Source organism: Triticum aestivum, chromosome 7A, assembly GCF_018294505.1.
Source record: "Triticum aestivum cultivar Chinese Spring chromosome 7A, IWGSC CS RefSeq v2.1, whole genome shotgun sequence".
NCBI lineage: Eukaryota > Viridiplantae > Streptophyta > Magnoliopsida > Poales > Poaceae > Triticum > Triticum aestivum.
Window position 1 is genome coordinate 457,931,068 of NC_057812.1, and position 72,089 is coordinate 458,003,156.

The following is a 72,089-nucleotide window of genomic DNA, read 5'->3' on the forward strand; positions in this document are numbered from 1 at the left end:
CACCCTAGCCACCGCCGTCCTCCTCCACCATGCTGGAGCTGATACCCCGATGCCGCCGTCCATTGCAAGAGATCGACCTCTCTCATCCACGGCTTCGGACCAGGATCCTTGCATCCCGTCCTCTCGCTTCATCCCCGTCGTCGTCCACCTTGCCGGCGTCGCTCCTACAACCGTCTCGTGCACCGCGCCACGCCACCACCATCTACCCTCCTAGATCTGCTTCCACGCCGCCGACAGCCATCGCTACCGCAGCATCGTCAAATTCTCAGCAAATGCATACACGGCACCGCACCAGAGGCGGCACTCTTTCGCATTTGCTCAACTTATTTATCGCAGCAAGAAAATAGATCTCCACTGCTTTACTCTGATTTCTTGTCCATCACTTACTTGCTAGTTGAGAGCAAACATTGGTTGCGGAGTTGCCTTTGTCCGGTTTGCACCTTCAGATCCGCCATGGCACGCTCAACACTATACTCCCAATGCTTATGGTTTTCGCCTTTTATATTCCCACTAGTTAAATCACAGTAGACTAAATTTCAAAATTGGGTCAGTCGATTTTTCAGAGCTCGCCGGAGTTCGCCGGTGCGAACGAAGGGACTCGAGTGGGGACTTTGGTTGTTGGGGGAGGTTGTGGGGCCTCGCGAACGAAGAAAACTCGACGCGGGTGGGGGTGGGGTGGCGGAGGAACACAGGCGGTGGGGGCCGATGGTCCGACCAGCGGCCCATGCGACATTCTGTATGGGAAGAATCAGAAACGAGGAAGAAGAAGGGTTAGGAGACGTAGGATCTTCATCCAACCGCCTGAAATCGTCGACTGACCCAAATGCAAACATGCCTTTATATTTTGTACCATCATCGTACCTGCTTAGCACTGCTCCTAAATCCATCAAGCTAAACAACGTGCCACTCATAATTCCAAACTTGTTGCTCATGTACGAATCTGATATGATGCTGATATTACTAAAATAGATAACATTTAACTGGTCAGCTAATGTTCCTACTTTACTTTTGAAAAAGCACGTGCACCACATATAGAGAGACATCAGGGAGTTGCTTTCTTAATGCCCTCGGGTTCATCATGTGTGGGCACTGCGGAACAAACATTTTATTATCCAAAATATGCTTGCTCTTCTTTAGCATGTTCCTCTTCCGTTCTTCTTTAATAAGTACTCTCTCCATTCCTAAATACAACTCTTATTATAGATTCCACCATGGACTACATATGGAGCAAAATGAGTGAATCTACACTCTAAAATGTATCTGGATACATCTGTATGTGATCCATAGTGGAAATCTCTACCAAGACTTATATTTTGGAACAAAGGGAGTATGATAGTATTATAGTATGTTCCTTGTAGTGAATATGAGCAGTGACATTTCCAGTGTCGAGGTCTATACGGTCGGTTGGTACGGACACTTTGAACTAGTCGGGCCTCTTTGATTCGTAGGATTTTGTAAACATGGGAATAGGATTTGTAGTGGCCTGCCCACTTGAATCTTATAAGAATAGCAAGGAAATGCGGGGAGTTGTGTTTCCTTTGAGAGTTACACTGATATTAACAGTACCGCACCTTCAGTTGAAGAGAGCTGGTATCCAAAGGCTTTCTAGCCGTACCGGCAATACTAGCACATATATTCCAGCAAGTTCCACTTTGCTGATTTTACTCTAATGCTTATGGTTTTCTCGTTATATCTACACTATGATCCGTGTAGCTGCTTTGTGTCGCACTAGAAGCACTCCACTCTTGAAGCTAAACACCGCAATGACTTACAAAATTGGCACCAATGCATTGAGTGCCATTCTGGATGCAATGAAACTCATACGCTCACCACCTGTTGATTCTTGTTCAGAATATGATCCTAATGACTATTCTAACCTTGAGGAGTCAAAGGCAGATGGCCTGTCCTGTTCACCCATCAAGCTGCATGTTCTAATTTGGCAAGGTTTTATTGATTGCGCGTATCTTGCATATGTTGTCTTGCATTTCTTCTACTTTGCTGCACCGCCATCTGCTTAGTTTATTCATCATATATGTCGAGATGCCATGCCCATCCATTATCAATACATATTCCATATGTCATCATACCATGTTTTTCCACTCAAATGTTGTTCTTGTGCATCAGACATCAAAAAGGAAGAGGGTGATTGTCGAACCTGAAGGAGCACCAGCAAAGTCCTTGAAAAACGTGTTTGTGCCGGAGAACTCAGACAGCACCCCACTTATATTAGTTGTACAACCAGTGACACAAAACGTAGGACCCACTCCAGCAGACTGTACCCATACTTCACTGGCCACACCACTAGCCGCACCACACAGGACCTGGACTCCATCAAAAGGTATGCCGATTTTAGTTGCCATAGCACTAGATGTACCACAGAAAAATCCCACTCCAGCAAAAAGTACAGCAAGTCCACCGGCCAAAAACCTATTCCAACTTCAAAGACGGCCAATTCCTGCAGATTGGAACCCCATTCCAGTTATTCCCAGTTTAAAAGACAATGCTTTCAATGTTGTTAGGGACTACGTGCATATATTCCCATCATGGGAAGATTATAGTGAAACAAACACCATTTTCAAATCTTCATGTCCCACTTACGTGTAAGTGCTATTATTCATGGTGATTATTTTCCTATTTTCTACTGATTGAACACATTAATGATTTACATTACATTGTTGTAAGTAGGCGAGGGTCAATCTGGATAGTCGTGACGAGCAAAGCTTGCTTGCGCTTTTCAAGGAAGCATTGCAGCATATCGGTGTTACTTGAGGAAATCACACTTTGATGGCAAGTCTATAAATGAATTTCTGGTGAAGTCTCTTGTGCTAAATTTAGAAGACATTGAATGAAAAAACCTTGTTATGCACTGGTCTCGTTCCGAGGATGAGGTACTGTCTATGATATCGCATGACAATTTGAACTTCTACTTTTCCGCATGTGCCTTACGGATCTTTTTTGCAGGAAATCTACTCGAAAAAGAATTCCGGTTTGAAAAGAACGACAGGATATCGCAAATATGCTGCCCGCTGCTTTGCTCTTGTTAGTACCCGTTGTCCTGTATCACTGTACTTGCATACATACCTGGTTCCTTATGTGACAGCAGTATGCATGATAGCTTGCTTATCAATTGTTCGCTCCAAATTATCTGATCTATATGAGTGGTTACATTAGTGTAGAATATATCCAATGCCAATGAAATTTTTTAGCTCTGCATTGTTCTTGTAAGTACCTGTTGTCCTTTATCAGTGTACTTATATTGTGTAATGCCCCGAGACCGTTGTGCCAGGTGTCCTCTAGTTTTCGATGTCGTTGCCATGTCATTTGCTTGCGTGTTGCATCTTGTCATGTCATCATGTGCATTGCATCATCATTTTTTCGAAACTTCCATCCGTCCCGGTCTCCTCGTTCTCTCCGTTGTCCGTTCTGAGCCCAACCACACTTGCACGCGCCCGCGGCATGTCCGAAATAGTATTTTATAATTGGCCGGAAGATGTTCTCGGAATGGGGTGAGAGTTGACGTGTGGTCTTATTATAGTGTAGATAGACCGCCTGTCAAGTTTCATCGCATTCGGAGATTGTTTGATGCCCCAACGAATAACTATAGCGGCAGTATAGCCGGTCTAACGTCGGACGTTTTCGGTCTCCGGAAACAGTCGCCGGGCCTCCCTCTCTTCTCTTCTCTCAGTTCGAGACCGTCTACACAGTCCACTACCTACCGCTAGGTCCAACCGAACCTCTCTCGTCAGCCCGCGGCCCTCCTCGCGCGCGCGTCCGAAAATTGTCCCGGACCCGACCCGAGCAGTCGTCAACGTCATGTCCAGATCATCCTCAAACATCTATAAAACATCTCCATTTTCGTAATTGGACTCCCTAACCTATTTATTCTCGACCGTTCGATTTTGATCGGAGGATCCGTTTTTCCCTAAGCTATCCAACCTACCTATATAACCAACCTAACCCTAGACCTAGGCTGTCCCATCCATCCATTACATCCCGCAGCCGCCGCCACCCACATTCCCTTATTCCTCGGGAGCTTGTCACATCGCTGCTAGTCCCCTTCTTCGTTGGGATTCTCCCAGATCCCCTCCTCACCAACAGCCATGCTCTTCTCCTTCCCTCGTTTTCAGCATCGGACCAACCCGAGCCCGCACCCGATCCAAATCCTCTCCCGCCTCCGACCTGGTTTTGCGCCACCGACCAACCACAGCCTCCACCTTCCCCTTGTTTTTCCTTCCTGTCCAACCACCAATCCTGTAGGAGCCCGAGCTCCTCTACCCGTCGCCCCTCTCCTGGAGCCGCGAGCGCCCAAGGCTCCAGCCGCCCGAGCACCGGCCAGCTCGCTGGAGCAGACCACCGGCTACCAGGACCGACCTCCCCTGCTCCTTTCTTCTTCCCTTCCTTCTCTCTGCCTGCTTTCCCTTCCCCGTTCTCAACTCTCTCTTTCTCTGTCTCATTTTGGACAGGGAACCGAAGGAGGCCGCCATGGCCTTGGAGTTTCACCACCGCCTCGTCGCCTGGATCCATTACTCCGCGCCCGTCCAAGGCCTTCCTCACCCGGATCCGCCCAACTCTGGCCTCCCTTGCCTTTCCCGCATCACCGGAGCCCGGACGACCCCTCCTGGACCTGCTGCTGCCACCTGCGTCCTCCTCTGCTTCGAGCCGCATCCTGCATCGAGCGAACGCTCGTCCTCGAGCGTTGACCGCGCCCCCCTCCACCTCCTCGTTCGGTCCAGCCAAGGCCCAAGCCGCCCACTTTGTAAGCCCGAGCCGCCAAGCCTGCAGCTAGCTCCACCGATCGGGCCATGGCCCGTGGGTGAGCAGCCCCAACAGCTCCTCTCCTGTGCACTATTGGCCCTGCCAGATTCGGCCCGTGTTGTTTTTTTTCCCGCCAGGATGAATTTTCCTATTATCTAGAGAACTGCATATTTACAGATTACCCCTCCATGTTCATGCATTAATAACTCTTGAACCGTGCTTCGGATTAAAATGGTTTAAATATGTAAAATGCTTAGAATTTCATATAGTTTCATAATATGTCATTTTCATCCATGTTTAAAATGTTTTAAAATGATGTTTGTGTAATTTTTGCTTAATGCCATGCTAAAATGCTTTAATTCATAACAATTTAACCATAGCTCCAAACTTAATAAACTTTATATGTAATGGGGTAGAAAAATGCCTAGTTTAACATGGTGTACTTACTTTGCTTGTTAAACAACTCTAAAATTGTGTTTAGGGCATAACAGTACCAAATCTATAATATGCTCATGAGGAGTTTCCGGAATTGTTGTTCGTTGCTTCCGGCCTCATTTAAACTTGCCTAGATTAGATAGTTTCATCATGCTTCACCTCTTGCCATGCTAACAACATTTAATATTGTTGGGTACATAAACGAGATCGAACTAAATAACTTGAATGTGGTGTTTCGTCAATATGCAACTTGTTGCATATTGGGCTCCTTTTAATTTGTAGGATTGATTGTGCACTTTGCCATGCCATGCCTCATTAAACTGGACAGGCATCATACTTGTTGTGCATCATGCCATGATTTTGTGGTGGTTGTTTACTATGTTGTTTGCTTTCTTTCCGGTGTTGCTTCTTCGGGTTAGTTCCGATAACGTCGTGTTTGTGAGGATCCGTTCGACTACGCCCGTTTGTCTTCTTCATGGACTCGTTCCTCTTCCTTGTGGGATCTCAGGCAAGATGACCATACCCTCGAAATCACTTCTATCTTTGCTTGCTAGTTGCTCGCTCTTTTGCTATTCATATGCTGTGATACCTACCACTTGCTTATCATGCCTCCCATATTGTTAAACCAAGCCTCTAACCCACCTTGTCCTAGCAAACCGTTGGCTGGCTATGTTACCGCTTTGCTCAGCCCCTCTTATAGTGTTGTTAGTTGCAGGTGAAGATTGGAGTTTGTTCCTTGTTGAAACATGGATATTTTGTTGGGATATCACAATATCTCTTATTTAATTAATGCATCTATATACTTGGTAAAGGGTGGAAGGCTCGGCCTTATGCTTGGTGTTTTGTTCCACTCTTACCGCCCTAGTTTCCATCATATCGGTGTTATGTTCCCGGGTTTTGCGTTCCTTACGCGGTTGGGTTATAATGGGAACCCCTTGACAGTTCGCCTTGAATAAAACCCCTCCAGCAATGCCCAACATTGGTTTCACCATTCGCCACCTAGCCTCTCTTTCCCTTGGGTTTCACGGACTCAAGGGTCATCTTTATTTTAACCACCCCGAGTCTGTGCTCCTCTGAGCGTTGGTCCGAACTGAGCTACCTGCGGGGCCACCTCGGGGAAACTTGAGGGTTGGTTTTACTCGTAGCTAGTCTCATCTGAGTGTGCCCTGAGAACGAGATATGTGCAGCTCCTATCGGGATTTGTCGGCACATTCGGGCGGTGTTGCTGGACTTGTTTTACCATTGTCGAGATGTCTTGCAACCGGGATTCCGAGTCTGATCGGTCCTTCCCACTAGAAGGAATATCCTTCGTTGACCGTGAGAGCTTGTGATGGGCTAAGTTGGGACACCCCTGCAGGGATTTGAACTTTCGAAAGCCGTGCCCGCGGTTATGGGAAGATGGGAATTTGTTAACGTCCGGTTGTAAAAAACCTGAAGTTGACCTTAATTAAAATGCATCAACCGCGTGTGTAACCGTGATGGTCTCTTCTCGACGGAGTCCGGGAAGTGAACACGGTGTTGGAGTTATGTTTGACGTAGGTTGTTCTAGGATCACTTCTTGATCATAGTTGTTCGACCGTGCTTTTGCCTTCTCTTCTCGCTCTCATTTGCGTTGTTAGCCACCATATATGCTAGCCGCTTGCTGCAGCTCCACCTCATGCCTTTTACCCTTCCTATAAGCTTAAATAGTCTTGATCGCGAGGGTGTGAGATTGCTGAGTCCCCGTGGCTCACAGATACTTCCAAAACCAGCTTGCAGGTGCCGATGAGACCGTGCAGATGACGCAACCAAGCTCTGGAGGAGCTCGATGGAGATCTTGTCCTTTGTGTTGTTTCATTCTAGTTGATCAGTAGTGGAGCCCAGTTGGGGTCGATCGGGGATCTGTGTAGCATGTGGGGTAGCCTTCTTTTATTTTGTTTCTCTAGTCAGACCTTGTTTGTATCTGGATGATGTAATGCTTTATTCATGTAATTGTGTGAAGTGGCGATCATAAGCCAACTATGTATCTCTTTCCCTTATGTATTACATGGGTTGTCTGCGAAGATTACCTCACTTGCGACATTGCTTTCAATGCGGTTATGCCTCTAAGTCGTGCTTCGACGCGTGGGAGATATAGCCGCATCGAGGGCATTACAAGTTGGTAATCAGAACCTTCCCCGACCTTAGGAGCCCCCTGCTTGATCGAATCGCTGGCGTTATTGAGTCTAGAAATGCTTTGAGTCATTTAGGAATTATATATATCGAAGAGTTAGGACTTCTTTTTACTCCTCAATCCCTTCGTCGCTCTGGTGAGGCTTCCTGACGTAGAGTTTTGACTCTTCTATTCTCAAATTTCACTAATTTTTTTAGGATCACGCGGGTATCTTGGAATCGTTCCGATGGTTTTGTGACGAGAACATTGTTCTTGGTGCCTCCTGTCATTTAGGGGTTGTGGCAGTGTCCCGGGGAGTTGAGCTCCGAGGTGTTGTCATCACAATTTTATCGTTGCAGTTCTGGAATACCTGAGTTTAGTTTCGCCGACATCAAAAATCTCTTTTATGCAGTTGTTGGTGAGATAACCTCGACGCCACCCAGTACTGGGGCGGGAGTTCGGGAGTATTGCCATAACTCGTATAACGGATGCTTTTCGAAGGTTGAGGTAAATGATTTCCGAAGGTTTCTTGGTTATGTGTTGAAGGATGGATACAGCTGGATGTAGGATTTGCTAGTTTTGGGTGAGATATTATGCTTCCCCTGTATCCCCAACACCTGATTGCATAACCGGAAAGTTTCGGGAGTTTATAAGTGGGAATTCAAGTAGCTCCTAGGATATCTTTCCGTCAGATGTATGATATGAAATTGCGGTTCGACGTCTAGTGGTCCGCCTATTCACGGTTGGTTTTACAATGGTCTCGTTGTGTCTTAAAGAGTCCTTGGCTATGCCGACTCGGGGACGCTTCGTATGTCATGTGCACTGCCTTGTACATGATGGTGCTGTACGATCGAGCCCGTGTAGGCCCCACCACCGAAAACTTCGAACGAAATCTCTATCATATGTTTGTTCCGGCTTATTCCGCAAGCCAATCCTTTGTTTTGTTTTGGATTGTGGTATTCGAGTTGCTTCGAAGTCAAATGTTGATTCCATACCTTTCCTAAGTGGTGTTCTCATATTCCTATGTGAATACTAATCCTTCTTGATAATCGAGATTGTCATGTAAATCCTTTTCAACCGGTGTGTTTTCTCTTCAAGAGGATCCGTTCATTTTCAACATCCGCAAGATTCAATCTCAGCTTTCTCAACGTTGTTCGTTTCATCCATCCCAAGTTGTCTTTGTTTTTCCCACCCTCCCACCCTCTTTCTTCGAGGACTCGGATGTCTTAATCAAGTATCATTTTATTTATGTGAAGTCTCTTCTTTCTTTCCTTTCAATGTTCTTACCCTGTGTTTCTCATGAATATTCTAATGGAGCTTCTAGTTCATCATTATTCGTTCTTTTTCTTCTCCGGTGGGTCGAATTCAAGTTTTGGTGTTGACCATATCCTTTCCTCGTTTCAAACGTTTTTCCATGCCGGTGCACCGCTTCATTTGTTCGGGTGTGCTGAAGATATCTCGAAGGTTCATGTTTCCACTCCGCATTCATTCAAGCTCTTTCTAGATTGTTATCTCATTCAAGCCATTTAATTCAACCGATGCAACCTGTCTTTTAAATCATTTCAACGGTGCTTCTTTTCAGTGGGCCCTAACCCACAGGTCTTTTCCCAGGATCTTACCTGACTCTTCCTATTTCTCCCGGAGCTTTTCAAATTCATCTCAAAGTTTGACATAAGAATGATTTATCATCAGTCAGATGTGTTTCTCCAAGATCTGTCAAATTCTTTTCATCGTTGGCTCAACCTTTCCATTCTTCATTCCGGAGTGCTTCAACAATTCATGGTGGTGCTTCTCGTTGTCATTCTCGGATTTTGAAGACTAAAGAAGATTTTTTCTCTCAATCTTGTTCCATTCTCTTCAAGATTCATGGCTCTAGCTTCGTGCTATCCTCTCATAATTGTTTCGTTGTGAGAATTTCTTTTCACCTATCTGGAGCATTTCAAGAGTTTTTCAGTTTGTTTATCTGAATGCCATCATTTCGGGATTATCCATTTCAGCTTCAGCTCTCGTTCTTCAAAAAATTTACCAGTGCTTCGTTCAAGTTTTCTCTAATCAATTCACGATCTCTTTGTTCTCATGTATCTAGATTGTCTCAAGTATCTTCGTTCATTTCATAATTCTTCCCGGTGATTCTTTATCTTTTCTTCGTCCATTTTCAATTCTTACGGTGGTTCGTTCAAGAGTTCCTCTTCCTTCGTTTATCATATCAATTCATTCGTTCTTTCCAATCCTACCGGTGGTTCGTGGAAGACCTTTCTCAAGTTTATGCTATATCTCTCTTCAATCCTTTGCAACGGGAATAAGTAGTGTGCCAAATCCATTGTTTATCATCAATTTAATTGATGAAGGACAAGCATAACATAACTCTTATTCTTGTTCATCCAAGTGATTAATTCCTTATTCCGGAGCCTCGTCAAAATTCTCGGTTTCAATTGTTTCATCTTTCTTTTCCCGGAGTTCCAAGTTTTTTCTCAATTATTTCATCGCGAAGATCCATCTAATCATTACAAGGATTCACCTTGTGTTTTCAATGTCTTTTTCCTTTCGTTTGATCATTCTTTTGTTACCGGAGTTCTTCATGGAGGTTCTACATGATGGTTCATCAAGGATTTAATTCCTTCTCCAAGTTTTCATCGAGATTCATTTTAAGGAGTTCAAGTATTCTTCATCTCGCATTCCGAAGTGCATTTCTTTCGTCCATATCATTGGAGGTGGTATTATGTCATTCTTGATAATTTGAGTTCATGCTTCATGATTCACATGTTGTTAAGAATGAGATATATTAAATCCATCAACCTCTTCGTTGGAGTTATCTTGGGTTATATTCCACCTAAAGCCTTCCCTAAGGATTGTTGCTAATTATGGTGCTTATAAGTGACCCAAGTTCTTCATCTATCCTACCGGTGAAATATAGTCTCGTCTCTTTGTTTATATCAATCCAATCTATTGTTTCCGTTGGTGGCAGAATTTCAGCTCTTAGTTTTGAGATGTTCTCCATAAGTCCACTACAACCTTCTTCTTTTCGTTGTTGGTTTTTCCAACAACTCCGTTCGAACCTTCTTCTAAGGATGCCTTTTCAAGCTCTTTTGTGGCAGAAGTTGTCATTTTCTTCTACATTCTTTTATCTCAATGATCTATCTTCTATTTCTCTCTTCTGGAGGCATTGCGATGTTGCTCTTTTCAACCCATCATTTTGTTTTGTCAAGATCATGCTTCTTTATTTTGCTTATCCATTTAACCAGAGTGTCGTGTCCTTTGCTCAAGTTCTTTTCATCTTATCAAGTCTTGTATCACTTTTCAACCGGAGTGCTGACTGAAGTTGTTCTTCCTTGTTCCTCTTTGCTAACGGAGTGTTTTCAACTTCGTCGTCTCCATTGTATTCTTTTCTCGAAATGGCTTAACATTTTCAAGGTTCTTTGGTTTCACTCATTGGTCAAAGAAGCAACTTAGTTTTACCTCTTCTCTTTCTCTTCCGTTTTTCCCTCCGGTGCCATTCTAGATCTCGGGACGAGATCCTCTCGTAGTGGTGGAGTGTTGTAACGCCCCGAGACCGTTGTGCCAGGTGTCCTCCAGTTCTCGCTGTCGTTGCCATGTCATTTGCTTGCGTGTTTCATCTTGTCATGTCATCATGTGCATTGCATCATCATTTTTTCGAAACTTGCATCCGTCCCGGTCTCCTCGTTCTCTCCATTGTCCGTTCAGAGCCCAACCACACTTGCACGTGCCCGCGGCATGTCCGAAATAGTATTTTATAAGTGGCCGGAAGATATTCTCGGAATGGGATGAGAGTTGACGTGTGGTCTTATTATAGTGTAGATAGACCACCTGTCAAGTTTCATCGCATTCGGAGATCGTTTGATGCCCCAACGGATAACTATAGCGGCAGTATAGCCGGTCTAACGTCGGACGTTTTCGGTCTCCGGAAACAGTCGCCGGGCCTCCCTCTCTTCTCTTCTCTCAGTTCGAGACCATCTACACAGCCCACTACCTACCGCTAGGTCCAACCTAACCTCTCTCATCAGCCCGCGTCCCTCCTCGCGCGCGCGTCCAAAAATTGTCCCGGACCCGACCCGAGCAGTCGTCACCGTCGTGTCCGGATCATCCTCAAACATCTATAAAACATCTCCGTTTTCGTAATTGGATTCCCTAACCTATTTATTCTCGACCGTTCGATTTTGATCGGAGGATCCGTTTTGCCCTAAGCTATCCAACCTACCTATATAACCATCCTAAACCTAGACCTAGGCCGTCCCATCCATCCATTACATCCCACAGCCACCGCCACCCACATTCCCTTATTCCTCGGGAGCTTGTCCCATCGCCGCTAGTCCCCTTCTTCCTTGGGATTCTCCCAGATCCCCTCCTCACCAACAGCCACGCTCTTCTCCTTCCCTCGTTTTCAGCATTGGACCAACCCGAGCCCGCACCCGATCCAGATCCTCTCCCGCCTTCGACCTGGTTCTGCGCCGCCGACCAACCACAGCCTCCACCTTCTCCTTGTTTTTCCTTCCTATCCAACCACCAATCCTGTAGGAGCCCGAGCTCCTCTGCTCGTCGCCCCTCTCTTGGAGCCGCGAGCGCCCAAGGCTCCAGCCGCCCGAGCACCGGCCAGCTCGCTGGAGCAGACCACCGGCTACCAGGATCGACCTCCCCTGCTCCTTTCTTCTTCCCTTCCTTCTCTCTGCCTACTTTCCCTTCACCGTTCTCAACTCTCTCTTTCTCTGTCTCGTTTTGGACAGGGAACCGACGGAGGCCGCCATGGCCTTGGAGTTTCACAACCGCCTCGTCGCTTGGATCCATTGCTCCGCGCCTGTCCAAGGCCTTCCTCGCCCGGATCCGCCCAACTCTGGCCTTCCTCGCCTCTCCCGCGTCACCGGAGCCCCGGCGACCCCTCCTGGACCTGCTGTTGCCGCCTGCGTCCTTCTCTGCTTCGAGCCACATCCTGCATCGAGCAAACACTCGTCCTCGAGCGTTAACCGCACCCCCCTCCACCTCCTCGTTCGGTCCAGCCAAGGCCCAAGCCGCCCACTTTGTCAGCCCGAGCCGCCAAGCCTGCAGCCAGCTCCACCGACCGGGCCATGGCCCATGGGTGAGCAGCCCCAACAGCTCCTCTCCTGTGCACTATTGGCCCTGCCAGATTCGGCCCGTGTTGTTTTTTTTCCTGCCAGGATGAATTTTCCTATTATCTAGAGAACTGCATATTTATAGATTACCCCTCCATGTTCATGCATTAATAACTCTTGAACCCTGCTTCGGATTAAAATGGTTTAAATATGTAAAATGCTTAGAATTTCATATAGTTTCATAATATGTCATTTTCATCCATGTTTAAAATGTTTTAAAATGTTGTTTGTGTAATTTTTGCTTAATGCCATGCTAAAATGCTTTAATTCATAACAATTTAACCGTAGCTCCAAACTTAATAAACTTTATATGTAAATGGGGTAGAAAAATGCCTAGTTTAACATGGTGTACTTTGCATGTTCAACAACTCTAAAATTGTGTTTAGGGCAGAACAGTACCAAATCTATAATATGCTAATGAGGAGTTTTCGGAATTGTTGTTCGTTGCTTCCAGCCTCATTTAAACTTGCCTATATTAGATAGTTTCATCATGCTTCACCTCTTGCCATGCTAACAACATTTAATATTGTTGGGTACATAAACGAGATCGAACTAAATAACTTGAATGTGGTGTTTCGTCAATATGCAACTCGTTGCATATTGGGCTCCTTTTAATTTGTAGGATTGATTGTGCACTTTGCCATGCCATGCCTCATTAAACCAGACAGGCATCATACTTGTTGTGCATCATGCCATGATTTTGTGGTGGTTGTTTACTATGTTGTTTGCTTTCTGTCCGGTGTTGCTTCTTCGGGTTAGTTCTGATAACGTCGTGTTTGTGAGGATCCGTTCGACTACGCCCGTTTGTCTTCTTCATGGACTCGTTCCTCTTCCTTGCGGGATCTCAGGCAAGATGACCATACCCTCAAAATCATTCTATATTTGCTTGCTAGTTGCTCGCTCTTTTGCTATTCCTATGCTGTGATACCTACCACTAGCTTATCATGCCTCCCATATTGTTAAACCAAGCCTCTAACCCACCTTGTCCTAGCAAACCGTTGTCTGGCTATGTTACCGCTTTGCTCAGCCCCTCTTATAGCATTGTTAGTTGCAGGTGAAGATTGGAGTTTGTTCCTTGTTGGAACATGGATATTTTGTTGGGATATCACAATATCTCTTATTTAATTAATGCATCTATATACTTGGTAAAGGGTGGAAGGCTCGGCCTTATGCCTGGTGTTTTGTTCCACTCTTGCCGCCCTAGTTTCCATCATATCGGTGTTATGTTCCCGGATTTTGCGTTCCTTACGCGGTTGGGTTATAATGGGAACCCCTTGACAGTTCGCCTTGAATAAAACTCCTCCAGCAATGCCCAACATTGGTTTTACCATTCGCCACCTAGCCTCTTTTTCCCTTGGGTTTCGCGGACTCAAGGGTCATCTTTATTTTAACCCCCCCCCCCCGGGCCAGTGCTCCTCTGAGCGTTGGTCCGAACTGAGCTTCCTGCGGGGCCACCTCGGGGAAACTTGAGGGTTGGTTTTACTCGTAGCTAGTCTCATCTGAGTGTGCCCTGAGAATGAGATATGTGCAGCTCCTACCGGGATTTGTCGGCACATTCGGGCGGTGTTGCTGGACTTGTTTTACCATTGTCGAGATGTCTTGTAACCGGTATTCCAAGTCTGATCGGGCCTTCCCGCTAGAAGGAATATCCTTCGTTGACCGTGAGAGCTTGTGATGGGCTAAGTTGGGACACCCCTGCAGGGATTTGAACTTTCGAAAGCCGTGCCTGCGATTATGTGCAGATGGGAATTTGATAACGTCCGGTTGTAGAAAACCTGAAGTTGACCTTAATTAAAATGCATCAACCGCATGTGTAACCGTGATGGTCTCTTCTCGGCGGAGTCCGGGAAGTGAAGACGGTGTTGGAGTTATGTTTGACGTAGGTTGTTCTAGGATCACTTCTTGATCATAGTTGTTCGACCATGCTTTTGCCTTCTCTTCTCGCTCTCATTTGCATTGTTAGCCACCATATATGCTAGTCTCTTGCTGCAGCTCCACCTCATGCCTTTTACCCTTCCTATAAGCTTAAATAGTCTTGATCGTGAGGGTGTGAGATTGTTGTGTCCCCGTGGCCCACAGATACTTCCAAAACTAGCTTGCAGGTGCCGATGAGACCGTGCAGATGACGCAACCAAGCTCTGGAGGAGCTCGATGGAGATCTTGTCCTTTGTGTTGTTTCGTTCTAGTTGATCAGTAGTGGAGCCCAGTTGGGGTCGATCGGGGATCTGTGTAGCATTTGGGGTAGTCTTCTTTTATTTTGGTTCCGTAGTCGGACCTTGTTTGTATCTGGATGATGTAATGCTTTATTCATGTAATTGTGTGAAGTGGCAATTGTAAGCCAACTATGTATCTCTTTCCCTTATGTATTACATGGGTTGTCTGCGAAGATTACCTCACTTGCGACATTGCTTTCAATGCGGTTATGCCTCTAAGTCGTGCTTCGACACGTGGGAGATATAGCCGCATCGAGGGTGTTACATATTGACAGGTAGTTGTTCATGTACCATCACCCTGCAGCTTATTTTCCTTTGCCCTCCATTTTCTACACATAAGATCTATATTTACTCTTACCATAAGGTTGGATAACACCGATGGTACTGAAGAAGTTTAGCTCTGCATTGCTCTTTGCTATACCTTTTGCTTGTATCGATGTACTTACATTTATAGCTACTTGGTTATGTAGCATCACTCTTCATCTTATCTTAAATATTCTCCATTTTTTCTTATATTGTCACATCTATATTTACTCTTAACAAAATGTAGAATAAAGGCAATGCTTATGAAGAAGATTGTGTGGTAAACTTCTTGAATTGCCCCCCCCCCCACATCAGCATGGACAAGGGCTTTATAGAGCGTGCCTTCACCAATAATTTAAGTTTGTCCTTCTCAAGGCTTCAAACTTTGTTGTGTATATTTGGTTAGGCATGACTGCAACAGCTGTTTATTTTTGGCGTTTCCATCAAATTGCATGTTTAAATTTATTATGTACTCCAGTTCATAAACAAAAGTTTGTCCTTCTCAATTTAAGTTTTCAGTTGTACAACCAAGTTCCTTCTTCATACCATGTAAATTAAACTATATAGAGCAAGGGATAAATTGACAGCACACTAACCATTGATACTTATGAGTTCTTCATCTGTAATCCAGTGGTGTAGTGAAGCTGCCAACTCCTTCACAATGTCATTTCCTACCATGTCTTGCCTGAACAATACCATATTGTGTTAATGCTATTTTAAACTGTGTCACTTTATTCGTTAGTAAGAAATGTGATGAATTGTCAGCACTGATACTTATATGTGCAAAACCTGTCATCTATCTGGTTGTTTATCTTTCAGAGTGAGGAGGATATAAGTGTCAAACAAGTGCAGTCTCACCAGCTTGCTCAGCTGCTTGCGCTGTAGCTCCCGAGCAAGGCTAACCTTCCTTGAACTCTATTGAAGTGATGTCGGTTTTGTATACTATTTTGTCGGCATGTTTAGTTGCACTGATGGGGATCTTTGATGCCCAGTGTATGTAATCTGCTGTCTGCTTGTGCTTTATTATCATAGTGGCGAACTTTGATGCCTAGTGGATGTAATATGCCATAATTTCTTAATTGTATAGTCTAGGTTTTTTTCTTATTCACGATGCTGCAGTTATTTTACTGTATATATATCATGTCTTCGCAGTAAACCGGCCAAACCGTAAAATTACGGTACATAATCGGGTCGTCATGCAAATCACCATGTATGATCCGCATCATGGGCCCCGTCATCTTGGTCCGTTAACATGCCTAAATGTAAACTAGCCCACTAGTAGATTCAGGTCTTTAATAGGCCGAGTAAACCGCCGGCCCTATTTTCCTAAGAAAACTCAATGGGCCTTTAGGAGGCTGAAAATTAGGTTGGGCCTGAAGCGTGCCGAACAGCTCACGGGCTGGCAGCAGGCCGAAATAGACCCCGGACCATGAATGTGCCAATCAAATCATGGGCTTGTAACAGGCCAAAATTGTCTCGGTCCTTGTTTGGCCCAATCAGATTATCGACTGCGAGCAGGCCGGATGCAAACCGGGCCGTAGTTAGGCCCAACTATATGACGGGCTTTTAATAGGCCGAAATTAATATAGGGCCAAAATGTTAAACAGGCCCTTAACAGGACAAAACTAATATCAGGCTGAATTACTAAATGGGTCTTTAGCAAATGGGCCCAAAAGCATAGCGTCTAATTGACGGGCCGAATCTGATACGGGCCATAATTTTGCCCAAAGCCTCTTAAAGGGTTGGACCTGATCTGGGCCGTAATGTGGCCCAAAACGTGGTAGGCTTTTAACGGGCCGGATCTCATACGGGCCATTATTAGGCCTGGAACGTGGCAGGCCATTAATGGACCGGATCAAATATGGGCCGACATTTGGCCCAAAACATGGCGGCCAGTTAATGGGCCGGCCTACTAGGGTCCTCAAAATCTTGTGGGCCTACAGCTGGGCTGGCCCATTAATGTCGGCAAAATGTCATGGGCCTTTCGCTGGTCCGGCCCATTATGGTCCACAAAAATCTTGCGGGCCTTCACCTGGGCCGGCCCATTATGGCCCGCAAAAATCTTGGGGCCTTTACCTGGGCCAGCCCATTATGGCCTGAAAAATCTTGTGGGCCTTTAGCTGGGCCATCCCATTATGGTCCGCAAAATCTTGTGGGCCTTTAGTTGGGCCGGCCCATTTAAACTTTATGGGATGGTCCACGTGTTAACATATCATAGGCGCATCTCGCCCATTGGATGAGTGACACCTGTGCCAACACGGAGCTGACATGTGTTTCCTCCAACCAAAATTGGGCCCGATAGCTTAACGGTGTTCCGTTACGGTGGATGCCACGTGTCAGTCACCCTTCACGAAAGCACTTCTATGGCGCGCGATTTATCGTCATGGAAGTGGACACTTCCGTGATGATAATTTTGGTAATGTCATGGAACACTTCTACGACAGCGCAGGTATGACTATCTTGATTCTGTCATAAATTTGTCATGGATGTACATGCATGACTGAAAACATGACCTACTGTGACAAACACGTATCATCACGGAAGTGTATTGTTTTTGTAGTGCGTGAGGCCTGTTCCCGAGCTCTGGAAGAGGCTCGGGAAGCTGATCGCCGTCGTGAGGCCATGGAGAAGTGCGCGTGGGAGCTCCAAGCCTGGAGCACCGTCTTGGATCAGCAAGTGGAGGCGCGCAGGGCTGCCCTTGCGTCGTTGAGGGGGATGCCCGCCGAGGAGGAAGAGATCCGAAAGCGCGAGGAGGTGCTGGCACTGTAAGCCGTGGAGCGTAGCCTTGAGCTTGAATGGCTGGAGATGAGGGATCGCCAGGTTTCTCAGGTGGAGGATGACGTCGGCGTGCGAGGCCAGGGCCCTGGAGGAGGTTGATCGTCGGGTGACCGAGGCTCACGCGCATCTCGAGAGCAGGTACGACCTAAAGCTGAAGCTCGTGGAAGCTGGGGCCACCAGTAGGACTGCTGCCCTCAAGTCGAGGTTGGTCGAGGTGGAGCGGCGCAAGGAGGCCTCCGCAACAGCCCTAGCATCGACGCATGCTGTGCTGGCTTCCGCCCGTGCCGAGCTGCTCCCTCTTCGGAAGCGGGTCGCCGACGCCGAGTCCGTCGCGCGGCAGAACAAGGAAGAAGTGCTTCAGCGGCGGACGTTGGAGCGTGTGCACGCCCCCATGCTCCAGGACCTCAGGAACAGGGCCAACACCGCCCTGGGCCATATCTGCGATGAGAATGCTCCTCATCCCCATGTGAATGACTACGCTAGCCACCTCCGCTTCTTCACCGACATGGTGACGCGCCTGGAGAGTCGTTCTCCCGAGTCTTCAGCCATCTCCAGAACGCCGACCCCAACTTCGTTTTTGATGCCGCCATCACTCCCGTACCCGAGGCCATTTGGGGCGACCCGTCGTGATGGGTGGAAGACAATGTGGACGCGCTGGTCAAGGCCTTCACTTCCGACGATGATGGGGTGGTGGTCACGGCAGACGCGGGCAATGTGGTCGACGACGGGGATGGCGACGCTGTTGGACGTGATGGTGATGCCATCGATGGTGGCGGCGATGCCAGCGACGCATCTGAGGGCGATCCGGGGGATGCGGTGAGTGACATGTCCGACTGATCCCATGCTTCCCAGCTATTGGTCCTGCACACAGAAGCTCAGGTGTAGCCCTTGAAGTTGTAAGAGCATTTTTTGGAGGGGAAGCCCCTCTTGTAAATGTGCTACTGCCTTTATTTTGTTAGGTTGAGTTGAATATGTATCTTTGTGGACCCACGTGCCCTGGGGCGAAGTTGTTGTTGCGTTTTACCTTATCCTGGGCGAGCCTAAACCTGCTCACGAGGTTGGAAGCTCCGGAGGAACTCGCCGAGACAAGGCACTCGCCGAGACATTTGCTTTGAGGGGGGCGCTTGATAAACGAGCGCTAGCCGGGGCAAGGCACGCGCGTGGCGTGTGTACGTCTTGCTCAGCCCCGCTCGCGAGGGGCGCGCGAGGGGGAAGCAGCAGACGCGAGCTCTAAAATAAGGCAAGAACCAAACATCAAGAAAGTGCTCGAACGAGAAAAGGCACCCCCGTGCGCATCAATGAAAATTCAACTTCAACTCAAATCCAAACCCAGAAGGCAAGACTACAAAAAAAGGACCCAAAGCAAATGGCCGCGTCTGGCACCTAGTCTAGTATTCTTGTCTTCAAGTCTTCTCACCAGCGCGGAGCCAAGTGCTGCCACTAGGACGTGGGAGGGAGCCCCCCAGGTCCGAGGGCGGCACTCCTGAGACTCCGGGGCATGTACAACCTCACTCGTTATTATGTGAGACTGTCATGGGCGGCGATCTTCACAGGCGTGAGCCTTACTTCATATCGCCAGAAGAGGGCCCCGTCTAGCGCTGCCCCCGACCACTGTCGGTACGACCGGAGACTAGGACGGCACCAACGAGGGCAGAGGGGACGCCAGCGGCGCCCTCGGAGACCACGGGTCCTCTACCAGGCGTAGGCTTTGGAGCAACTCCCCGACAGAGGGCCAACCTCCGGGGGCGCCTTGTCCCGCGCGGCACTGAGGAGGGGCTTCGTCCCGGCTTCCTTCCTGCAGCCCCCAGCATGCCCCCCTGGCGGGAGGAAGGCCGATGAGCCGGGACCGCCATCTTCCTACTGCGACCTGATCCCCCTGCGTACCATGGTTAGCGTAAGCCTGCTCCTCAGGAATTAGTGGTACCCTGTAGCAGTTGTCGTCGGCGCGGTTGGCGAGGCTCCTGGAGGGGTCCTGAAAGGTGCCGGCTTCTTGCACCTTCTCCTCCCAGCCCGGCTCGAGGAGTGAGCCAGGGTCGTCTTCCAGCACGTACTCCTGGTCCACCATGCGGGGCACGTAGGCCTCCGAGGCCGCCGCCTCAAAGACCTCGCTGTAGTGCCCCACACTCCATGTCGCCCGACCCAGCGTGCCGCCTTGAGGATGGTAGGGCTGCATTCCGCCCGGACCGTAGGTGGCAGTGCTCGTGCACGCACCCAGCAGAGGTGGCACGGGTGCAAGTGGGCGTGCAGCCCCGTTGGTTGCGCTGGTGTCGATGAAGCCTGGTGGTGCACCTATAGGCACGTGGGCGCGGCGTGGCCCGCCATGCCACCTGGCCACAGCTCATGGCGTGAGTAGAAAACAGAAGGGCTGCGCTCCTGAAGCTACGGCGTCCAGTAGCTCGGCAATGCGCTCCAGCAGTGTATCCCAGCTGCTCTCCATCAGCCGGCATCATAATAGCTCCCGTGCGGCGTGGCTTGCGGCCCTTGCAGTAGCCCGCACCTATCATGGGGTGAGGGTGGATGGTGCCTAGCCGCGCCGCCCGCGCTGCGTAGTTTCAAGCGGCGCTCGTGCCACATGGAGCGCGGGGTTGAGGTCTTCCTGGGCAGGCGGCGCCGCCCGGGCCAGCCAGGTTGCCCAGCGGTGGGCGTTGGTCCTTGAGTCGTCGGACATCGGAACTGCAGAGCGTCGGTGAATCGACTGGTGAGAGAGAAGCTCTGGCGCATCCCTACCTGGTGTGCCAAATGTCGGATCACTGGTTCCGGCAAAACCCTCAAGGTTCGAACACTGGGGTGCGCGCGATGATCTCCCCCTACCAATCCACGTCCTAGCTCAGCTAAGATCTTACGGGCTAACTCGACGAACTCACAACATAGAGGACACAAGATTTATACTGGTTCGGGCCACCGTTGCGGTGTAATACCCTACTCGAGTGTGGTGCGGTGGATTGCCTCTCGGGCTGAGGATGAATAGTACAAGGGGAAGAACAGCCTCCTGAGGAGAGGTGTTCTTGTGCTTGGTGAACTTGTGGTTGTCCTGGTCTCTCTCGATCTCACCTCCCTCTAGCTATGGTGGTGGCTAGTCCTATTTATAGAGGCCCTTGTCCTCTCCCCAAATATTGAGCGGGAAGGGAGCCAACAATTGCCAATTCGAAAGGGGACAGCTAGTATAGCTTATCCTGACAAAAGCAGTCTTCGCCTGCCAAAGGCTCTGGTGGTGACGCCGTCTTGGGCTCCACGGTGACCTCCGTCTTGCCGTCCTTCTGGTCTTGGTCTCATTGCACCGATATGGAAACCTTTGCGTGGCGCCTCGGTACTCCGCGCCTGCGCTTGCTTCTTAGCACCGAAGAGGAAACAAGGACACTGAGCGCGCTAGCGCCCGCCTGGCCTTGGTCGTCATGGCTCACGTTACTAGAACCTCGCGAGGTTCGCCTGGCCTTGAAGTCTCTGCCCCTCGCGAGCCAACTTGGTGAGGCCGCTCCTGAGGAGGTCTTGTGTCGCTCGCCTCGTGAGGCTTGGCCCCTAGCGAGGGTCTTGAGTCCTTGCTGGTGAAGATGGGCTGTACGGGCCCGGTTGCAGAGCCACACCGTGGGCCGCAGGTAGTCAAGTCTGAGGACCCCCGTTCCCAGAACGCCGACAGACCCAGGGTGATTTGCCGGAGGATGAGGTCTTTGCTAGACAGATAACCCGACTGTCTAAATCAATGTCAATTATCAATGGGGAGCTGCATCATCGTAGTGTCATAGGGGCGTTTCAACGCTATATCTCTCCAGAATAAGGTTGTGAGATTTTACGAGAGATCCACAAAGGAGATTGTGGTCATCATGCTGGCTCTAAATCTCTTGTAGCCAAGGTTTTTCGTCATGGGTTCTATTGGTTGACGGATCATGCTGATGCTGAGGATTTGGTAAGCATATGTGACGGCAGTCAGAAATTTTCACGACAAGGTCATGTGCCGGCTCAAGAATTGAGGATGATTCCAATTACTTGGTCATTTGCAACTTGGGGGCTTGATATGGTTGGGCCCTTTAAGAGGTCGAAGGATAATAAGACTCACCTCTTGGTGGCAGTTGATAAGTTTACTAAGTGGGTTGAAGCAGAGCCGGTTAGTAAATGTGATACAGCAATGGCGGTTCAATTCATGAAGAAGGTGATCTTCCATTTTGGCTTTCCACATAGCATTATAACAGATAATGGTACTAATCTCTCTAAAGGCGCTATGTAAGAGTTTTGTCAACGGGAGCATATCCGGCTTGCCATTTCCTCTATGGCTCACCCTCAATCAAATGGTCAGGCAGAACGAGCAAATCAGGAGATTCTGCGAGGTATCAAGCCCCAGCTTATGGTTCCTTTGCAGAGAACGTCGGGTTGTTGGGTGGAGGAGTTACCCTCAGTGTCATGGAGCATCAGTACGACCCCCAACAGGTCTACGGGTTACACACCTTTTTCATGGTTTATGGGGCAGAGGCGGTTCTCCCTAGTGACATCCGTCACGATTCACCCTGGGTGGCGGCTTATGTTGAGGCTGACAATGAAAGGGCGCGTCAAGATGCACTTTACTTATTGGATGAGAAACGTGATCTCGCGGCTGCTCATTTGGTGATTTATCAGCAAAACTTACGTCGTTATCATAGCCGCCAGGTCAAAACCAGAACCTTTCAAGAAGGCGATTTAGTGCTCCGGCTCATATAAGATCAGACAGATATGCACAAGTTATCACCACCTTGGGAAGGACCTTTCATGGTCAGCAAGAATTTACATAATGGGTCATAGTACCTTATCGACGTTTGAGACAACAAGGACTCACGCACATCAGAGGAGGAGACCCGTCGGCCGTGGAACATTGCTCATCTTCGGCCCTACTATACTTGAGCCACCGGCTCTCATGATGTACATAGTTACCTGATGTATATAATATAAGCAGTATAATAAAGCCAGCATGCCTGACAATTCAGGGCCTCTCTCGTTTCGCTTCATCGAAGTTGAGTCTTTATCATCATATTCATTTAAGAGGCTCGATGCCCAAGTTTCAGGAACCAAAGAGAGTTGGATGCACAGCACAACTCAAACATAGGTCCCTAACGAGCATGATTTGTAAGCATGTCACTTGGGGGCTTCCTGTTCAAACATAGGCATATTCGACCAAAGAGAACATAGCGTTACTACCATCTTGACCAGGTTTGTTCAAACATAGGCGTATTAGACCAAAGAGAACAAACTCTGACCGGGTCATCCTACCTGCAACCAGTTGCTTCAACTCCATCAGGTTATCCAGATTGACCCGCCGAACTCTTAACGATCAGTCTTTACGGCGTATTCAACCAAGATCTAAGCTCGATTAAGGTTCAAACGGCAGCTTGTCATGCGAGAGCATGGTTTATAGATAGTCAGGACGAATGCAGGCTTCATAAGCCTCCTTCCTTGGAACTTGGATAAATCAGCCCGTGATGTATGATGTTACTCTGACCCCGCGTACTCCTGATAAGTCTATAAAGCAAGATACAACTTTATTTGGGTTCAAATGTCGATTGGGTACTGTGAGTCAGGCTCACGAAATGCATGGACAATCCAGTGGCTCCGGCTAGTTTCATTGAAGAAGACACTTTGGCTTAGCAGCCTACAAAAGCCTCGAATTTCTTTTGATTTCTTATTTATACTCTTTACATGGTTTTTTTGTTGCCTTCTAGTTTTTAAACGTCAGGCCCAGCTGCCCTGTATACGGCTCATATTTGAAGCATACTTTGGGTTTCTGCAACACGTCAGGAGGACAGACTCTAAGTCGCCAGAGTATCATGTTTAGAGATATAGCTCTAACACCTCTAACTGCATGAAGCTGATAAACCGGCACTCTAAGCATATACTACAGGTATGACATCTCATTTCACAATTGTCAGATTGGCCCTAGTTATGGACTTTTCAACCTCAGTGGCTTTAATTGGGTATCATGACCCGCCCGGCGGTAAGCTTCCAGGGCGCTTGTATTTTCTTTGCCTGCATGATAATAATCATTCAGATCTGCATAAGTCAAAGGCTATCATATTTATAAGGGTTTTTAAACCGGCAGATCAGCAGTATTAAGTAAAAGGCAGAAACGAGAACGATGGCACAGTAGATTCAAGTTTGGCTACCCTATTACATGGCTCCATGAGCCGAATGATATCAAGTGTTTTTCAAAGAACAAAGGTATAAACATCCCGGTGGATCATTCTTCTTAGACTGGTTCTGGATCATCCATTGCCGGTTCTTCGTCCTCCTCTGCCGTCTGGAAGTTTGGTTTCGACCAATCAAAGCCACGCAAGGCATAGAATTCGGCTTTGTCATCAATAAGATTGGACGGGTCAATTTCAGGAGCAAAAGTGTACTGACGAATTGGAGGAATCAAATCCATCACTTTATACGCAAGAGTATGCATCTTCTGGTACTCTGCGTCGTAAGCCGGTTGATATTTGGAGAGATTGGTTTCTTTAGCAACGACTGTCGCATGAGGACAGATTACTTTAACACAAGGAGCGAAGTCTTGTTGATCAAAAGAAGGACCATCTTCCTTCAGACTTGGATATCCACTGGCTACATCGGCCGGGTCTAACTGCGGTACCCACGACTTAGCACAGCTCAAGGCTGTCACAGCACCGGCTCTCGCACAAGACTGTTTTATCTCTTGAATTTTGGTGGGCAGGATTGACAATTTCCTCAACACATCACTTAACAGATTCGGTCCTTGATTAACCGGGGAGATGGTAGCCAATGAACGTTGGGCTCCATTATACAACTGCTCGCCAAGAGTATAGATCGCCTTGAGCTTCACAAGCATGTCCTGGTTAAGGTTTCTACTCCTGGGACCTGAGTAAATCACAGATTAGTTAAATGGCAATTTATATTGCTACGACAAGTACTCACTTTGGATGAATAACAAGGCGACTCACCAAAGATAGCAGAAACCATCTGAGATACACGGTGTTTTAAGCCGGTGAGCTCAGTGGTTACCTCTTCAAGAGTTGCCTCTGCTTTTTCAGCTCGCTGTATTAAGACAGTCTTCTCTTCAGCCAAGTCTCTTTTCTCCATCTCAAAATTGGTCTTCAGCTTTTTCGACTCAGCCATGCTAAACTGGAACTGTGACTCAGCCTTTTGGGTCTCGGTTTCCTGAGTCGCCAGCCGGGTCTTTGCATCATTTAATATAGATTCCAGTTCAGCAGTAGCAGCCTGCATGAAGCGCAGAGTTGTCAAACACATTCATGGTGGATTACAATAATATAAGTCCCAAGCCCTTTGCAAGCAACAACACTTGGCACTTGGGGGCTAATGTCTGTCAAAGCAATTTTTCAAGTGAATGGCTCTTATGAATAAAGTCCCAAGCACTTTGCAAGCAACACTACTTGCCACTTGGGGGCTAATGCATATTGCTTGTATCTTATTAATGATGAGTCAGATGTGCTGTAAACAGTCTCAACCGACTCATGGGGACTATGCAGTTAAGCTCTACTTTCTTACACAATGATAAATAGAACCGGCTCATTCATGCCGATTAAGCCGGCCCTTGGGGACTACGGATGCAAAAGTTAAACTGATGAACATCTAGTTTAATTCTAAACCGGACTTAGAGGGAGTCTACGACAGAAGCTTATGGATTCTTGTAAGTCTAAAGCCTATTCAATCTTCTCATAGCCAGTAGACATGGGGGCTGGCAGGATATACATAACTTATTTAAAAGCTGGAAGTCATACCTCATATTTTTGATGCATCTGTTTGACCATGTCAATCTCAAGGTCACGACTGGAATGAACTTGGTTAAGATAACCAGACAATACTTCATTGACGGTCAGTTGAGAGTAGTCAACAATGTCAAATTTCATCTTTTGCCTCTCAATGAACCCGTCTTTAGCGGAGTGCTTAGCCAAGACAGTTGGGCATCCCGGTTCTCTGAAGCTGGTGCCAGTAATGATAACATCTTCACCATGTTCTTCTGGCGGCTTAAGTAGATTGGATGACTCGGTGAGCACAGGATTGGCATCAGTATGATCACATGAGAAGTCATGAATTTTAGGCAGAGTGTCAGTGGCGGGTTCTTCTGGCTGTTTGTCAGAACGCTCAGGTGCAGGGGCTTGCTGCTCGGGCTCAGCAATTTCAGGTGCCTCAATTGGCTTGGTCACCTTTGCCTTCTTGTTAGGCTTTGCTTGACCACTGCACGGGTTATGACAGGTCAGTATAAATAGAAGAGTATAAGGAGCTATAGAGTAAAATTAATTGCCATTACCCATGGGCAGTTTTAAAAGGCGGCAACTCGGTTTGCGATGAATCGCCAGAGGAAGAACGGGCAAGTTCCTGGTCAATAGTCATCAACAGAGTTAAGTGATAGGCAAATGAGACCTGCCAGCAGGTTAAAGGAGCAAGTTAAAAAAGAACCTCATTTCACTGTTTTCGAGGAACAGGAGTGTTTGGTAAACCGGAGGACAATTCTTCACCCCCACCGGTCTGGATCTGACATCGATTCTCGTGTTGCTATCGTTTCAAAAGAAAGTGAGGATATAAATAAGCCAAGGGGTGTGAAAACCTTACTTTCCAGGTTACTTGCCGAAATTTCTGTCTTGGCAAAGGGTCTGAGATGGAGGAAATAATAGTTACCTCTTCTTCATCTACTTGGCTGGCTCCCATGTCATCATGATAATAGTCAGTTTCAATAAGATGATTGAAAAACAAGCAAAGAGAGTCAAGGGTTACCGCTGACTCAGAGGTGTCATCCAAATTAAGCATATCAGAGGCGCTTGGTTTGTTTTTCTTCTTGGTCGTCTTCCTAACGGTTTTCTTGGCGGGTTTCTTGGCAGCCCTGGCCTTCTTGGCAGCTTCATGATCATATGTCTTCTTCCAAAAATAATACTTACCTTGTAAAAGTCATCAAAGGTTGAGTTAGCAAAATGTTTGAATAATGAAGTAAATGTAAATAAGTTCAGAGACTCACATCTAGTGGCGGGTTAAGTTTGTAGAAAGGGTTTAGACCCACTTTGCTGCAATCCTCGGAATCTTCATTCAAGAGCGTTCTTGTTATTTCAATAATTGCGTCATCAGATAGACGCAAAGGGCTATGCCGTAATGGATCCTTTGTGCCGCTTGAGTGTGTACACATTAACCCTGGCCGACGGCTCAAGGGTATGATCCGCCAGGCAACCCAGCATCGAACTAAGTCAATGCCAGTTAATCCATTTCCCAGCAGAGCTTTAACTTTCGCTATGGTGGGCGCAAGTTTTCTATGTTCAGTGGCTGAGAGCTTTCTCGGAAGATCATGCTTCGGGTCAAGACGTTCAGCGCATTAACCCGGTAATGGATTCTCGTTAGCCAAAGAAGTATCTTTGCAGTAAAACCTTGTCTGATTCCAATCTTTTGGGTGACTCGGTAGGTAGGCATAAGGCAAGATGGTTTCTCTTCTGCGTTGAATCGAAATTCCGCCAAGTTCCAAGCTAGGATTGTTCGTGAACTCATTATGGTGGTTCAAATAAAAGTATTCTCTGAAAAGCTCAACACTAGGCTCTTCTTGAAGGTATACTTTGCAGAAGACTTGAAAGTTGCAGATATTTGACACAGAGTTGGGTCCAATATCTTGAGGATGGAGCTGGAAGAAGTGTAGGGCATCTCGGAAAAACTTAGAGCCAGGTGGTGAGAAGCCTCGGTTCATATGATCTGTAAATACAATCACTTCTCCCTCCTTCAGTTGAGGTCTTTCTTCGCCCGATTCATTGGCACGATGGTGCATGACATTCTTCTCTGGCAAATATCTGATTTTGACAAAGTCTTTAAGCATGCCCTCAGTGACAATGGAGGGAACCCAGTTGCATGCATAGAATGTCTTTGGCGGCATTGCAAAGAGAGAAAGCCTAAAGAAAGGGAAATTTTGACCGGTTCAAATCAGATTGGTGAAATCACAGGTGAACAGTTACAGTATATATTTTCAGAATAGCGGCTTAAGTGAGGACTAATGATATATGGGTAATTATAAGTCATACATGTAAGCCGCCATGACACGTACTAGTATTCAGGATCTGACAAGAGCAAAATTTTACTAAGTGTTGGGACAAACAGGTTTCGCGGATTCAGGCTATGAGATTGGATCTGCAGCTATTTAGAGAAATGGAATAAAATCTAAACCTAAGGTGGCGGCAGCAGAAGAGCGGGGGTGTTCAGATGAGAACTATTGCAAGAAAGATATGGTCTGATATCAAAAATAAGTGCTAAAACAGTTACCGCATAAGGTTTTTGTGGTTTTTCGGATCTAAGCCATGAATCTAAGCAAGAATAAAGAAGGGCGGTGATGAACACCTATGAGCACTGAAACCCGAATGACAGATCTATGGCGAAGAAAGGGAAGACTTACTAATGCTGATGAGATAGCGGAGAGGCGCCATGGTGTTCCGGTCCATTCAGGGTGATGCAGCGGCCGGAGTTGATGAAGAAGATGAAGGTCGACGGCAGCAGAGTTCGGGTGCACTGGGACGTCGCGAGGAGGAAGAAGAAGGAGAGAAGGCAAAGGGGGAGAATGAGAAGTGAGCTCGTGGCCCTGTTTATTAGGCCGGAAGGATAAGTGGCATGTGCGGGAATCGAGGAGACAGAAAAATGGATATGTGATGGTGTAAGCGCCTTGATTTTTGGAAAGGTCAGTTAAGAAAAAGATTTATTTGGGCCATGCGTCGTATTAATTATAGGTGACGTCTCGGCAGGTTACCACGATTTCCGGAGATGATGTCATGGCGGGTTATAGCATGGCACAGGAAGATGAAGAAGTATTTTTTTCTAAATGTTGAAGATTGACATGAACAAGTTCAAATCAACCTGGGGCCTAATGTTGGGGATATGACTATTAGATATGACCCACCATGGAGGGGCCGGGTCATCCATTATGTCGGTTCATCTAAATGAAGCCCAAGAGTATACTAAAGATGGCGGTTCATAAATAGGCTTGTTAAAAGGCCCAAATCTAGAGGCGGCTTAAGGCCCGTAAGTGTAAATCGCCATGTATATGTAAACTTGTATTATAAGGCATGTAAGATGAGTCACCTAGCCGGACACGTTGTATGAGCCGGCCGGGACTCTGTAGGCCGCAGGGCATCAACCCATGTATATAAGGGGACGACCCGGCAGCGGCTTAGGGCAAGAAACAACAAGTCGAAAGCCAGGCAAAGCGCGTTTGCTCCCTGGTAATCGAAACCCTAGCAATACCACCTCAAACTGGAGTAGGCCTTTACCTTCACCGCAAGGGGCCTAACCAGTATAAACTCCTAGTGTCCTTTGTCCCGTCAAACCCCTTTAAGCTAACCTCGTCGCAATGGCTCCACAACTAAGTCCTTCTACAAGGACATCTCCTGTGAAACTTCCACGGCAAACGCTGTGCCAAGCCTACTCATGCGAGGAATCCCAAGGAAAGACAACCAACGCGCGGCTCCCATGGCAACAAGGGCGATTGCGGGTGGGTCATCGAAGTACCAGATAAGCAGGTGATAACCATAGAATGACTCAAGCAAAGGGGCAGGTTAGCTTAGATAGATGCAAGAACGATACATGCCACTGGGACGGACCCGAGCGGCCTCGGGATGATGCAGCCCGAGGGGCGCCCCCAGCAGGGTAAGCTAAAGATGCAAAAGGATACACGTCATAGGGACATACCCGTGTGACTTGGGGATAATGTTGCCCGAGGAGCGCCCCCAACTGAATGAACTAGAGAGAGTCACCTGATACCGTAGCTGGAGTGGTGTTGGAGTAGCTGAACATGCGCAATGAAGGAGTCGTTCCTCACGAGCCGCCAGGGCCCTGATCCTCAGGAGGCTCCGGGGGCTTGGGTGGTTCCTTACGGACCGTCGCCATCTCCGCCAGGACAGCATGATGTCGGGCCTCCTGAGCCGCCTGAATGCTCTGCAGGTGGTGCGAGAAGGTGACGGCCGCGTTTGGAAACCCAAACGGCATGCGTACGTAGGTGTGAGGTGGACCCTCGCACCGACCAACGCGTGAAGGTCAGAAGTGCTTTGCCGTGTTGAGCCCTGGAATGTCGACGTAGACGCGTAGCCCGCCAGGATGGGGAGCTGCGCCGGGTGGTGGGCGGCGGTCACCACGTATGGCCCTTGCCTCTTGAAGGTCCTTGGTCGCCTTGATGATGACTCATGAGCACCGGGCGCTCCTCGCCTAGTGCCCTCCTGAGGGAAACGTGCGGCGAAGCACGCCTCCACATGGTGCCCGAGCGCCCCCCTCGTGATGCCATCTAGGTCTGAGGCCCTCCAGAAGAGGGCCCCTGAGCCTTGCCCAAGGAGGTCACTAGGCGCTCCTTCCTATGCGAGGGAGGGAGGCGCCCCAGCTGCGAGCATGGATCCTGAGGTGGTGTCGCTGGAGATGCCGCTCTCCTGAGGCCCTAGGTGGAGTAGCTGCTTCTTCTTCTTGGGGATGGCCTCAGGATGGTACAGGGTGCCTTCATTGTTGAGGTCTTCGGCTTCTGCAGCTTGGTAGGCAAACTCGAGGGAGCACACCGCATCTCCTTCTTCATAGGGGATCGTGATGACACCACCACTCCCTGGCATCTTGAGGACGTTGTAGCCGTGGTGGGTCACTTCCATAAACTTGGACAATGCTGGGTACCCAAGGATGTCGTTGTATGGCAGACGGATGTGGGCAATGTCGAAGTCGATGAGCTCGGTGCGGTAGTTGTTACGCTGGCCAAAGGTGACAGGGAGGCGGACCTGCCCTATCGGGGTGGTGGAGCCGTCGGTCACTCCTGAGAAAGGCTTGGTAGGCTATAGCTAATCGTATGGAACTTGGAAGCTATCGAATGTCTCGATGGACATGACATTGAGACCTGCGCCGCCGTCGATGAGGGTCTTCGTGACTTGGGCGTTGTTGATGGCAGGTCAACAAAGCATCGGAAGGACGCCGGCGGTCGCCACGCACTTGAGCTGGTCCAACAAGCTGAAGGTGATGGAGCACTTGGCCACCTGAGCGGGCGCGTGGCCTTGAGCCTGGGAAGGGCCGCGTTCACCTCACGACCAAACTACTTGAAGATGCGTTGGGAAGCTGGGGCCTGTGCACCGACCAAGATGCAGGCGATAACGTGTGGCTCCTGGAAGCCCCCAGCCCGCTCGTCCTGATGGTGGTCGCCGTTCCTCCTTGGTGGTTCCGGCAACAGAGGGAGGCCAGCATTGCCCTAAGGATGGTCCTCACGAGGCTGGTCCCTCCAGGCGCCCTCGTGAGGCTGTTCTTGCCAATTGTTCTTGCGAGGCCGGTTGCACCACTCCTGACGGGGGCCGTGGTCGACTCAGCATCCCCCACTCCGTCCTCTTCCTCGGACGTAGCCCCGGTCATTGTGCTCGGGGCACCGACCGAAGCGTCCATCTCCAATGGCCCTGAGCTCTTGGCAGTCGTGGGTGTTGTGGCTGTGTACGTTGTGGAAGGCGCAAACCGGATGGCTGCTGTTAGATGACTCGGGGTGGTCCCACCGCGCTTCGTGTCCGGCTCCGCCACGAGCACGACTACTCCCTTGTGCTTCACGTCCTTGGCCTTGGATTTCTTCTCTTCTGGGTCGGTAGCAGGGAGATCGAGGAGCGAGAGGCACGCCTCCTCAGCTCTTGCACACTTGGTTGCCATGTTGAACATCTCCAGTGTCGTGCATAGCTCCTCATGGATGGCGAGATCCTCCTTCATCTTGACGTCGCGGACACCATTTGAGAACGCTAAAATTATGGCCTCGTCCATCACCTTGGGAATCTTGAGGCGAACGATGTTGAAGCGCTGGATGTACTTCTGTAGGGTCTCTCCTAGCTGCTGCTTGATGCGGCGCAGGTAAACCGCGGCCGGTGGGTGGTCGCGAGTGCTCTGGAAGGTGGAGAGGAAGCGGTCACGCATCTCACCCTAGCAGGAGATTGACTCGGAGGCAAGTTCAGGAGCCACGAGCGAGCACCATCCTTGAGAGCCATGGGAAACCAGTTCGCCATGACTTTCTCGTCGCTGATGGCCGCCTTGATGCTCATCTCGTAGAGATGCAAGAACTCCGCAGGTCGGGGGTGCCGTTGTAGCGTGGGGGCAGGTATGGCTTGAACTTGCCTGGCCAAACGACGCTACACAGCTCAGGAGTGAAGGCACGGCAGCCTACTGTGGCCATCGGGGCCCGCCGCGGGGGCAGAGCTTGATCTTGATGCCCATGCAGCGCCGCCGTAGGCGGCACACGATCTTAACATGGTGGCGCCGTGAGTTCAGGAGCGTTTTTCGGCGGTCGAGGAACTTCCTGGTAGCTTCCTTCTTCACGCGCGGGCACCCGGTGCGGCGGGTCGCACCGAGGGGCCGTGCGTCTTGGCACCCGGACGCCTTCTTGGTGTGGAGGTGGCGGAGGCGCTCCATGAGCTACATCGCCCGTAGCTGGGGGAGGGTGAGGCAGCGAGAGAGATGATGCAGGGGAGCCCCCAGCGGCGCTAAGGAGCTCGGTGATGTGGTCCAGCCAGTCCTCGTAGAGGTCTTCGACCGGGCGGTAGCATAGGAGCACGCGTGGCATGAGCAGCGCGGCCTGCGCATCCGTGGGCGCGCGACGAGCGTGGGACGATGAGCCGGCCGGAGTCAGCGACGGGGTGGTGGTGCGCCCGTCGCGCTACATAGAGGGGTGTAGTGATGATGCTTGTTGTTCGTTTCCCGCCGGGACGGTGGCGGCGTTGGCAGCGGGTGATGGAGAACGATGGGGAGGCCCGCAGATAGGAGCTATCTGCGCGACACGGGCAGCCCAGCGCTTGGCGCTGGCTCGGTGTGCATCCGCCATGGACGTGGTGGAGCAGCGGAGCATAGATCGACGGAAGAAAAGCTTCAGCGCACCCCTACTAGGCACGCCAAATGTCGAATTACGGGTTCCGGCAAAACCCTTGAGGTTCGAACACTGGGGGCGCACGAAGATCTCTCCCCCCTAGGTCACACTCTCACCATGATCTCAAGGCCTAGCTCGCCGAACCCACGAAACAAGGGACACAAGAGTTTATACTGGTTCGGGCCACCGATGTGGTGTAATACCCTACTCCAATGTGGTGTGGTGGATTGCCTTGCACGCTGCGGATGAACAAGTACAAGGGAAGAACAACCTCCTGAGGAGAGGCGTTCTCGAGCTCGATGAGCTTGTGTGGTTGGGGATGATCTGAATGATCCGTCCAAGATGAGATCCCCCTCCCCATGGTGTTGGCTAGTCCTATTTTTAGAGGCTTGGGTCCTCTTCCCAAATATTAGGCAGGAAGGGATCCCACAATGGCCAATTTGATGGGGGACTACTACTACAAGTTATCTTGACAAAAGGTTGTCTTCGCCTGCGAAAGGCTCTGGTGATGACACCGCCATGGGCTCTGTGGTGAACGTCGTCCTGCTGTCCTGCTGGTCTTGTTCTCATTGCACAGATAAGGAAACCTTTACCTAATACCTTGGGACTCCTCGTCTGCACCTGCCCCTTTAGCACCAAAGAGGCAACTAGTACTCTGCGTGCGCTGGCGCCCGTCTGGCCTTGGTCGTCATGGCTCACGTCAAGGAAACGTCACGAGGTGCCCCTCGCCTTGATCTCTCTGCTCTTCGTGAGCCATCCTAGTGAGGATGCCCCTGAGGAGGTCCTGTGTCATCCACCTCGCGAGGCTTGGCCCCTCGCGAGGGTCTTGAGTGTTTGTCGATGAAGATGAGCCATACCAGGCCGCTAGATGAGCCACGCCCTGGGCCGCAGGCAGCCAAGTCTGGGGACCCCCATTCCTAGAACACTGACAATTACATGACCATGTTCATGAGACTGGTTCTACGGACGTGCTTTGCACATAGGTGGCTGGCGGGTGTGTGTTTCTCCAACTTTAGTTGAATCGAGTTTGACTACGCCCGGTCCTTGTTGAATGTTAAAATAGCACACTTGACGAAAAATCGTTGTGGTTTTGATGCGTAGGTAAGAACGGTTCTTGCTAGAAGCCCGTAGTAGCCACGTCAAACTTGCAACAACAAAGTAGAGGACGTCTAACTTGTTTTTGCAGGGCATGTTGTGATGTGATATGGTCAAGACGTGATGAGATATAAATTGTTGTATGACATGATCATGTTTTGTAAAAGTTATCGGCAACAGGCAGGAGCCTTATGGTTGTCGCTTTATTGTATGAAATGCAATCGCCATCTAATTGCTTTACTTTATCACTAAGTGGTAGCGATAGTCATAGAACCAATAGTTGGCGAGACGACAATGATGCTACGATGGAGATCAAGGTGTCAAGCCGTTGACGATGGAGATCATGACGGTGCTTTGGAGATGGAGATCAAAGGCACAAGATGATGATGGCCATATCATGTCACATATTTTGATTGCATGTGATGTTTATCTTTAATGCATCTTATTTTTCTTAGTACGGCGGTAGCATTATAAGATGATCCCTCACTAAATTTCAAGGTATAAGTGTTCTCCCTGAGTATGCACTATTGCTACAGTTCATTGTGCCGAGACACCACGTGATGATCGGGTGTGCTAATCTCTATGTCCACGTACAATGGGTGCAAGCCAGTTTTGCACATGTAGAATACTCGGGTTAGACTTGACGAGCCTAGCATATGCAGATATTGCCTCGGAACACTGAGACCGAAAGGTCGTACGTGAATAATATAGTAGATATGATCACCATAGTGATGTTCACCATTGAGAACTACTCCATCTCACGTGATGATCGGACATGGTTTAGTTGATATGGATCACATGATCATTTAGATGACTAGAGGGATGTCTATCTAAGTGGGGGTTCTTAAGTAATATGATTAATTGAACTTTAATTTATCATGAACTTAGTCCTGATAGTATTTGTATATCTATGTTGTAGATCAATAGCTTGTGTTGTAGCTCCCCGTTTATTTTTTGATATGTTCCTAGAAAAAAATAAGTTGAAAGATGATAGTAGCAATGATTCGGACTGGGTCCATGATCTGAGGACTATCCTCATTACTGCACAGAAGAACTATGTCCTTGATGCACCGCTAGGTGATGGACCTATTGCAGGAGCAGATGCAGACGTTATGAATGTTTGGCAATCTCGGTATGATGACTACTTGATAGTTTAGTGCACCATGCTTTATGGCTTAGAACCCGGACTTCAAAAACGTTTTGAACGCCACGGAGCATATAAGATGTTCCAAGAGCTGAAATTGGTATTTCAGACTCATGCCCGAGTCGAGAGGTATGAGACCTCTAACAAGTATTTTACCTACAAGATGGAGGAGAATAGCTCAACAGGTGACCATGTGCTCAGAATGTCTGAAAGTGGGAGTTAATCTTCCAGATAAGATAGTGATTGACAGAATTCTCTAGTCACTATTACGAAGTTACTGGAACTTCGTGATGAACTATAATATGCAAGGGATGACGAAAACGATTCTCGAGCTCTTCATGATGCAGAAATCGGCGAAGGTGAAAATCAAGAAAAGCATCGAATGTTGATGGTTGACAAGACCACCAGTTTCAAGTAAAAGGGCAAGGAAAGAATGGGAACTTTAAGAATGACAAGCAAGTTTTCACTCCCGTGAATAAGCCCAAAGCTAGACCCAAGCCTGAAACTAAGTGCTTCTACTGCAAAGGAAATGGTCACTAGAAGCGGAACTGCCCCAAATACTTGGCAGATAAGAAGGATGGCAACGTGAACAAAAGTATATATGATATACATGTTATTGATGTGTACTTTACTAGTGTTCATAGTAGCCCCTGGGTATTTGATACAGGTTCGGTTGCTATGATTAGTAACTCGAAAAAGGAGTTACAAAATGAACAAAGGCTAATTGAGGGCGAGGTGACGATGTGTGTTGGAAATGATTCCAAGGTTGATAAGATCACCATCGCATACTCCCTCTACCTTCGGGATTAGTATTGGAACTAAATAAATGTTATTTGGTGTTTGTGTTGAGCATAAATATGATTGGATCATGTTTATTGCGATATGGTTATTCATTTAAGGCAGGGAATAATTGATGTTCTGTTGACATGAATAAAACCTTCTAAGGTCTTACATCCAATGTAAATGATTTACTGAATCTCGATCATAGTAATACACATAATATTGATGCCAAAAGATGCAAAGTTAATAATGATAGTGCAACTTATTGGTGGCACTGCCATTTAGGACATATTGGTGTAAAGTGCATGAAGAAACTCCATGCTGATGGGATTTTGGAATCACTTGATGCTTGCGAACCATGCCTCAAGGGCAAGATGACTAAAACTCCGTTCTTGGAACAATAGAGCGAGCCACTGACTTATTGAAAATAATACATGCTGATGTATATGGTCCGATGAGTGTTGAGGCTCCCGGTGAATATCGTTATTTTCTGACCTTCAAAGAGGATTTGAGCAGATATGGGTATATCTACTTAATGAAACATAAGTCTAAAACATTTAAAAATTTCAAAGAAATTCAGAGGGAAGTTGATAATCATCGTGACAAGAAAATGAAGTTTCTACGATCTGATTGTGGAGGAAAATATTTGTTTTATGAGTTTGGCCTTCATTTAGAAATGTCGAATAGTTTCACAACTCATACCACCTGGAACACCACAGAGTAATGGTGTGTCCGAACATCGTAACCGTACTTTAATATATATGGTGCGATCTATGATGTCTCTTACCGATTTACCACTGTAGTTTTTGAGTTATGCATTGGAGACAGCTGCATTCACGTTAAATAGGGCACCATCCAAATCCGTCGAGACGACACCATATGAACTATGGTTTAGCAATAAACCCAATCTATTGTTTCTTAAAGTTTGGGGCTGCGATGCTTATCTCAAAAAGCTTCAACCTGATAAGCTCGAACCCAAATCGTAGAAATGTGTGTTCATAGGATACCTAAAGGAAACTGTTGGGTACACCTTCTTTCATAGATCCGAAGGCAAGATATTCGTTGCAAAGAATGGATCCTTTCTAGAGAAGGAGTTTCTCTCAAAGAAGTGAGTGGGAGGAAAGTAGAACTTGATGAGGTAGTCGTACCTTCTCTCGAATTGGAAAATGGTTCATCATAGAAATCAATTCCAGTGATGCCTACACCAATTAGTGAGAAAGTTAATGATGGTGGTCATGAAACTTCAGATCAAGTTACTACCGAACCTCGTAGGTTAACTAGAGTACGATCCGCACCAGAGTGGTACGGTAATCCCATGCTAGTAGTTATGTTACTAGACCATGATGAACCTACGAACTATTAGGAAGCGATGATGAGCCCAGATTCCTCGAAATGGCTTGAGGCCATGAAATCTGAGATAGGATCCATGTATGAGAACAAAGTATGGACTTTGATTGACTTGCCCGATGATCGGCGAGCCATTAAGAATAAATGGATCTTCAAGAGGAAGATGGACACTGATAGTAGTGTTACTATCTACAAAGCTCCAATTGTCGCAAAAGGTTTTCGACAAATTCAAGGTGTTGATTATGATGAGATTTTCTCACTCGTATCGATGTTCAAAGTCTGCCCGAATTATGTTAGCAAATTGCCACATTTTATGAAATCTGGCAAATGGATGTCAAAATTGTATTCCTTAATGGATTTATTAAAGAAGAGTTGTATATGATGCAACCAGAAGGTTTTCTTAATCATAAAGGTGCTAACACAGTGTGCAAGCTCCAGCGATCCATCTATGGACTGGTGCAAGCATCTCAGAGTTGGAATATACGCATTGATGAGTTGTTCAAAGCATATAATTTTATACAGACTTGCGGTGAAGCCTGTATTTACAAGAAAGTGAGTGGGAGCACTACAGCCTTTCTGATAAGTATATGTGAATGGCATATTGTTGATCAGAAATGGTGTAGAATTTTCTGGAAAGTATAAAGGAGTGTTTGAAAGGAGTTTTTCAAAGAAAGATCTCGATGAAGCTGCTTACATATTGAGCATCAAGATCTATAGAGATAGATCAAGACGCTTGATAAGATTTTTCGATGAGAACATACCTTGACAAGATTTTAAAGTAGTTCAAAATGGAACAGTTAAAGAAGGAGTTCTTGCCTATGTTGCTAGGTGTGAAGTTGAGTAAGACTCAAAATCCGACCACCGCAGAATATAGAAAAAGAATGAAAGTCATTCCCTATGCCTCAGCCATAGGTTCTATAAAGTATGACATCCTGTATACTAGACCTATTGTGTACCTAGCCATGAGTTTGGCAAAGGGATACAATAGTCATCCAGGAGTAGATCACTGGACAGCGGTCAAAATTATCCTTAGAAGACTAAGGAAATATTTCTTGGTTATGGAGGTGTCGGCGTCCTGGGAACGGGGGTACCCAAACTTTCCTACCTGCAACCTGATGCGTGGCTCCACCAATGGCCTGGTACGGCCCATCTTCAGCGGCAACAACTCAAGACCCTCACGAGGGGCCGAGCCTCGTGAGGCGGATGATGCCAAGACCTCCCTGGGGGCAGCATCGCCAGGCAGGCTCCCGAGGAGCGGAGATATCTATGCAAGGGGCACCTTGCGAGGTTCGTGTAACATAAGCCATGACGACAAAGGCCAGGTGGGCGCAAGTAGGCGCTGCGTACCAGTTTCCTCTTTGGTGCTAAGGAGGCAAGCACAGGCGCGGGGTCCCAAGGAATCAGGCAAAGGTTTCCATATATGTGCAACAAAACCAAGACCAGCAGGACGGTAGGACGGAGGTCATCGCGGAGCCCACAGCAGCGTCACCACCAGAGCCTTTGACACGCGAAGATCACCTTTTGTCAGGATAGCTTGTACTAGTTGTCCCCTTCAAACTTGGCTGTTGAGGGATCCCTTCTCGCCTAACATTTCGGAAGAGGACCAAGGCCACTATAAATAGAACTTAGCCACCGTAGAGGGGATAGGATTCATTCCACCCTGACGAGTTCACCAGCTCATCGGGCCCAAGAGCACCTCACCTCCTGAGGTTGTTCATCCACTGTACTAGTTCATCCTCAGCCCCTTGAGGAAATCCACTCACAAGTTGGAGTAGGGTATTACACCGCAAGGTGGCCCGAACCAGTATAAACCCCCGTGTCTCTTGTTTTTTGGTCCCGTCGAGCTAGGCCATGGAATCCTTGAGCGTGCGAGTCGAGGAGAGAGTGTTCTTCATGTGCACCCTAGAGTTCAAACCTCACAAGGGTTTCCCGGAACCCGTAATCCGACATTTGGCGCGCCGGGTAGGGGTGCGCCGGAGCTCCGCCTCTCCGCTCGCTCCGCCCCTCAACTCGCTTCGTCCCTCTGTTCAGCCCTCATGGCAGGCGCCGCCCCACCGGCTGGATCGACGGGCACACATGAAGGCGCCATGCGCTGGATCGACGGGCACACAGGTGCAATGGCCGCACAAGTTCAAGTCGGATATGCCGCCTCTCTACGATGGTGCGGCGGATCCAGCAACCTTCCTGCTGGTATACGAGGAGGCAGTTCGGGAAGCCGGAGGAGATGACAGGGTCATGGCCAACTGGTTTCCCATGGCCCTAGTCGGCATGACGCGCGCCTGGCTGCTTAGCCTCCCAGGATCCTCGGTGGCCTCCAGGAAAGAGCCGCGCGGTCTCTTCGTCGCGCTCTTCGCGGCACCAGCGCCACTCGCCATTGCAGCCATCCTCAGCGGCTCGGAGGCATCACCCTCATATTGCCACCTCAAGCAGTTCTTCCACCAAATTGGCGCCACTGATACGTCTCTAGCGTATCTATAATTTTTGATTGCTCCATGCTATATTATCTACTGTTTTGGACATTATTGGGCTTTATTATCCACTTTTATATTATTTTTGGGACTAACCTACTAACCGGAGGCCCAGCCTAGAATTGTTGTTTTTTTCCTATTTTAGGGTTTTGAAGAAAAGGAATATCAAACGGAGTCCAAACAGAATGAAACCTTCGGGAACGTGATTTTCTCACCGAATACAACTCAGGAGACTTGGACCCTACGTCAAGGCACGTAACAGGAGGCCACGAGGTAGGGGGGCGCCCCCACCCTCGTGGGCCCCCTGTTGCTCCACTGACTTACTTCTTCCTCCTATATATACCCACATACCCCCAAACGATCAGATACGAAGCCAAAAACCTAATTCCACCGCCGCAATTTTCTGTATCCACGAGATCCCATCTTGGGGCATGTTCCGGAGCTCCGCCAGAGGGGGCATCGATCACGGAGGGCTTCTACATCATCATCCAAGCCCTTCTGATGAAGTGTGACTAGTTTACTTCAGACCTACGAGTCCATAGTTAGTAGCTAGATGGCTTCTTCTGTCTTTTTGGATCTCAATACAATGTTATCCCCCTCTCTCGTGGAGATCTATTCGATGCAATCTTCTTTTTGTGATGTGTTTGTTGAGATCGATGAATTGTGGGTTTATGATCAAGTCTATCTATGAATAATCTTTGAATCTTCTCTGAATTCTTTTATGTATGATTGGTTATCTTTGCAAGTCTCTTCGAATTATCAGTTTGGTTTGGCCTACTAGATTTGTTGTTCTTGCCATGGGAGAAGTGCTTAGCTTTGGGTTCGATCTTGCGGTGTCCTTTCCCAGTGACAGATGGGGCAGCAAGGCACGTATTGTATTGTTGCCATCGAGGATAACAAGATGGGATTTTTATCATATTTCATGAAAATATCCCTCTACATCATGTCATCTTGCTTAAGGCGTTACTCTGTTTTAACTTAATACTCTAGATGCATGCTGGATAGCGGTCGATGAGTGGAGTAATAGTAGTAGATGCAGGCAGGAGTCGGTCTACTTGTCTCGGACGTGATGCCTATATACATGATCATACCTAGATATTCTCATAACTATGCTCAATTCTGTCAATTGCTCAACAGTAATTTGTTAACCCACCGTAGAATACTTATGCTCTTGAGAGAAGCCACTAGTGAAACCTATGGCCCCCGGGTCTCTTTCTCATCATATCAATCTCCATCACTTTATTATTGCTTTGCTTTTACTTTGCCTTTTACTTTTTACTTTGCATCTCTATACCAAAAATACCAAAAATATTATTTATCATCTCTATCAGATCTCACTTTCGTAAGTGACCGTGAAGGGATTGACAAGCCCTAAGCGTGTTGGTTGCGTTGAGCTATTGTTTTTGTGTAGGTACAAGGGACTCAAAAACTGAGGGAAATACTTACGCTACTTTGCTGCATCATCCTCTCCTCTTCGAGGAAATCCAACGCAGTGCTCAAGAGGTAGCAGCCGCCTCTGTGTAGCAGGGACCTCCCCCGGGATGGGCGGTGCCCAAGGCCGACCTCACCTTCGACTCGGGGGACCATCCGGTGACCACCGCCGGCTTCAGCGCGCTCCCCATGCTTTGCACTGTCGAATTTCGGCTTCCGGCAAAACCCTTGAGGTTCGAACACTGGGGTGCGCACGAAGATCTCTCTTCCCTCTAACTCACACCCTCACCGCAATCTCAAGGCTTAGCGCGTCGAACTCGTAGAACAAAGGGACACAAGATTTATACTAGTTCGGTCCACCGATGTGGTGTAATGCCCAACTCTAGTGTGGTGTGGTGGATTGCCTCTTGGGCTGAGGATGAACAGTACAAGGGAAGAACAGCCTCCTGAGGAGAGGTGTTCTTGTGCTTGGTGAGTTTGTGCGGTTGTCTTGGTGGAGTGGATCCAGTCCAAGATGAGATCCTTTCGTCTCTTGATGAGTCGATCCCTGGCTACGGTGGTGGCTAGCCCTATTTATAGAGGCCCGGGTCCTCTCCCCAAATATTAGGCGGGAAGGGATCCCACAACGGACAGTTTGAAGGGTGCAGCTAGTACAAGCTATCTTGACAAAAGATGGTCTTTGCCTGCCAAAGGCTCTGGTGATGACGTCATCTTGGGCTCCACGGTGACCTCCGTCCTGCCGTCCTACTGGTCTTGGTCCTGTTGCACCGATATGGAAACCTTTTCTTGATGCCTTGGGACTCCGCGCATGTGCTTGCTTCTTTAGCACCAAAGGGGAAATGAGGACACTGTGCGTTAGCGCCCGCCTGGTGCCCGCCTGGCCTAGGTCGTCATGGCTTGCGTCACAGGAACCTCGCGAGGTGCCACTTGCCTTGATCTCTCCGCCCCTCGTGAGCCAGCCTGGTGAGGCCACCCCCGAGGAGGTCTTGCATCGTCCACCTCACAAGGCTTGGCCCCTCGCGAGGGTCTTGATTGTTTGCTGGTGAAGGTGGGCCGTGCAGGGTCGCTGGTGGACCCACGCCGTGGGCCGCAGGCAGGCAAGTCTGGGGACCCCCATTCCCAGGACGCCGATAGTAGCCCCCCTTCCTGTTCCCACGCTTGGCTTCGAGGTGAAGCCAAGGGGAAAGTGTGGAGCGCCGTGGGCCCCAATAGCCCGCGGCCTTGTTTGGCGTGTGGGGTTCATTGGCGTGGGCGTCCCCGCTTCCCCATGCAGCCTTGATATCCGCCTAGCTTGGCGGCCACCCTGACTTACACTGTTATCCCCCATTGTCGGTGGCACGCCCCTCCAACTCTTCTGCCTTTTCGAAACAATAACCTCCCCTTCCAATATGTCCCGAGCTCAGCCCTCCTCGCTGCAATGGCGCCCCGGCAAACGGAGAAAGAAAAGAAGAAGGCTCGGTCTTCAACCGGGTCGCCCCCATCTGCTGAACCCGCCATTGGCCGGTCACTGGTGCTCAACCAGGAAGCCATGGACAAGGTTCACCGTGCGCTCGCTGCTGACTCCAACGAATGGGGGAGGACGGCGGCCTAGCCCGCATCTCGCGCCTCCATCGACAGGACAGCCACCGAGGTTCCATTCTTCATCGACGCCTTGTGGGCTGGCCTGGTTCATCCTTTCTCTGCCTTCTTCAACGTCGTGCTCTCCCACTATCAGACCGATATGTTGCACCTGGATCCCTAATCATTCTCCCTTCTTGCCATCTTTGCTTTCGTCTGCGGGGCCATGGTGGGCATTCCCCCTTCCGTGGCCCTACTGAGCCATTTCTTCTCGCTACACCTGACCGATCCTCGACAACGCTCGGGATGCCTGAGCTTCTAGGCCGTGGGCGCCACGGCAGGATCGGGTATTGACTTTGAGCTCCCACCATTTCTGGGCGGGTTTTGGACACAGTGGGTGTTCGTGGACGTCGGTGTGCTCAGCCCCCTGCTCTCGCTTTCTTTGGTGCCCGCCGTTCCCAGCTCCGGCTGGGACCATGAGAAGCTCGCGGACCCCTGCCTTGCCTTCGTCTGGCTCCGGTTGAAGAGGCTGAAAGACTTCAGCATGACTGCGCCCATGGTGATGCAGGAGTTCCTCCGACGCCGTGTTGCCCCTCTCCAGCACCATTCTCGGCCGATGTGGGCCCTATCCGGCGGCCAGGATCGCATGAGGCTTCAGGAAGCGGGGCTTCCCCTCGAGGCACGAAGAACGGTGCTCGAGGTCTTGACGGGCGACCCCTCGCCAGCTGACATGCCGCAGGAGGGCTGTCTTCTATACTGCTGCTCCAACAGGGTGGAGTTCGCGGGGAAAATGCCCCCTTCGATAAATGGGGGCTGCGTCTAGTTGGCCTTGAAGGGCCCCGCGAGAATCTCGTCTCCGTGGTTCCCCTCCCTGTTGCCAGCGTCGAGCTTGCCCTAAGAGTGGATGCAGGGGGGCGAGCTCCGCTGGAGGATGGAGCCGTGGGCACTGAGGCGTTGGCACCGCTCAAGGCTCCCGAAGTGCCATCCCCGGGAGCCTGTGACTCTTGCCTTGGGGCGACGGCTAAGGGGGCGACGCAATCCGTTGCTCCTGAGGCCGAAGCTTTCGAGGTCTAAGTGGGCCATCATGAGGCGGTGCCTGAGGGCTCTCCTCAGCCCAGCACTCCCGAGGTCGCCTCCTCGGGAGCCTCACCAACCGCGCCCCGCGCTGGTTGCCGTGTCCAACGCTTCGGCCGGCTCAATCTGGACTTCCATGCGCTCCGCAAGAGGAAAGGGTCCCGCAGCTGTAGCAGTAATGCCTTCTGGCCATTGAGGCAGTGAAAGTATATCGCCATAGACGAGTGAGTACCTTATCTTTGTGATTTCTCGAGTGCTGCTTCCCCTCCTGACAGTGGCTCCTCAGGGTCCCTTCTGCTAAGGCCGCGAAGTCTCCGGGGAAGCTACCTCCTCCTACCTCGAATCCCCAGCTGGCCTTGAGCGCCCCAAGCCATCATGCCACACCCGGTGTGACGTCAACTGGAGAGGCAAACACGCTAGCTTGGCGCCTTGAGCCCGCGCCTTCGCCATCTCTCCTTCGTGGCCTCGCCTGGAGCGCGGCAAGTGTGCCAAGGGCTCCTCCTATGGTTATGGATGGTGGTTGGATGACTTCTATCCTTGCTTCTTCTTTGAGCAGGGGCCTCAAGCCATCAGGCCCCTAATGAAGCCTGGACGGCGACCCAGGAGGGACCAGCCCCCAACCCCCTGCTGGAGGGGGCTGAGCCGCCTCGGATCCCGTCGGCCACCCCCTCTACGGGCGATGGACCAGGTTGTGCGCTTAAGCTTGCGCATGGGCGGAGTGTCGTCCGCCACAAGACCTTTCAGGAGGCAATGGGCGCGATGAGCCGACTCGGCGGAGAACTCGCGGATGTCGATGCTCTCCTAGAAACCGTAGGCCTCCGGCTGGTGGAGGAGCGGCATCGCCTAAAGGTGGCTATCAACCTCGGGCGCCTCCAGCGCGAGCATGCCGATGTGAAGGCTGAGGCATCCCTGGCAACCTCGCGAGATGCCAGCGCCCGGTCCTTGGAGGAGGCCAGGGAAGCGGACAATCATCACATGACCGCCGAGGAGCGCAGGGGGGAGCTCCAGGCCTTGAACGCCTCCCTGGAGCAGCAGGTAGAGGTGCGCAGAGTTGCCCTGGCATAGATGAAGGGCGCCCTGTCCGACGAGGAGGAGATATTGAGACGCAAGGAAGCACTGTTGCTGGAGGCCATGGAGTGCAGCCTCGAGCTCGAGCGGTTGGAGATGAGGGAGCGCCCAAGTCGCCCAAGTAGAGGATGTTGTTGGCGCGCGCGAGGCCAGGGCCCAGGAGGAGGTCGACGATAGGGTGGCCGAGGCTTGCGCGGATCTTGTCGGCCGGTACAACCTGAAGTTGATGCTCGTGGAAGCCGAAGGTGTGGGCAGGACCGCTACCCTCGGGTCAGGGTTGGCTGAGGCAGAACAGTGCGAGAAAGTCGCCGCAGCTGCCCTGATCTCGGTGCAGGCCGAGCTGGCATCCGCCCGTGCCGAGCTACTCTCTCTTCAACAGCGAGTTGTCAGCGCCGAGTCCTTCGCGCAGCAGAGCAAGGAGGAGGCACTTCGCCGGCAGACGGTGCTGCGCGAGCACGACCCCATGCTTCGGGACCTCAAGACGAAGGCCAACCGAGCACTTGGTACCATCTACGATCAGCACGCCCCTCATCCCCACGCCGAGGATTACGCCAGCCATCTTTGCTTCTTCGCTAATGTGGTGACGCGCATGGAGAGCCATGCTGAGAGGGCTCGCGAGCTCTTGGACGAAAATATCTGAGGCCTTCTCGAGCGCGCATTCTCCCGTGTCTTCAGCCATCTCCTGAACACCAATCCTGACTTTGACTTTGCAGTCGCCATTGCCCCAGTGCCCGCGGTCGTCTAGGGCAACCTTGCCCACTGGGTGGACGACAATGTGGACGCTCTGGTTAGGGATTTTGCTTCTGATGACGACGCGGTGGTGGTCGCGATGGGTGAGGGCGATGTGGTTGATGGCGGCGTGGCTGATGGCGGTGTGGCCGATGGCTGTGCGGCTGATGGCGGTGGAGACAATGACAGCGACGGCGCCAGCAGCCTTTCCGGGAGTGATTCGGGGGACGAGGCGAGCGATATGTTCGGCTGACCCCTTGCTCATGTATTTCGAACCTGCACGCAAAAGCTTGGGTACAGCCCCTCACGATGTAAGTGCATTTTGAAGAGGGGAAGCCCCTCACGATGTAAGTGCATTTTGAAGAGGGGAAGCCCCTTTGGGTGCTCACGACTCCCCTTGTGGGCTTGATGTCGTAACTTACTTTGCTTTAGCCGGGCTTCAAACTAGTTCGGCGGTTGTGGACGTGCATTCTTTCTGAGAGGATCACCTCGCGAGCTCATGAGGTTTTGGTTTCCTGAGAGGTCCGCCGGTCTACCCGAGAGGGCCTCGCGAGGAGCGAGCACTAGTAATGGGGAGATGCGTGCGTAGTGCATGTGCGCCGCTGCCAGCCCCCGTTGGCGAGGTTTTCAAAAGGTGGGAAGATAGCGGTCGTAAATCTCAAACAAAACATGAATCCAGAAACTCACCAAATCAACGCGAACAACAAAGGATGCGCCCCGCGATTGCTAATGAAAATGAAACTTCAAATTCAAGATCAAAAGATGCAAGTCTTGGCTAAAGAAAAAAGGTCGAAAGCAAATGGCCATGTCCGGCACTTAGCTAGCCTTCTTGTCTTCGAGTCTTCGAGTCTTCTCACTAGCGCGGAGCTAAGTGTTTTCATAGGCCGTGAGTGTATTCATTGGGGGACAGTGTCGACGGCCAGCACGGAGCATGGTGCTTCCACTAGGACGTGGGCAGGAGCCCCCGAGCCCAGAGGGCGGCACTCCGGAGACTCCGGGGCGTGTACAGCCCCACTCATTATTACGTGAGAGTGTCATGAGAGGAGACCTTCATAGGCGTGAGCCTTGCTTCATATCGCCAGGCGAGGGACCCGCCTTGTGCCGCCCTCGACTACCGTTGGGGCATTCAGAAACCAGGACGATGCCAAGGGGCAAATGGGACGCTTGTGGCGCCCTCGGCGACCACGGGCCCTCTGCCGGGGGAAGGCTCGCTAGTGCCTCCACGGCAAAGGACCTAACTCCGGGCGACGCCTTGCTCCATGCGATGCGCGGAGGGGCCTTGCTCCCGGCCCCTCCCCGCAGCCCCCAATGCGCTTCTCTTGGTGAAAGGGGGACCGCCGCATTTGGGCTATCGTCCACCGCTGTGACCTGATTCACTTGCAACCCATGGTTAGCGTAAGCCTGCTCCTGAGAGATCAGTGGTACCCTGTAGGTGTTGTCGCCGGTGTGGTCGGCGAGGCTCTCGGGTGACTCTTGGAAGGCTTCAGCTTCCAGCGTCTCCTCTTCCCATCCCGGCTCAAGGATTGAACCGGGGTCATCTTCCGGTGCGTACTCCTGGTCCATCATGCGGGCACATAGGCCTCTGGGGCCGTCGCCCTAGAAACCTCATCGAGGTTCCCCACGCTCCATGTCGCTTGGCTCGACGTGCCAAGACTGAAGGGCGGCATCCTGCCGGAACCGTGGGTGGCGATGCTTTGCACCCATTGGGGGAGGCACAGGTGTGGTTGGGTGCCCAGCGCCACTGGTTGCCCCGATGCCGATGAAACCTCCTGGTGCGCCCGAGGGCAGGCGGGCGTGACGAGGCCCACCATGTGATTGGGCCGCAGCCTGAGGCGTAAGCAAGGAGCAGAAAGATGGCGCACCCCTGGCTACGGCGTCCAACAGCTCGGCAACATGCTCCAACAACGCATCTTGGCCGCTCTCCATCAGTCGGCATCACAGCAGCTCCCGCGCCACTGTGAGCGCGGCCCTCTTGTTTGCTTTTTCCCGTCGGGCGTGTGCCGCCATCGCCGTGGCGTAGCTCGAGGCCCTTGCGGCGGCCCGTGATTGCCGCGGGGTAAGGGCCGGAGGCGTCGGACCACGCCACCCGCGCCCCACGGCGTTCAGCGTTGCGCGTGCCACCTGGATCACGAAGTTGAGGTCTTCTTTTGCGGACGACGCTGCCCGGGCTGGCCAGGCTGCCTAGTGATCGGCGTCAGCCCTCGGGTCACCGGACATCGGCGCTGCAGACTGTTGGCGGGTCTGCTGATGGAAGAGAGGCTTCGGCGCACCCCTACGTTGCGTGCCAAATGTCGGATTTCGGGTTCCGGCAAAACCCTTAAGGTTCGAATAATGGGGTGCGCACGAAGATCTCTCCTCCCTCTAACTAACTCTCTCACCGCAATCTCAAGGTCTAGCACGTCGAACTCGCAGAACAAAGGGACACAAGATTTATGCTGGTTCGGGCCACTGATGTGGTGTAATACCCTACTCCAGTGTGGTGTGGTGGATTGCCTCTTGGGCTTAGGATGAATAGTACAAGGGAAGAACAACCTCCTGAGGAGACGTGTTCTTGTGCTTGGTGAGTTTGTGTTGTTGTCTTGGTGGAGTGGATCTGGTCCAAGGTGAGATCCTTTCGTCTCTTGATGAGCCGATCCCTGGCTATAGTGGTGGCTAGCCCTATTTATAGAGGCCCAGATCCTCTCCCCAATTATTAGGCGGGAAGGGATCCCACAACGGCCAGTTTGAAGGGGGACAGCTAGTACAACCTTTTCATACGGACTCCAAATTGGGTGATTCTTTTTTTCTTGGAAAGTAGATTTCGTGATCTTTCCAACCCAACTGGAATCACCTTCAAATTCGTCCGGAGCATTGAGATATCGGCGAAACAATCTGACGCTGCAGCAGAATCCGAGTCAAACAATAAGTCCAAAGGTGTTGCACCACCTCCACTTGGGCCCATGAGCCTTGTACGACCTAGGGTTAGTTTTAGGCTGCCTTGGGACATCCTTCCACCTCCTTGGCCGCCACCCCTTGCTCCTATATAAGTAGATCCATCCAGTAGCTTTTTCCTTGGGTTTTGTTTAGATTAAAAGTTCGCCATAGCTGCAACTTCGCGTACTTCGTTTGTGTCCAACGACCATACCAAGACATCAAAAAAACCCACCATTGATCAATAAAGCTTTCTTCTTATATTCGCAATATCCATATTGCAATCTTCGTGCTCAGGTTGATCGTGCTCAAGTTTCTTGTTTGTTCTTCATTTCCCTGCAGGAAATAGACCTTCGTGTTCAGGTTGATCATGCTCCGGCGTGGTCAATAACCTCTCGGAGTTGGTTTAGCGATTGCTAAGGCGCGACGTCCTCGCACGTTCGTAGTCGGATCGTCAAAGTTGACTTCCTCAAAACTATAGCCACCATCTCATCGAAAGACGGGACACCTTTGCCCCTATCAAGTGGTATCAGTTTTCAGGTTGCTTGGTGAGAATTTCTAGTTTTCCCTAGATTAGATTTATTTTCTTACCTATTGTCCAAGAAAAAGCCACAAAAATAAGTTAGATCTATTCATTCTTTGTCCAAGCCAATCTGAGCCTTCGCAATTTTCTTTTCATTGCTTGCATAGTTGAATTATTGGTTGCATCGTCGTGTCGAGTTGCTAGTCTTAGTGTCTAGGTCGTTTAGAGTTTCGAGTTCTGTTCACATTAGTCATGCCGCCGCTGCATCGTTATCCCTTCCGTTGTCCACCACCCATCCATCAATCTCCTCCACATGCTACTCACCGTTCATTGTCATAATCATAGTTGAGATCATTCCCATCTTCGCTTGATCCAATCTACATCTTATCTAGTTTGTTTTGGAAAGAGGGAGAGAGAAAAAAAGACAGAGAAAAAAAAGAGAGAAAAAAAGTAAAAAAAAGTCAGAGAAAAAAAGAGAAAGAAAAAAAAGTGTGAGGAAAAAAAAGAGAGAAAAAAGAGAGAAGAAAAAAACAAAATTCAGATCTATCTAGACTCAATCTCGTAGTTGAATTCAGATTGGAAACTGTTTTGTGCACTGTTCAATAAAACAGGCATAACTTTATCATACGAAGTCCGTTTTGGCTCCACGAGTACGCTAGCGATGATCCGCATCTAAATAGTTGCAGAAGCTTGTTCAGTATTTAGCACCTCAAAATCGGCTTCTAAATTGGTCTTTTTGCCCTCCGAAGTTCACAAACACAGCTTATTCCAGTTTTTCAGGCCAGTTTTAGAATTTTTTTGACTCCTCATATCAACTCGGAATTGAGTGATTCCTTTTGTGTTTGAAAGCTCGAGTCAATACCATTTTTGAAAAAAATATCAAAAAATTGGCACAAACTTTTCGAGAGGAAAGTTGGAGACAAAGTTGTTGATATATCCTGCTTGGCTATTGTTTCACATCATTATCTTTATTGCCGTTGTGATCTTCACTTATATCTTGCTGTCCAGAGCTACTTAGTATCCTTCATTGATGCTAGTTGTGCTACGACGTGACCTCATTAGTGTTCTAGGCTCGCGTCTCTAGTTCGGTCTAGCCTAGGACCAGCACAGTACCGTCGTTGAGCGTTTATTCAACATTGCATCTCTGAATTGATTATTGCTAATCTTTTTCTACCATATATAGCGAACCCAGCTCCACATATTTCTACATCATGTATACGTATGTTCCCATGGCAATCGCTTTACACAATCTTCGGAGTTATTTGACACCGCTGGTTGCCTGTCACCACCTGCTGCTTGGTAAGAACTTGTAAAATATTGATATTTGCTTTACCGTGAGCGCTTTACCACCACACCCTAGTAGTTCATAGGAACATTATTATTGAATTTTGTTTCTTGTTTCTACTAATCATGACAGGTTCCAGAGATAGAAGTTATCGGACGACAGACACATCTTCACCATCACGAGAGTTGGGACAACACACACATGGACATGGTCAGGTTATCTCTTTACCGTCATTCGAGGGTAGATTTAATCCTGCTATTTATCTAGCTTGCGAGCTTGAAGTAGAACAAGTTTTTAATCACCATGATTTTTCTGAACTTGAGAGAGTACGAGCTACCACTAGAGCATTTACTGGTTTTGCTTCTGTTTGGTGGAGTGTACATTGTAAGAGAAACATTGATAACCAACCCACAACTTGCAAAGTTTTGAAAGCTGTAATGAGACAACAATTTTTTCCTCCTTACTATCGTCGTGAATTGCTTCGCAAATTGGAACAATTAAAACAAGGCAGTAACACTATTCATGCTTACTACCAAGAGTTCAAATTTTATATGCATCATTGTGACATGGAAGAATCTGAGGATGATACAATGAATAGATTTTTTTGTGGTTTGAACCATGATATCCGTGCAAGATTTCAATATATTCCTCATTGCATTACTGGTATGTATGTTTGTGCTTGTACCTTTGAGAGACAGATACAGGAGGATGCATTGGGTGAAAACAACAACTACCATTCCAGTTCATGCTCACCACCGCCAGTTGGTTCCTCCACCGTTGCACCTACTAGAGCAGCCCAACCTCGGATTGTGAGCGCAACAGCATCTCAAGAGTATGGTACATTGTCAACGTCCGTACCTACATGAGCTACGTCTTTGCAACAAGGTAACAATAAAGGTATTGATGATATAACTTCACATGAGAATGATGCATGCCTAGTTAACTTGAATGCATCATGTGTTGAGTTACCTGTTGATTTGAGCACACCTATTTTAGAGAATTTTGTTACTGTCATGAATGTGTCATGTGATCAAATAACTGAAATACCAACAATTTTGAGTGCACCCATTGAATTAACTGTTGATGCAAAAGAACCAATATTTAATCATTTTGATATGACCTCTAATCTTGGTGATGATTCTATGTCCAGTGACTTATTGCATGTTTGCTCATTTGATGCAAGTAAGGTTTATTCACCAATGTTGGGATGGTTTAATGATGAACATTGTCAATCTTTTGAAATGAATAAGAGCTTTACTTATATGTGCAAACTGAGTAGCAATATTTTCATGCCTTCTACTTCTTGTGATAATTTTTTGGCTTTAGAATTTATGAACTATGAAAGTTACTCATGTATACATGTGTCGTATGTGCAAAAATCAAGGGAAGTAAAAATGGATGACATATACATATACAACATGTACACCTTGTCTCTTTTGTTAGCAACAATTCAGATTAAGCAACACCGAGGACAGCTTTGTTTTCAAGAAAGGAAGGATGATGAGGACATGACTACCTTGCATACGACCAAAAATATTGCATACATGCATATTTGTCAGGTGATTTCTAGTACAAACTAGTCAATAATCTATTTATGTTATCCAAAACAAAAATACTTCACACACTTTTGTGTTTTGTCTAATTGTAGGTGTATGGGACATTTATACAATCCACATATGAAGATAAGGGAAAAGGAGAAGTTTAGGTCCAGTTCAAAAAGTCCTCTCACGTCACTTTTGGTCCAAGAGAAGATAGAGTCCAAGTCTCTCACGTTCTGGATTCAGATTCGGACTGCACAGACATGCCTGACTCCAAACGTCAACAACTTTTTCATACGGACTCCAAATTGGGTGATTCTTTTTTTGTTGGAAAGTAGATTCCGTGATCTTTCCAACCCAATTGGAATCACCCTCAAATTCGTCCGGAGCACTGAGATATCGGCGAAACAATCTGACACTGCAGCAGAATCCGAGTCAAACAACAAGTCCAAAGGTGTTAAACCACCTCCACTTGGGCCCATGAGCCTTGTACGACCTAGGGTTAGTTTTAGGCTGCCTTGGGACATCCTTCCACCTCCTTGGCCGCCACCCCTTGCTCCTATATAAGTAGATCCATCTAGTAGCTATTTCCTTGGGTTTTGTTTAGATTAAAAGTTCGCCATAGCTCCAACTTCGCATACTTCGTTTGTGTCCAACGACCATACCAAGACGTCACAGAACCCCACCTTTGATCAATAAAGCTTTCTTCTTATATTCGCAATATCCATATTGCAATCTTAGTTTCTTGTTTGTTCTTCGTTTGCCTGCAGGAAATAGACCTTCATGGTCAGGTTGATCGTGCTCCGGCGTGGTCAATAACCTCTCGGAGTTGGTTTAGTGATTGCTAAGGCACGACATCCTCGCACGTTCGTAGTCGGATCATCAAAGTCGACTTCCTCCAAAAGGATAGCCACCATCTCATCGAAAGACGGGACACCTTTTCCCCTATCACGAGACCCAAGGGTCTGCACCGGAGAAGAAGAAGCAATTGTTCTCCCAAGGTCGGGCCAAGAAGAAGCAGGTGTCGGTCGACGAGGACGGGACCTCAGGAGCCACGTTCACCATAGGCGCCAGCCTCGACCCAGACCAAGAAGAGGCACTGGTGAAATTCCTGCGCGCGAACAAGGAGGTATTCGCCTTGGAGCCCAAGCAGCTGGTGGGGGTCCCAAGGGGAGTAATCGAGCACCACTTGAGGGTGTGCCCCAATGTGCGCCCGGTGAAGCAAAAGGCGCGACGACAGTCCACAGAGAAGCAGTCCTTCATCGCCCAGGAAACCCGCAAGTTACAGGTGGTGGGTGTCATCCGCGAAGTCCGATACCCGGAGTGGCTGGGAAACCCCGTCGTCGTGCCCAAGAAGGGCGAGAAGGAACACATGTGCGTTGACTTCACCAACCTCAACAAGGCCTGCCCTCAAGACCCGTTCCCACTTTCGTGCATTGATCAGATCGTCGAGTCCAACGCCGAGTTCGACCTGTTATGTTTTCTAGATGCCTTCTCAGGTTACCACCAGATCAAGATGGCGGTGGAGGACATAGAGAAGATGGCACTCTTAACCCTGTGCAGGGTGTACTGCTAAACCCGCATGCCGTTCAGGCTACGTAACGCTGGGGCAACCTTCCAGCGGCTGATGCACATCGCTCTAGGCCAACAGCTCAGGAGGAATGTTGAAGCCTATGTCGATGACATTGTGGTAAAATCTCGGGAGGCTAGGACCCTCATTAGGGATCTGGAGGAGACTTTTGCCAGCCTACGCAAGGTAGATCTATGGCTCAACCCGGAGAAATGCGTGTTTGGCGTCCCCTCCGGCAAGCTGTTGGGTTTCCTCGTGTCGCACAGGGGGATCGAGGCCAACCCGGAGAAGGTCAAATCAATAGAAGACAAGATCCCGCCGTAGACTCTCAAGGAAATTCAAAAACTCGCGGGTTGCGTAACCTCACTAGGGCGCTTCATCTCGAAGCTGGGGTAGTGCGCCCTCCTGTTCTTCAAGCTGATGACGAAGAAGGGCCCGTTTGAGTGGACTCCGGAGGCCAACATGGTGTTTCAAGACCTCAAGAGATACCTAACCAGCCCACCGGTGATGGTGGCGCCTCGTCCTCTCGAGCCCCTGGTGCTTTACCTGGCTGCCACACCTCATTCCGCTAGTGTAGTGCTGGTGGCCGTCCGGGAAGAGCGCCAGGCCAAGAGCCTGCCACACGGCATTGTGCATTCGGTCGGGACGGTGCAGAACCAAGACGGCACCACTGAGGCCGCAGCGGCGCCGGCAGATGACCAAGCTTCACCAAACGGCGCTTATGAGGCTGCGATGGCCCCGGTGGGCAATGAAGCTCCTAAGGTCCCCCAGCCTCAGGAGGCGCCCAGGCCGCAAGAGATATCAGACTCCACCAGCACTTCCACCCTCGTCGAACACCCGGTGTACTTCGTCAACACAGTATTGCAAGATGCGCAGACCCGCTACCCCATGTCGCAAAAGCTTTTGCCCGCGCTCCTCGTGGCCTCGCGCAAGTTACACCACTACTTTCAAGGCCAATCCATCAAGGTCGTCTCAGCTTACCCACTAGAGAGGGTACTCCAAAGCCCCAACGCAGCAGGGAGGGTCACCGAGTGGAATATCAAGCTGCAGGCCTTCCAGCTGGAGTTCAGCACCACCAGGGTCATCAAGGGAGCCGCGCTCGCCCACTTCATGGCGGAATGGACTGACGCTCTAGCGCCCGAAGCATGCGAGCATCAGTCTCTCCCGCAAGGGAGCGAAGCACTAGACTGCTAGGTCATGTACTTCGACGGCGCTTCCGTGGGCCAGGGCGTGGGGGTTGGAGCTGTACTCATCTCACCCACCCAGGACAAGCTCTACTACGTCATGCATCACTTCTTCCAGCAGGGTGAGAAGGTCTCCAACAACATCGCGGAGTATGAAGGTTTGATCGTCGGCCTCAAGGCCGCGGCGGCCTTGGGAGTGAAGCGCCTCACCATCAAGGGCGACTCTTAGCTCCTCGTCAACTTATCCAACAAGGTGTACGAGCCAAAGGACGAGCACATGGAGGCATACCTCGCGGAGGTACGATAAATGGAGAAGCAATTCTTGGGCCTAGAAATGCAGCATGTGCCCCGTGGCACAAACAAGGAAGATGGTGATATCGCGAAGTGGGCGTCAAGGCGTCAGCCCCAGGAGCCCGGCGTCTTCGAGGAGCGGCTCTTTAGGCCTTCAGCGACCCCTCCGGATGTGGAGCCTACGCCGCCTCAAGAGGAGCTCCCCCCGCCACCAACCTCACGAACTCCTGCCTGCGGCCCGACCTCAGGAGCGCGCCTACTCCTTGCGCTTGAACCCCAGGAGGCATGCTAGACTACGGAATTCAAGCCATACTTGCTGCAAGGGGCCATAGTGGAGAAGGAGGAGGACGCGGAGCGCGTAGCTTGGCAGGCGACTGCTTACTGCATCCGAGACGGTGAGTTATACCAAAAACGACTGAATGATGTTCTCTTGTGATGCATATCCAGGGAGCAAGGGAATGAATTGTTAGCTGACATACACGGCGGAGACCGCGGGCATCATTCGTCGTCGTGCACCTTGGTGGGAAAGGCATTCCGCAGCGGATTCTACTGGCCCACGGCACTCAGTGACGCAACCGAGCTAGTGAAATCCTGCGAGGCTTGCCAGTTCCATGCCAAGAAAATCCACAAGCCTGCTCAGGGCCTCTAAACCATCCCACTCTCATGGCCATTTGTGGTCTGGGGGCTGTATATCTTGGGTCCATTCCCTCAGCACCTGGGGGCTACCGCTACCTCTACGTCGCCATCGACAAGTTCACCAAGGGGGCGGAGGTGGAAGCCGTCTGCACCACCCCGGCTGGCTCCGCAGTCAAGTTCATCAAGAGCCTCATGAGCCGGTTCGGAGTCCCTAATCGCATCATCACTGACCACGGCTCGCAGTTCACTAGCAATCTCTTCAAAATATATTGTGCTAATCTTGGAACGTAGATATGCTACGCCTCGGTGGCGCACCCTAGAAGCAACGGCCAAGCTGAGCATGCCAATGCGGAGGTCCTGAGAGGCCTCAAGAGTCAAGACAAGGACCTTCAAGAAGAAGCTCGAGGCCTGCGACAGGGGCTGGCACGACGAGCTCCAATCTGTGTTGTGGTCCATCCGCACCACCGCCACCAAGCCGACGGGCGAGACTCCGTTCTTCCTCATCTACAAAGCCGAAGCAGTTCTCCCTCACGAGGTCAAGCATCGCTCCGCGCGTGTCCTAGCGTTTGACGGGGCGCGTCAGGATGCCATGCAGGGGATGGACCTCGTGCTGGGAGAGGAACGCCGCCGCCAAGCCTTGCTCCGTGCGGCAAGGTACTAGCAGGCGCTGCGGCGGTACCACAGCCGCAACGTCCGCTCTAGGATGCTCGAGGTGGGCGACCTCGTCCTGAGGCAGGTGCTTTCCAGGGAAGGGCTGCATAAAGCTCTCACCCATGTGGGAGCGCCCATTTAGGATTGCCCGCGTCTCCAGGCCTGGCGTGGTGCGCCTGGAGACACAGGACGGGATCCCCATCCAGAACGCCTGGAATATCTAGCACCTCTGGAAGTTCTACCCATGAAGCAAGGCCCAGTGCTTATGAAGGTCTCCGCTCGTGACACTCTCACGTAATAATGAGTGGGGCTATACATGCCCCAGAGTCTCCGAAGTGGTGCCCTCGGGCCCCGGGAGCTGCCTCCCACGTCCTAGTGGCAGCTCTTAGCTCCGTGCTGGTAAGAAGACTAGACTAGGTGCCGGACACGGATGTTCATTTGCTTTCTGTAGTTGGTTTGCAATCTTTTAATGAAATTTGGAGTTCTGGCATTTCTCGAATTCTTGATTTGGTTCCCTTTTCCTCTACTTCTTCGCTCGCTTCTTTGTTTTGCGTCAGGGAGGATAGCAGTTGCCCGACGCTCTCCCTTGTGCGCCTCGCGCGGGGGGTGGGTAGGTGTGTGCGTGCGCTGGGCTAGCCTAAATTACGGACACACCTCTCCAAAGCCCAGTCACCCCAGAGCTTCGGCTCCCTTGATCTTCACGAGGCGCCCTTGATTGGGCTCGTGATTGGCGCACCCTCCTAAGTCCGTGCCCCACGGGTACAATGACGTGGTGCACCAGGCCATGATTAGCCCATGCCTGAGGGCTCGCGCAAGGTAGAGTAAGGCACCCGACAGATGTCCTAACGAATTCTGCAGCTTTGCGATGCCTCTTGAGGTCAACGGCTCCCGAGTCAGTAGCAAGGAGGCCTTACAGGATGCCAGAAGGCGTGCCCTCATGAGACAGGAAACTACCCCGTGCGTATCAAGCTAAGTTATCCCTCTGTGTCTACGTGCATCACAAATCTCACAAAACAACACAGAAACAATAAACATAGCATAGCAGCATTAAATCACGGTTCATTACAGGCCCTCGTAGGACCCCATGCTTGTTTTTTGAAATGCAGGAAGAAAGGAAAGGACGAGAAAAAGTGGCCCGCATGACTGCAGCAGCTGACGAGGCGCGACTCCGAGGGCCTCCTGGACTCAGCTCAATGTGAGTCCCTCTCGTGCTTCACTACCGCGCGGTGGCGGGACGACCCGCCACCATCCTTGAAGCGGGCCTAGCAGCGAGGCGGCTGGTCGTAGCCGCCGCTGCTGGTGCTCTCGCTGGCGGAGAAGCTGCCGCCGCCAGGCAAACCGTGGTCGTCGCCAAGGGCAAGCTCGCCCTCAGTCTCATCACGGCTGCTGCCCAAACAAAGCTCACCATTGTCACTGCTGTCTTCGGTGCAGCACCCTACGCAGTGACCATCTTCCCCAAACACCCACATGAAGACAGTCACGGCATCATCATACTTGAAGTAGAGGGTACACCGCCTGCTCAAGCCGCGCGCGTGGGCAAACGTCTGCCAGCCGCGGGCCAGGGCCATGTTGCCTGGGCGCAGACCTCCACCGCGACCCGCGAGGCTTGCTGCAGCAGCCGTTGGCCTGCAACCAGAGGCCATCAAGACCCGGGCCGGCAACTTGCCAACAAAGGAACGCGGAAATAGGAGCCAAGTGTCGGTCGGACTCTCCGACCACACCACGAACTCCGGGAGCACCTCCGCCGAGTGGAAGCACGGTCGAGGAGGCCGGGCGACCACGGCATGCCTCCCCTCGGTGCAGGGGCTGCTCCACCTAGAGCGGCCCTCGCCATGGGAGGAGACACCGCTCCAGTCGCCGAGGACAATGCCAGTCCCTGAAGGAGTGCGACCACGCCCCTGAGGAGCCATGGCAGGGGTCATGACGTGCTTACGGGGACGGCCCCGCCCCCTCTTGGGCGGTGGTGAGCCGGTCCCCTCCTGGAAAGCCTTCCCCTTCTCCGCCGCCGAGAACATCTTCGTGGGCGCCATGGAACTGCAGCGAGACGGAAGGCGAGGAGGAAGAAGAAGGAGCAATCGGCACGGAAGAAGAGATGAGCGAGGGGGCTCTACCCCTGCCCTCATTTATAGCCAAAAGGAGGCCAACCGCCGGCCTCCACGATCACAGGTAATGATGGTTTTCTTCTACATGCAGCAGGGTCTTGTCAAGTCGAATGGATGCCGAGGCATCATGGGGAAACGAAGACGCCCACGTCCCATAAATCGCCACTCGTCAATCAAGGCCACAGGCGGTTGGGGCCCACGGTGCTCCACACTTGCCCTTTGGCTTTGCCTCAAAGGCAAGCTCGAGCGCGCCTTGGGCCCGGGGGCTACTTTTGGCGTCCTTGGAATGGGGGTACCCAAACTTGCCTGCCCGCGGCCCGACGCATGGCTCCACCAACAGCCTGGTATAGCCCATCTTCAGCAGCAACAACTCAAGACCCTCGCGAGAGGCCGAGCCTCGCAAGGTGGACGACGCCAAGACCTCCCTAGGGGCAGCCTCGCCAGGCAGGCTCCCAAGGAGCAGAGATATCTATGCAAGGGGCACCTCACGAGGTTCGCGCAACATAAGCCATGACGAGCAAGCCCAGGCGGGTGTGAGCGGGCGCAGTGTACCAGTTTCCTCTTTGGTGCTAAGGAGGCGAGCACAGGAGCGGGGTCCTGAAGAATCAGACAAAGGTTTCCATATCTATGAAACAACACCAAGACTAGCAGGATGGCAGGACGGATGTCATCACAGAGCCCACAACAGCGTCACCACTAGAGCCTTTGATAGGCGAAGACCACCTTTTGTCAGGATAGCTTGTACTAGTTGTCCCCCTTCAAACATGGCCATTGTGGGATCCCTTCCTGCCTAACATTTGGGAAGAGGACCAAGGCCACTATAAATAGGACTTAGCCACCACCATAGGGGGGGATCGGATTCATTCCACCCTGACGAGTTCACCGGCTCATCAAGCCCAAGAATACCTCACCTCCTGAGGTTGTTCATCCACTGTACTAGTTCATTCTCAGCCCCTCGAGGCAATCCACCCACAAACTGGAGTAGGGTATTACACCGCAAGGTGGCGCGAACCAGTATAAACCCCCGTGTCTCTTGTTCTTTGGGCCTGTTGAGCTAGGCCGTGGAATCCTTGAGCGTGCGAGTCGGGCAGAGTGTGTTCTTCGTGTGTGCCCCAGAGTTCAAACCTCACAAGGGTTTGCCAGAACCCGTAATTCGACAGGATGTGATAAAGAGTTCATCGTAAAGAGTTACGTTGATGCAAGCTTTAACACCGGTCTAGATGACTCTGAGTCTCAATCTGGATACATATTGAAAGTGGGAGAAATTAGCTAGAGTAGCTCCGTGCAGAGCATTGTAGACATAGACAATTTGCAAAATACATACGGCTCTGAATGTGGCAAACCCGTTGACTAAACTTCTCTCACAAGCAAAACATGATCACACCTTAGTACTCTCTGGGTGTTAATCACATAACGATTTGAACTAGATTATTAACTCTAGTAAACCCTTTGGGTGTTAGTCACATGGAGATGTGAACTAATCACATAAAGATGTGAACTATTGGTGTTAAATCACATGACGATGTGAAATAGATTATTGACTCTAGTGCAAGTGAGAGACTGAAGGAAATATGCCCTAGAGGCAATAATAAAGTTGTTATTTATATTTCCTTATATCATGATAAATGTTTATTATTCATGCTAGAATTGTATTAACCGGAAACTTGATACATGTGTGGATTCATAGACAAAACATAGTGTCCCTAGTAAGCCTCTACTAGACTAGCTCGTTAATCAAAGATGGTTAAGTTTCCTAACCATAGACATGTGTTGTCATTTGATGAACGAGATCACATCATTAGAGAATGATGTGATGGACAAGAACCATCCGTTAGCTTAGCATTATGATCGTTTAGTATTATTGCCATTTCTTTCTTCATGACTTATACATGTTCCTCTGACTATGAGATTATGCAACTCCCAAATACCGGAGGAACACTTTGTGTGGTATCAAACGTCACAACATAACTGGGTGATTATAAAGATGCTGCACAGGTGTCTCCAAATGTGTTTGTTGGGTTGGCATAGATAGAGATTAGGATTTGTCACTCTGAGTATCGGAAAGGTATTTGTTGGCCCTCTCGGTAATGCACATCACTCTAAGCCTTGCAAGTAATGTGACTAATGAGTTAGTTGTGGGATGATGAATTATGGAACAAGTAAAGAGACTTGCCAGTGACGAGATTGAACTAGGTATGCTGATACCGACGATCGAATCTCGGGCAAGTAACATACCGATGACAAAGGGAACAACTTATGTTGTTACGCGGTTTGACTGATAAAGATCTTCGTAGAATATGTAGGAGCCAATATGAGCATCCATGTTCCGCTATTGGTTATTGACCGGAGATGTGTCTTAGTCATGTCTACAAGTTCTCGAAGCTGTAGGGTCTGCACGCTTAACGTTTGATGACGATTTGTATTATGAGTTATGTGATTTGATGATCGAAGTTTGTTCGAAGTCCTGGATGAGATCACGGACATGAAGAGGAGTCTCGAAATGATTGAGATATAAAGATTGTTATATTGGCCGATGTTATTCGGACACCGGATGAGTTCCGAGAGCTACCGGATAATTATCGGAGTGCCGGAGGGTTATCGGAACCCCCGGGGGGGACTAATGGGCCTTCATGGGCCTAAGTGGGGAGAGAGAATGTCCAAGAGGGGCTGGTTGCCCCCCCCCCCTCCTTGGGTCCAAAGTGGACTTGGGGAAGGCGGCGGCGCCCCCCTTTCCTTCCCCTCCCTCTCTCCCTTCCTTCTTCCCCCTTTCCTCCAGGTGGAATCCTACTAGGACTTGGAGTCCTAGTAGGAATCCCCTCTCCTGGCGCGCCCTACTGGGCCGGCCGGCCTCCCCCTCCCCTCCTTTATATACGGGGGCAGGGGGCACCCTAGACCACACAAGATCAATTGTCTTAGCCGTGTGCAGTGCCCCCCTCCACAGTTACATACCTCGGTCATATCATCGTAGTGCCTAGGCGAAGCCTTGCGCTGGTAACTTCATCATCACCATCGCCATGCCATTGTGCTGACGAAAATCTCCCTCGTCCTCAACTGGATCAAGAGCTCGAGGGACGTCATCAAGCTGAACGTGTGCTGAACGTGGAGGTGTCATACATTTGGTGCTTGGATCGGTTGGATCGCGAAGACGTTCGACTACGTCAACCGCGTTACTAAATGCTTCCGCTTTCGGTCTACGAGGGTACGTAGACACACTCTCCCCTCTCGTTGCTATGCATCACCTAGATAGATCTTGCATGATCGTAGGTAAATTTTTGAAATATTGTGTTCCCCAACAGAAATATACTAGATAAAAATATTAGTCCAACAAGAGATATGTTGACATTAATTACCAAAGTCACCTAGGGAGCACTTGTGCTTTCAGAATGGAAACCTTTGCCTAATTCCTCGGGACTCCACGTCTGCGTCTGCCTCCTTAGCACCAAAGAGGAAACTGGTACACTACGCCCGCTGGTGCCCGCCTGGCCTTGGTCGTCATGGCTCACGTCATCTGTGCCTCGCGAGGTGATCCTTGCTTAGAATTCTCCGCTCCTTGGGAGCCATCTTGAAGAGGTCGCTCTTCATGGAGGTCTTGGTATTATCCGCCTCGCGAGGCTTGGCCCCTCGCGAGGGTCTTGAGTTGCTGATGATGAAACCGGGCCATACCAGGCCGTCGATGGAGCCATGTTGTGGGCCACAGGCAGGCAAGTCTGGGTACCCCCGTTCCCAGAACACCGACATCTGCATCAAACAGAGGTAAGTCCTTGAAGATTTCAACCTCTTGCTTGCTCTTGATGAGCATCTCCAGAGCATCATCAACAAGATCTTCATCGCTTGATAGATCAATAACATTCTCCTCATTGCGCAGAATGCTAGCTGGTTTGAGGTCATGGCCAGAAATCTTCTTGGGCTTCTTGGATTTCTTGGAGATGCGAGATTGATCTTCAGATTGCACACTGGATTCAGGAGGTGCGGATTTCAATGGCTTCACTCATGAAGCTTTTGGAGCAGTTGAAGATTTTGAAGCCTTAGACTTCTTCTTCGGCTTCAGAGCTTCAGGATCATCCTCATGTTCCTCTTCGGCAGCCACCCCTTGGACAGTGGCCCTTTGGGCATCAATATGAGAGAGAAGCCCATAAAGATTGTTGAAGCGGCCAATGATGTTTTGGTTGGCTTCATGACTGTCACCGACCTTGGCGCACCTGGACCAGGATTGAAGTCAATTCCCATTTCCTTCTTGTTCTAGAGAGAAGAAGCTCTAGCAAACTAAAGATTTTGCTCAAACAGTTTAACAGCATGACACCATCGAAGACTGGAGGCGTCGACATTCTCAGGCTGTGGTCCTCTAACCATGCCAGGATAGAACCCCATGGCAATGGCTTCAGCCTTCGTCTTGGGGGTCAGCTTCCTGTGTCAATATCCGCCCAAGGTGGCCTCACAGCGTTCTTCTTAGCATACTCAAGGGTGACAAAGTGGTACTTGAACCATGCCTCTGCCCAATATCTTCGAATCCATTGGACCCAAGTCTTGCGTTCTCCATATGTTTCCTTGGGATCAGACTTGTATTGCTCATAAATATTTGGTGGCAGGTGCATAGCAGTGTTGTCCTGGCGCTGTCTGCCACCCTTCTTTGCATATTTGCTTGAAGCCATTGGATTCAAACTGAAAGGTTTAATAGTAGTGTTTGGCTTCACTCTGCTTGTCAGACAAGAGCTAGCTTCTGAAGATTCAATGTGATGCTATAAGAACTCTGCAAATGAATGCAGACTATGAGAACCAAGGGATTCTCCCACAGACATGTACCTGTGACAACATCAGAGATGCGAGGGAAGGGGAAGAGGTCATATGCATTCTCAGAAGATTTTGAAGATAAATCAGGTTGAAGAAATTGACCTCATACTGCGAAGACATTCACTTATCGATGTGAGTTGGTTCCAGATTTGTACAAATCCTTGAATAAGTACAAGTGAGGAACTAACTAGTTGTAATGCATAAGTGAACGTTTTTGCAAGATATGAGATGCAGAAACAGAAGGATCTGGATTTGGAAGTGTAGAAAGTTCTTTTTTAAGATGAGGACAGTTTCAACATATCAAATAAGCAGTAAAAACAAGTTTTTATTTACCGCTCGATGAACTGCTAGATGAGATGGAAGGAGGCCGAGCATTCCAATCTCCCGCACCCTAACTTGGTGGCAGAAGACACCTACGACGGTGGCGGAGAAGACGGTGCCCGCGGCCGGCGTGAAGACGACGTCGGAGAGGTTGTGGCAGCGAAGTGCTTCATCTCCGGTGTCGACTGATGCTAGTGGTGGCGCTAGGGTTTGAGCGATATGGCGAGGTTGGAGAAGAAATATTGACCACATGGGGTGGAGTACTTATAAGGAGAAGGGGCGGCGCAACACAATTACGCAGGTGCCCCTGGCGGTTCACATCTGATGGACATGTGGCAAGCACGCGGCTTATTGAGAGTTGAGCCATGTTCCCACACGCGCCTGGTTTGTCGAGTGGTCATTCCGGCTTCGCCGGTATTCAGGCAAAAATGATAAGATCATTAAAAACTGTTTTAAATGTGTGCCTCTGTATCTTCAGCTGACAAGAACGCAATGAAGACATTTGACACGTGTGAACAGAATGCATATGAAGAGATAGAGAGAGTTTGAGGGATAAGCACAGCACGGGTTAGGGTCTGATCACATTCACTTAGTGCAAAAAAGCAAATTGAAGACATAGATATAAGTGAATGTTGTGGAGGACAGAACACATATATATGAATATCAGTGAAGACCAAATCAACATACACTAGTGCAGAACCGGGCAATAGCACCGGTTCGTAAGGCCCTTTAGTGCCGGTTCGGTAACCGGCACTAAAGTGTGGGCACTAAAGCCCCCCCCCCTTTAGTACCGGTTCAGCATGAACCGGTGCTAAAGGGCAACCATGTGGCACGAGCCAGCTCCGGGGGCGCGTAGGACATTAGTACCGGTTGGTAACACCAACCGGTACTAAATGTTTGGGTGTGTTTTGGTTTTATTTTTATTTTTACTTTAATTTTGTGTTTTCAATTTAATTTAGTGATTGTTTTACATTATAATGAGTTGTTAAATCATTAGGTGAAAGTACCACAGATTAGTTTGACTGGATGCATGTGGATCCTAGCTAAGTCATCAAGTATATGCCATATCCATATTATATATACTTGATCACCTAATTTAGTGATCAAGGTAATATGGATATGGCATATACTTGATCACTTGGCTAGAATCCATCCAGTTGAAACTAATCTGCGGTATCTTTCATAAATGATATAATAACTCATCATCATCATCATATTAATATAAAAACTCTTGCATCATATATATCATCACCAACAACAGTTTTCATCGATAGCTAAAAATCATCATATAATAGTCGTCTCATTACCACTACTTAATCATCATATAGTCATTACCGCTATCTAATCACCACCAACACTAGCTTAAAGAAGAAACATTCACTTGTACCAAAAGCCAAGATATCATCGAGTTCAACATGGTAATGATATTATAAGCGTTCATAACACCACAAAAGCAAATCACTCTTTGAGATTAAGTCCAGGACGAAGAACACGGACATGAGAGGACAAGTACTAAGAGCATGAACTAGCTAATCACTCCTGCTGCTCTCTCTCAGGTAAAATAGCATAGAACATGTATAGATTTCCTGATTCATCATATTGGAGCATGCAGATGAACCTGTCTCCTAATCATGGGTTGCGCTTCTAATTGCTGCCCCCTAGTACTTCTCTGCGATCATTCACAATTTTGCTCCAGTCTTTTACTATTAAGCATTCCTCGCTAGTCGAAATCCTAAATGTACTAAAGTGCATTGTAGGATATCTTGGCCGTAAGCTAACAATATTCATGGTACCTTTAGTCTCGATCCAATCAGGCACAACATTCATCGGGAGTCCCTGTTGAAGAACATCGTATAGTAACATACTTAACAATGAAGTTTAGCTTAAAAAAATAATGTATGCAAAAGATGCACTTGTCACATCCCTAGCTTCTGGTGTTGCCTAGTGTTTGCATCTTGCTTGCATCATGTTTAAATTTTTGAAACTTGAATTGAGGATTGTTGAAACCTCATAAATCTGATTAAAAGGAGGGCAAGCACCCTTTAAATAGCATTCTGTGAATCCAAAATGCCCTAAAAATAGTTTTGTGAATTTTGGCAAGAGTTATATATCAAACCAAAATTCTGGAACATTTTTAAGGAATTATTTGGTCTCTGAATTTAAATCAATAATCTATTTGAATTTGGGGATATATTCATAATATATAATGAATATATTTTCAAATGCTTTGAAATGTTTTATGTACTTTTGGAATAGTCCAGAGAGGTAACATAAAATATCTCAGAATGTTTTGGCACTGTTTGAAATTATTTTGAATTTAAAATAGTGGCAAAATAAAATGAAAAGGGCAACAGAACAGAAACATAAAAAAAGAACAGAACTCACCTGGTCCACTTACCTGGTGGCCCAACAGGACCGGCCTAGCTAGGCCCAGCCCACTTACCTCCTCGCTGGTCGTCTTCCTCTGCCAGTAGGCAGAGGCAAAGACGCACGCGCGCGCTGGGAGGCCTCCACCTCCTGCTTCGCGCTGGTAGCGTCCCCGTGAGTCCAGCTGCTCGCCTGGAGACGCCCGGCACCCCCCTACACCTCTTCCCTCTCCCTCCTGGATCCTGCTGACCCTCCCTCGTTCACTTTCCCCCTCGCCTCCCTCTCGTTCCTCCTCATGACCGAGCCGGCCATGAGCGCACCGCCGCCATTTCCATAGCCAGCGCTGTCCCCGCGCCCCTTCTCCCTCTCTAGAAGCTCCTCCATGACCTGCTCGTCGTCTTCGTCGGGCCACGCTTCACCAGACGCGCCGCAACACCGACTACACCGTTGTCCTCGTCCTCTGCATCCGACCACCGTCGTCGTCGATTCGCCAGCCACAGGACATCCCCGAGCAAGCCGAGCCCCTCTTCGTGCTCATCGTGAGCTCCTGTCCCGAACCCCCCCCCCCCTCTCTTTGCCTCATTTGCATGTCGTAGCCACCGCGTCGATTGCGCCCGAACGCACCGCCGCCTGCGCTCGCCGCCGACGCGCCTCCGGCGACCATTTGGTCCACCAGGTGTGTCCATCGCCTTCGCCGCATCGCGCACGCACACACCAGCACTTCAGCTCTCCCGTATGCACGCCGTAGCTACCGCTCGTGCCTCACCCGGGCTCCGACCGCCGCGGCCGAGCTCCTCGCTGACGCCTCCGGCCACCCCAGGCCCGGCTAGCACCACCGCCTGATGCGCACTGGTCTGGGCTATCGAACGAGCCCAACCACGATGCGAACAAGGCACCGTAGCACCGTTTCCACCAACACCCGAGGTCCGGCAGCCGCTGAGCTCGACGCCGGCGAGGATTACGGCCACCCCAGCTCGCCCTGTTTGCTCCGTTGGATGCGCATGGACCCAGGCTTCACGTAGGTAGTCCCCGCCGCTGTTTTGGTCGTCGGAGGAGTGATCCCGGGCTCGTCCGCCGTCTCGGCTCGTTGCCGGCGACGTAACTCCGGCTAACCACCAGATTAACACTAACCTAGTCGACCACTGGGTCAATGACTTGTGGGCCCGGCCCTGCTAACTAACCTAGATTAGTGTTAACTCAATCTAGTTAGTTTAGTTTAGTTACTGACACATGGGGCCCACTGGTCAGTTTGACCTGGACCGCCCCGTTGACCAGCTGACGTCACGGTGACATAGTGCTGACGCAGTAAAGGAATTTCTGGATTTAAAATAATACATGAAATTCCAGAAAACAATTTAAACTTCTAAAAATCATGGAAATTCAACCGTAACTCCAAATGAAATAATTTATATATGAAAAATGATCAGAAAAATCCAATCTATCCATCTGTACTTGTTTCATGCATGTTTAAACAACTTAACCATGCTGTTTAGATCAAAACATGATAATGCACCTTATAAGTTCTTAGTTTGAATTTGAATTTGAACCTTTGGTTCAAATCAACCCAAACCCTTCTGTTCTTAGCTGCATTAGCTCAAATCATAGCATATTGACATGTCATGATCATGCATCATGTTGTGCATTGCATTAATTGTGTTCCTTCTGTGTTTGCCGGTGGTTGTTCCCCCTCGGTAGACATATGTTCCGATGATGAGTTCAATGACACCGATGAAGAGCTATATCATCTTCAGAAGTGCCAGGCAAGAAAAAAACCCTTGTTCATTCCGATACAATCCCACTCTCTCGCTCCTGCTCTCTTTTACTACATTAGGACAACAGCGATTCAACTGTTACATGCTGCGTAGTTGAACCCCTTTCCTCTGCATGACCTGTCATTGGCACAGTAAATAGATGAAACCCACTAGCATGAGTAGGAGTTGTTTGATCCCTAATGTGCCTACTCATTCATGCTTGTTTGTCATGCCTGCTACTTCTTAGAGTTGAGTCAGGTCCGATTCATCGGGGATGCATTGGAATGTGGTGAACATGTCCTACTGTGTGTGAGCTAAGTGTGTGAACACGATTTGATAAAGGTAGTGGTGAGAGGCGGTGTAGGAGTACATGGTGGGTTGTCTCATTGCAGCCGTCCCCAGGAACTGAGTTCTGTGTTTGTGATCCATGAACAGTTACTACCACACATTGGGCTCCGGGCGCTCCAAGCTCTCTCGACTTATTAATCAACTCGATCTCTGTCCAGGAGTTGCAACTAGTTTCTGGTGTTTGTAGGTAGTGTTAGTAGTCTACCAAGTGGCACCCGGTACAGGTGGGCTTGGGACAGACTAGGCACAGTGGCACGGTGTACCAAGTGGCACCCGGATGGTGGGCTTGGGAACCCTGCTCACATCGTTTGGGGCCGTGAGCGACACCCCGGCCGGATCTCCTAGCGGATGGAACCCGAATAGGCGATAAACCTAGACTAGAGACTTGTTGGTTAGTCAGGTCGTGGCCGACTCCCTCACCAGGCTTCCGCTTGAAGGTTGCCGAGATACACGACGTGTACATGGTGGTAAGTGGCGAGAGCGTGTGTGAAGAAGTACACCCCTGCAAGGTTAACATTATCTATTCGAATAGCTGGATTCCTCGGATATGGAAACTTGGACCCCTTGCATAGTTCATAGACAAGTGAAAGTGGATACTCTAAAACTTGCAAGATAAGCGTGAGTGCTATGGATGGTGTTCTCGCAGGGAGACGGGAGCGGATCCATAGTGGTGTATTGATATGGTGAATTTGTGGACTCGTGTGCGCCACCTCAAAAGAGTTACTTGCAGTCGTAGTTTAGGTTAGCCACTGAGTCAAAGCTGGCTTGCTGTAGTTAAACTCCACCACCCCCTTGTTGATACCGATGCATATCTAGATAGTTCTGATGTAAGTCTTGTTGGGTACATTTGTACGCACGTTTGCTTATTTTATGTTTTGTAGAGAGATTTCAGTCTCGCTAGTAGTTCCACATGGACTTCGATGTTTAGCTTGTTACCTCAGCTACGATCTTGTACCCTTGGGAGGGTCTTGTAGATAGTCAGGCTTCTGAGCCTTCTTCATTTGTAGTTGTCTGTACTCAGACAAGTTAAGCTTCCGCATGTGCTTGTTGCTTGTATGCTCTGAATGTTGGGTCATGAGACCCATGTTTGTAATTCTTGGCTCCTCGGAGCCTAATGAATAAATACTCCGAGTCGTAGAGTCTTGTTGTGATGCCATGTTGTATTGCACATATTGAGCATATTGTGTGTATGATTGAAATGCTTGGTATGTGTGGGATCCGACAACCTAGTTGTTTATCCTTAGTAGCCTTTCTTATGGGGAAATGTAGTCTTGTGCTTCCATGAGCCATAGTAGTCCGCTACATCCCGGTTCACCAGGATCCTGTTAGCCCAGTGCTACAGCCCGGATTCGCACGCTGCTGACCGACATGCTCGATGTTGATTCATGTATGCCTGTTCTCGTAAGTTACTGCCACTTTGGGTTCACGACTAGTCATGTCGGCCCGGGTTCTCTGTCATATGGATGCTAGCGACACTATCATATACGTGAGCCAAAATGCGCAAACGGTCCCGGGCCATGGTAAGGCGACACCCGTGGGAATACCGTGCGTGAGGCCGCAAAGTGATATCAGGTGTTACCGGCTAGATCGATGTGACTTGGAATCGGGGTCCTGACAGCTTTGGTACCAGAGCCTGACTGCCTATAGGATTACCAATCCAACTGGTCGAAGTCGTGTCTAGAAATGCTTTAGTTATGTAAGGGAATTGATTGTGGATGGGAACGTAAGGCTCTTTTTACTCCTTATCCTCACGACCTTCTGATCTGAGTCATCTTATCTTTTCTACGGGGTTAAGAACTAGGCTTTCTCTTCTATCTCTCAGGATGACGTGTTACTAAACCGTAGTTGCGTAGGATTGTTGAGTTTAAGCCTCAGTCCTGTTTCTACTACTCCAGTGTGTTGTTAGTTGGACTTGGAACCTTGATATTGTGATATTGAGTGGTTATGCTACCATTTTGCACGATGTCTCAGATCTTTTTGAGCATTTACAGCCATTATGCTGTCTGAGTCATCCCAGGTTTCTAAACAATCTGATGCATTTGCAAATCCCTTTCTCCTGTGTTCGATGTCTTTTGGGCCAGTCTAACCATACTATCCGATGTGTTGAGGTAATTTATTGCCTCGACATATATGTTGGAGTTATTATTATGATCCTAGGTGTCTCAGAAGATTACCTAGTAATCTAGCTATGTTTTGTGTTCCCCATGTGATGATTCTGGCCATCATTCTTGAAAGCATCCTGTGATGCCATTTAGTAGTAGGTATTCTTCTCCTGTGTTCTTGACCCAAGAATCACTCTGTTCACTTCGTGTTGATATTGTTGCTAGTTCCTTTAGGATATTAGTAACCTTTGTGATAGTCCTCGAGGTCCATGGTATTTCCTTCTTCCAAATACCATGAACCATTAAGGCAGAAGTTCTTTGAACCAAAAGATCACCATTAGAGTACTCCTGAGGAGTTCTCCATTCATAATTGTGACTCTGCCAGTCCTACCTCTCAGCATGGGTTATCCGGAAGAAATATGTTGAACTTGTTCGACATACTAACCTATGCATCCACAACTCAGAAAGATATATGTTCCTTTGAGTTGTCCCTCTGTAGTTGTATTCCGATCCTTGTCTATCAGTTGATAGCCAAGTTTATGTTGTGCATTCGTGTTATCGATGCCTATTATTCTTGTGGTCCATCGAGCCATTCTATTCCGGAATGACTAGGAGAAACAAACTCCAGCACCTCATCCATTTCTTGGACTGGTCAAAGTAGTTGTATTCCGCAGATCAAAATGCCAATCCAGCTTTTGTTCTGTTCTACCTCGGAGTATTACCCCCTTTATGTCAGGATTGTCATAGGAATTGCAGCATCTCTCATGAATTCTTGACGTAGTGATACTCTCTCCATCATTATTCATTTCTCGGTTTCTGTGTTGTTGCAACCGGAATGTCAACAAGTGAATCGTGATGTGTGAAATCAATACTCCTAGCAACCCCGTTGCTTGGTAGTTAAAGGACAATAACTTCATTCTTAGAGTGTTGGTTATTGAATCATCGTTCTAAGGTAGATTGTGCTACCTAATCATTGTTTCTGGTGCACTCTTCGACCAATGAGTTAGGAGTGTGTCAATCCATCACTCTCTTGATCACATTGTCTTTCCCTAAAAAGCAAGATTGTTCTCGAGCTTAGTAACATATCGGTGGTTCATGATGTTCCGAATATCTTCTTGGAAGTATTACCAGGTTGTCACCTGACCGCTATGTTGAGTTCGTGATCATGTTGGTTTTCCTCCAAACCGTCCTTTCTCCAAGAATCTGTGTCGGATACCCTGAGCAAGTTGGTTAAGCTAAACAACAACTTGGAGAGTTGAAAGATAAAAGCTTGTCCGACTCAGTTCATTCCAAAGGGATATCTTGCGTGTGTGTGCGTGTGTGTTGAAGAAAGATGATATCTTCATCAATTGATCCTCGTGATCAATTGTCGGTGCTATTGTCTTACCCAAACTTTGATTTGAGTGTGGGCTATCGTCAAATCAAATCAGAACCAACAATATTCGTAATGTTGTCTTACTCGTGGTTGATTCCTCGAGCATACATCATTATATTCTTTGGGTCTGACCAATGCTATCACCGTGTTCACTTAATTATGGAATTCCATTTATATGGAAACCTGGATGAATTGTTGTTGAGCCCATCGACAACATCCATGTCCTCTCCATGATTTTGTCGAACATTAAGCGAGTGTTGGAAACTTTTGAAAGCATCTCTTCATGCTAGCTCATGAAGCATATGTTGGATGAAAGAAGTGACTTCCTCTGATTCACGTGCATTTGGTGCAAGTTGCCGCCGTGAGTTCGAGAAAGTTAGTTTTGCTTCCTCTAGAATCATCCCAAGTCAGTCATGCACGTGCGAAGTATTCCATGGTCTAATAGACTGATCATCTTCATTCCATATGAATTCTGTAGCACACTAAGCCACTGATTGACCTGTTCCAGGAAAAGGAGTTGTTGTGCTATCCTAGGTCATGCACAAGATTTCGATTTCCTCAATGATGGTTCCCCACCAGAACTCGGTAGTGTTTTATTATAAGACTACTATGTGGTCATACTTGTCTGGGATAACGTGTTCACATGTTGTAGCAGAACCAGCTCTTGTTTTGGAGCTTGCTATCGCAATTCATTCCCCGAGAATCTCGCAACATCGTCTCGTCGATTTGTGTTGCAAACTCTCATTTTCCTTTCTAGACTCGATGAGTCTGGAATATCCTGACACCAACCAGATCTGAATCTCAGGCAGATATGATGGTTGGAGCATTTTCCAAGAACTATAATATTGGTCTCTCGATAACCGGTAAAGTGGATGTCGTGGCCAACACATCCAGCCGGAAGACCTATTATTGTAGTATCTCGATTGAAGAAAGTTGGCCACCTCCCCATGAGGATTTCGTAGGATTTACCTCCGTAGTTAATCCTTACGGATTCTGGTGCTCCCCAAGTCCGACCTTTTACTTGATGTTCTATATATCAAACCATATCTATGAATGGGATACACTAGCACATCAAGAAGAACATTAGAAGCGGAGTGCTATATGTCTCTCGGT